Source organism: Labeo rohita, chromosome 25, assembly GCF_022985175.1.
Source record: "Labeo rohita strain BAU-BD-2019 chromosome 25, IGBB_LRoh.1.0, whole genome shotgun sequence".
In the NCBI taxonomy this organism is placed as follows: domain Eukaryota; kingdom Metazoa; phylum Chordata; class Actinopteri; order Cypriniformes; family Cyprinidae; genus Labeo; species Labeo rohita.
The window spans coordinates 27,169,333-27,241,421 of NC_066893.1; the positions used below are offsets into that span (position 1 = coordinate 27,169,333).

A 72,089-nucleotide genomic window follows, 5' to 3' on the forward strand; every position below is an offset into this window, starting at 1 on the left:
TTAGGTGTTATACCATAAAATTGTCACTACCGAAACAAAGACTGTTTTGGTAGTGACAAAAGGGAACACATAATCCGTTATTTAGGGAAATGAACAGTTTTAAACTTTTTTTTGGTATTTTAATGTTTTGGTAGTGTTTTAGTATGCAAGTTAAAATTCTGTGATATGGTCGCTACCAAAGCATTACCGTCACTACTGAAAATGTGAAAATGTGCAGTCACTAATAAAACAGGTTGTTTTGTCAAAAATAAAGAATACTGAATTGTCAACTAGGATTTTATGATAGTGTTTGGTTGAATGTATATTCATAGTAACAAATCCTTAACTTGGAACTCAGTATGATCATCCTTTTACAAAGAAAATTTGGATTAAAAATACAACAAATCTCATAAATCACACCTGAAATATTGTTAAAATTGTAATCGTTATTGATTTACCTCTGAAAACTTAAAATAGACAAAAACATATCTACAAGGAAGATGTAAGCAAAATCTTAATAGATCAATATAACCCTTCTTAAATTATACATTACTGTTTCGGTAGTGACAAATTTGGGGACAACTTTTTGTGGAAAAGGCCACGTTTCCAACGTTTCTGTAGAATGGCCCATAAATAAATTTCCTGTATTGGCTATAATTTATGGATATGCCTGATCTGTTATTCAAATATTTACTTGTATTTGTTCTACAGCTGGATTCCCCGTCTTTAACTCTCAGGTTGGTTTTTGCCCTCAGTTAATTTCTAATGCTAAGCCAGCATTTTTATATTTTTTGACGCAGCCATTTCGCCTCAGAACAACTGGAACACTATATTGGCCAATCAGCATCCAAGACGACAACTATTCGTTTAATGTAGTATTTGTATTGAATTGTGTTTTTACTATAAAAAATAACCTGTTTAAAACACCTAATGTGCCAACTTGACGTACTATTTAAGAAAGCAAACCTCTCGTGAATTCTGTTCTGGTTGTAGGTCTCTACAGTGAGTGGGTGTCAATCAAAATCAACTCATTCAAAATCACGAGCTCAAAGTCAGTACAACGCCATTGGCTGAAGACCGCGAGAGGCGTTGCCTTGTTCGGGGGTGTGTGTGTCGTGGGCGGTGTCCCTCTGACACCCCATTGGCTGCGCTCCCAGCCAATGACGGAGCAGCTGAAGGGAGTGTAGCCCGCTCACGAGTACTACGACCATTCAGCTCGGAGTCTTCGCGCGCTCTGGAACGTTCAGCGCGAATTCTTGGAATTCTTTTTACACGGATGCGAATTAGCGGCATTTTTACGGGCTCCGAAAGCGATTTAGCCGTGTACTGGCTGAGGTAGTAGTTTGTGCTGTTGGTTGGGATGTGACATTGCCCGTTATGGAGATGACTGCGCAAGCTACTCCCTTGCCAGTGCTGGTTACACTCTTCCTAAGCTGGAATTCGCTTTGGAATCCAAATCTTCTGGGGAAATGATGTTTTATGTGATGTTTATATACATATGTGTGATATGGTTGTAGTTGTGCATGTTAAAATTGTTATTAGAGTTGTAGAGCTGTGTAAATGTGTGCTCAATGGTAAGTCTCATTTAAATTCAATAAATGTGTATGTTATGAAACACGTTGCTGTTGAGCGTCTAATTTTTGCTTTGTGCTTTAATTTATCTGTTCTTTCTTACCACTATAACGGATGTTGAATTGTAAATCCATGCTGATTGCCCATATGCCCCAGTTTTCTTCAGTAAAGTACTGTGTTTTTTGTCGAGCGCAGCAGAAAAGCAGATATTACCCTCGGGAACACGACGGGTAGGGTTATTAATTTTAATAGATACTTGATTTTGCCCTTGGGATGGCTAATACATGTAGGTCATACTCTACTGTTGCTATGAAGAGAGCTGTGACGTGGCTTTTTCTGCCCACTACGGTAGAATCATCGATCGTGACGTCACGTGGTAAGAAACGACATTACCTGAGCTGGTTTGGACTCAACTGGAGCACGTGCGTGGAAAATTAATATTTTGTGTACTTAGGTTAATGATTACATTTTATCGTTGTAGACCGTAGGTGTAGTTAATGTACATGTGGGATATGGAATGACGTAGTCTGATGTCATAAAAGGGTTTAGCCTCATTTAACCCTGAAGACCTTAGAAATATGAGTATGTGGGCGTAATGAACATGTATTTTCTTGATCTCAGTCGTTACATTCAGTTTCATCCCAGAAGGAATGTGCCAACAGCTTAGCCTGTGTATAGTAGAGAGGTTATAAAATAATTTTGATTAGAAGATAAACAGACCTGAATGTCTGTATGTTTAACATCTTATTTTTGTTACCTGCATACTGTGTGATTTGTTATAAATGCATCCATCTATCTGACTCTTGATCTGGTATAGGTTGTAGGTGGTCACAGTTAACTGGATTTTATAGCGGAAGTACATGATTAGTGCAGATAATGTGCTTACGTCATTCATGCAGTGAATGCAGTACGTAGGCTGGATGCCTTTCATGTAAGTCTGAGGGAATCGTTCGGTATTTCTCTTCTAACCAGGTTCATGACCCAGAGATGAAACGCCGTTCAGAAACTCGAGTGTGTTTTATAGATGTTCATGTTTGAACCCAGCAGGGTTCACATCAACGGCTTACGATTCAATCGTTACAGGGTCTATCAAACTCTGTGGTCTCTGCTGGGAATATTATCACAGCTGTTGGCTGGTCCTGCTGGTTAATCCATCCATTTGTCAAATATTTGAACTTAAACTCACTCCAAGATCATAAAGACTGTACACTTACTAGAGGATGTAAATGGCCACAAATTAAATGTATTATCAGCAGATTCTTTCCCTCTTACACAGAATTTTAAAGAGCATCTTTCTCTCTTGGACAGAATATTAAAGAGTACGTTGAGTCCAAAAATTAAACATTAACTTACCCAGTGTCGTTCCAAAACTGTCATTTTCTTCCTTCAGCAACAACAAAAAAAAGACAAAAGTGACTAAACTTTAGTCAAGATGGACGCCAAGTGAATAAAACTTAAGCTAGTCTGTTCACTGTTGTCTTAAAGTCTTAAGCTTACATTTAATATTCACTACGAATAGTTTTAAAAATTTAAGCCGTTTCAGTGTACTATGTGGTTCAACGATCAACAAAAAGGACTGCGTCTATCCCTCACGGCCGTTTTTTCATTCGCGCCAAATCTGATTTGAATTTTCCGAAGCGCGAATGAGATTTGAAAGGCGCGACGGGAAGATTTTCAACGAATAACTTACTTAAGTCGAATAAATGATGAGAAACTGTTCAATCTGGTGTGAATCAAGTCTTTATTCTTTTAACAACTGTCTGGAATTTTTGTTTTCACATAGAGAGTACATAATTTGGGAAAACATATGAAATTAATAATTATTTTAGAAAGATTCTAGTGAAATATCTTCAATGAGTTTTTATTAAAAGATGTGGGCCAGCATTAATGGAGCCACATAAGCAGTTTATGAATCATTTTTGCAGTGCATGTGTGTGCACTTCCCAGAAAGCTCCTTTAGTAAGCATGTGATGCCCTTGCAGTGCCGTCCACCCACACAAACGACTGCGCTAAAGTGTGTTAGAGAGCAGTCCGCATACACACGCACACACACACACAGCTGAATCTCAGGCCAAATTAGTCTTGTTTTGGTCACACTCGGGTTGTGCTGACCAGATGGCCACTCTCTTGGGGAGTGTGTATATGTGTGTTTGCACATTGTGTATGTGTGTGTGTGTATACGAAAGCCTTTCCAAATGCTCACAGCGGGTTTGTGCTGTAGAAGAGGAAGGTGCCACTGTGAACATGATGTATTGTAAGTCAGACCTCACCTAACCTCCACACAGGAGCCCTGGAGAACAGATTGCAGGTAGGTGTTAATTCACAACGGTGCATATAGAATTCAAAGGGAACGGTAGCTGTTTGAAACACTTCTTTTTTGCCAGACACATGATTTATTGTCTCTTAAAAACGTATCAGCCTAAAAATCTCACCGTGATGAATGGAAGATCAGATCGACATTATTTAGCTTAGTACCTATTGCAAATTTACAAAGCACAGGACAAACCAAAACGATACTCATTTTTTCATTTACAGTAACTTGGAGTCAAAACAGGATGTACAAATAACAGCCAGAATTGCTTTGATTTTTTCAGGAAATGCAAAAAAGAAAACCGCAAACTAAACATTCAGAGGATAAATTAATATCCTGAAAGGAAAAACAAAACACGGTTGGTTCCGCCTAGCTGCCAGATGAGTGCGGATAAACAAACTGCGGAGGGTGCGCATCTGTCCGCGGAGAACTTCAAAGAACCGGACCCTCCTTTAGTCACTGTGCAAAGTTATAACTTATATACTGATCCCACCGACCCACGCGGAGGTAGGGAACGTTGACGTGGGTCTTCAAAGTCGGCAGTTGTCGACTTCGAAGTCTTAAAAGCAAGTGTTCGTATTGTAAATGAGTTCAAACGCACAGCGGGTTCCTCAAACTGAAGCAGGACGCTGTCTGAGCATGTTGGGTTAGAGACGGATTCGGTCTGATTCGGATGGCGCCCTGCCTTCTGATTGGTCAGCTCGGCTGAGGCTGTTTATTGCCGTGCATTAGAGGAATTATGAAGACCGTAATGTCGTCTCCGGAGCCGAGCCGGTCTCCAGCGATTCTCCAGCCTCGGTCCCTCAGGATTCCCCTGGCCTTCATCACCAGGTCTTGAGCTGCCATTGTGTACCTGAAAAACAATGGAGATGCTATTTAGCAATTTAGTTTACTAACAACAGGTTCATCCTTCCAAGAGCAACTTCCAAGCTCACCCAAATTTCAAGATCTAATTTACTCACCTTCATGTCATTCCAAACCCCTATGACTTAATGTTTTACAAAACATCAGAAGGTTGGCTTGAACCTACAACCTTTCATATACCAGACTAGATCTTCAAAAACAAAGGTTCTTTAATGGAACTGATGGTTCCATGAAGAACCTTTAACACTCACGGAAACTTTCTATTGCACAGAACGTTCTTTACAGTGGACAAATTTCTTCAGATTATTAATATGTTCTTCACACTAAGAAACAAATGGTTTCTTTAAGAACTGACCAATGAAAGGTTCTTCGAGGAACCAATGGGCATCGCTTAGAAAACCACCTTTTGGAACCTTCGTTTCCAACTTCATCTCATATTAAAAGAAAAACACATTTCTCCAAATAACCCATCATTGTGGTGTACTGTGTTGTCTTTAGGGTTGCATGAGTAGATGGTTGATGCTCAACCAACACTAAGGAACCTGCCTGTGCTGGTCATCAGGGTCACAGTTTCCAAGGAAACCAGATACCGCCTCTGCCACTTCCTGATTGGACAGCACGTCCCAAAGTCCATCTGTAGCCAGGATCATGACATCATCGGCACCGTGCTCAAACTGAGAGAGGTTATAGATCTTCACCTGTAGAAATGACATGTTTGAGTTATATTATAGTTATTATAGTGCACATTCGTAGGTTTGGTTTTATTCGCTAATAATGAATTCAGCAAATGACTTTAAATTGTTGTGTAGCTTGTCAACTTTAAATACCACACAAATTTTAGAACTTGATGGAAAAATTGTTTAGTATGATTAGTATCATTAATTTAATTATTTTATGTATGCACTGATATTTAAATTCTGTTAAAAAGTGATTAATGGACACTTTTATGAATGGAATATATATATATATATATATATATATATATATTAAAATATGTAATAAATTAAGAAAAATGAATCACAATATTATGAAAAATAGATAGAAATGTTAGGATTTATATTTATATATATATATATATATATATATATATATATATATATATATAAAATGTCAGAACAATTGAAAAAATGTCAGAAAAATTGGTTTTAATTTAGGATTATATATATATATATATATATATATATATATATATATATTAGTTTTTAAGAAATTATAGATTCATAGAAAAAAAATGTTCTTTTTACATTTATTTATTTATGCCATGTCAGCATTTATATTTATTTTCTTTGCAAGAATGAGATAAAAAAAATAATAATAATAAAAACAATTTTAGCAATGTACTGATATTAAAATTCTGTAAAACTGCGTGGTTAATGGACACTTTTATAAATGGAAATGTATTTTTTTTTTTACTTTTTTTTTTTTAATTTACTAAAATATATAAGAAATTAAGAAAAATGAATCAATATATAAATGGATATTAATTTTAGGATTTTATATATATTTACATTTATGTATTTGTATTTAAGTAATTATAGATAGTGTCACGCAGTGTCCACTTCCAGAACAACAATTTACAAATTTACTCACCCCCTTGTCATCCAAGATGTTTATGTCTTTCTGTCTTCAGTCATAAAGAAATTATGGTTTTTGAGGAAAACATTTCAGGATTTTTCTCCATATAATGGACTTGATTGGTGCCCCGATTTTGAACTTCCAAAATGTAGTTTAAATGCAGCTTCATAGGCAAAAAACGATCCCAGCCGAGGAAGAAGGGTCTTATCTAGCGAAACGATTGGTCATGTTTTTTGAAAAATAAATTTTTTTATTCTTTTTAAGCACAAAAGCTTGTGTAGCACAGGCTCTGAATGCGCATTCACGATGCCACGAATTAGCGATGGGTCGTTCTTGAAGGATTCGTTCATTTTGAACGACTCTTTAATGTGACTCAGAAGAACGACTCTCGGGGAGTGATTCGTTCAGTCGTGCATGCGCAACATCCTATTAGGTTCTGTACTGGAATTAGTTCACCTGTTTCGAGTCTTCGGGTTTTTCGAGTGGTTCGAAAATCTACTGCTTGTGTAAGCAGTAGATGTGTTAGGGAAGTAACACGTAACATTTTAATTATATTTTGCTAAAATCAACGAAATGACTCAAAAAAAGATTTGTTCATTTTGCTGAATGAGACTCAAAGGTCCGAGTCGGTAAAATGATCCAAACAAAAAATCATGTCTAAGTTCATCATCTGTGTACTCCGGCTCAAAAAGGTAGAGTATGGTGAAAAACTCCATCTTATTTTCTCCTACAACTTCAGAATCATCCAACACGTACCTTTTTGTTTGTAAACGGCGTTTGACTTGCACTTTCTTAGTCTTTGCGCGTTCGCTTTGTAAACACTGGGTCTGTAATTCTGCGTGACCTTTTGACGTGATTCAATAGTACGTGGACGCGCATCCCGGAACCTGTGCTACACAAGCTTTTGTGCTTAAAAAGTATACAAAGTTTTATTTTCAGAAAAAAGTGACTGATCGTTTCGCTAGTTAAGACCCTTCTTCCTCGGCTGGGATCGTTTAGAGCCCTCTGAAGCTGCATTTAAACCACATTTTGGAAGTTCAAAATCGGGGCACCAATAAAGTCCATTATATGGAGAAAAATCAAACGAGGGTGAGTAAATTATTTGTGAAGTGTTGTTCTGGAAGTGGACTTCTCCTTTAAATCACTGTAATGCACGGCCTCTGGTAGCTTATTGCTTTAGTAATACACTCATCTGTCCTGACAGACGCAAACCTTCAGTGTCGATGGTGGGTGTTTTTCTTTAAAGCTAAATTTCACCCTTAAAACAGACCGGCCAAACACGCTCCCAATCCCATAAGCCTGTTAATTCTTGTCTGTGGTACATTATCTCGGGCAGACAGAGTCTTGCTCACACATCATGTCTCAGTGAGCGTGACTGTGGAAAGAACGCGGTCCGATTTCATCAGAGTCGCCCTCTCGCCGGATCCACATAAACTCAGACGCGTGGATTAATTATAATATTAATCACGACGCATCCTACATAACTGATTTCATATACATAATAATATTTAGATATTTAGAAAAGAAATGATATTTGACGCAAGTGTCTAGTGACCCATCCTCGACCTCTGACCTACTACTTGCGCAACAGACAGGAAATCAGGAGTGACTCGACCCAGCCAGAGTCCACGGCGCACGCATAGCCGACATACTTATACTCGTTGCACAAGCACATAACGGGGGAAAAGTGCATGGAGGAGGAGGACGAATAAGAAAAACAGATCAAAGAGAAGCTGAAAGAGAAAAAACTCAGCTGAGGTGCAGACGGCGGGATGAACCGTGGATGAACTTTACACAGCGTGTGAATTAAAGATCAAGAGAGCTTCAGAAGATTTGAGAGCGCGGTGAGGAGGGGAGAGACTCATGTCACTGGAGGAATCTGTGCTGCTTTAAGACCACAGCTTTATTCTGACGGGATGAAACCGTCTTAGAAGCAGCGAGAGGGTAAAAATCACGGTAAACACAAGCGCTGGAGCAAAAGCTGTGGCTTTTAGACTTGATTCTATTTGATTTAATGCCGTTGTACCGATATGCAGGATATTATATAAATATATCTGCGGTTATATAACATGTATAAGCAGAACAGACCTGATTTCTGACCCAGAAACCTTTACAAAAGTACCGCGGTAGTACTTCAGTAATGGCATTTGATGCGAATACCGTAGTCGTTTATTATACAGTAGACGCTGATAGAGAATTTATATACCATGGTATTTTCTAAGTCTGACCCTACCGTATGAAACACAGTAATACCATTGTAATTTGTCCAAATATAACAATACCATGGTAAATGTCCACACCTGAAAACACAGTAATACCACATTGTGTGGACGTTTACCATGGTATTGTTATATTTGGAAAAAGTACCATGGTATTACTGTGTTTTAAATGGTATTGTCATGTTTTTTTGGATATTTACCATGGTTTTAATATGCTTTTTAAGAAGGTACCATGTTTGTTGAACGTACTATGGTAATACTATAATTTTGTTAATATCATGTTTTTTTTTAAATAAGAAAACACGGTATTACTGCATCTATTTTTGATATGGTACCATGGTATTACCATGACACATGGACATTTACCATGGTATTTCTATAATGTTTGGAAAAAAAATACTATTGTACTATTATGTTTTTTTTTCATGGTATTACCATGCTTTTTTGTATATTTACCATGGTATTACTATGCGTTTGGAAAGGGTACAATGGTAATATAATCTTTTGCTGAGCATGTACCATAGTAATACCATGTTTTTGTTAATATCATGTTTTGTTTTGTTTTTAATCATAATGGTGTTTTTAGATGTGGTGCTACTACATTGTGTTTACAAATTACCATGGTATTACTGTGTTTTCAATTGTATTGTCATCTTTTTTTGGGATATTTACCATGGTATTACTATGTTTTTTTAAGTACCATGGTAAAATGTTTTTGTTACTAGCATCATGGTATTACCATGTTTTTTGTATATTTACCATGGTACTGCTATGCTTTTGGAAAGGGTTTTTTAAAACCATAGTTTTACTGTGTTTTTAGATGTGGTGCTACCACATTGTGTGGACATTTACCATGGTAATGTAATGTTTGGAAAAAAAACTACCATGGTATTACTGTGTTTTTTAAGAGGGTACCATGTTTGTTGAACATGTACTATGGTAATACTATCATTTAGTTAATACCATGTTTTTTAAACAAGAACACAAGGTATCGTACCATGGTATTTCTATAATGTTTAGAGAAAAATACTATTATATTACTATGATTTTTAATAGTATCAGGGTATTACCATTTTTTGTATATTTTTGTATATTTACCACGGTATTACTGTGTTTTTTAAGAAGGTACGTCTATACTATCATTTTTGTTAATATCATGTTTTTTTAAACACAGTATTACTACAATTAGTTTTGATATGGTACCATGGTGTTACCATGATGCATGGACATTTACCATGGTATTTCTATATTCGTTCTATATGTTTAAATAAAAATACTATTGTATTACTGTTTTTTAATATTATCATGGTGTTACCATGCTTTTTTTTGTATATGGTATTACTATGTTTTTGGAAAGGGTACCATGGTAATATAATCTTTTGCTGAGCATCTACCATGGTAATACCATGTTTTTGTTAATATCATGTTTTGTTTTTTTTTAAACATAGTACCATAGTACTATAGTACCATGGTAAATATCCAAAAAAACAAACAAACATGACAATATCATTAAAAACATAGTAATACCATGGTAGTTTTTTCCAAATATAACAATACCATGGTAAATGTCCACACAACACCATGTCTAAAAACACAGTAATACTATGGTACTATGTTTAAAAAAAACATGATATTACCATGGTACATGCTCAAGAAAAGATTATATTACCATGGTACTCTTTCCCAATCATAGTAATAACATGGTAAATATACAAAAAACATGGTATTACCATGATACTATTAAAAATAAATATATATAGTAATACCATAGTAATACAATAGTATATTTCTCCAAACAATATAGAAATACCAAGGTAAATGTCCACATAATGTGGTAGCACCACATCTAAAAACACAGTAATACTACAGTTTAAAAAAAATGATATAAATAAAACATGGTATTACTATGGTGCATGCTCAACTAAACCTGATATTACCATAGTACCCTTTCCGAAAGCATAGTAATACCATGGTAAGTATACAAAAACATGGAAATACTAGTAACAAAAAAAAAAAAAACATAGTAATACAATAGTATTTTTCTTTAAAAAATATAGAAATACTATGGTAAATGATCACGCATCATGATAATAAAACGGTACCATATCAAAAATAAATGCAGTAATACCTTGTTTCCTTGTTTAAAAAACATAGTATTAACAAAATTATAGTATTACCATAGTACATGTTAAACAAACGTGGTACCCTCTTAAAAAACATAGTCCATACATAAACATAAACACCACATATAAAAACACTACTATGATTAAAAAAAAAAACATGCTCAGCAAAAGATTATATTACCACAGTACCCTTTCCAAAAACATGGTAATACCATGATACTATTAAAAAACATAATAATATAATAGTATTTTTCTCCAAACATTATAGAAATACCATGGTACCATACCTTGTGTTCTTGTTTAAAAAAAACATGGTATTAACTAAATTATAGTATTACCATAGTACATGTTACAACAAACATGGTACCCTTTTAAAAAACATAGTAACACCATGGTATTTTTTTTTCCAAATATAACATTACCATGGTAAATGTCCACACAATGTGGTAGCACCACATCTAACTATGGTTTAAAAAAAAAAACCTTTCCACAAGCATAGCAGTACCATGGTAAATATACAAAAACACGGTAATACCATGATACTAGTAACAAAAACATATTACCATGGTACTTAAAAAAAAAACAAAACATAGTAATACCATGGCAAATATCCCAAAAAAGATGACAATACCATTAAAAACAGTAATACCATGGTAGTTTTTCTCACCAATACTAAATAATTTTATTTCATATTTTCTTTTAATTTTATTTTTAGGAAAATTGTGTTTTGTTTTGTTGTTTTATTTCCCTATTTTTATTAGTTTTTGGGTTTTTTAATGTCCAGACTGTTCTTATTGGGGTTTAGTTTTCATTCAATAACTTTAATAACTAATTTAAATGATTAGTTTTAATAATTTAGTTTTATTTTAATACTTGGACTAAATGAAAAGATTAGTTTTTATATTATTTCAGTTTATGCTTATTTTTATTTTATATTATTTAATTAAATTAAATTAAATTTTATTTTATTAGTTAGCAATATTACCCCAGCCACACACACTATGGTACCATATCAATAAAATCTACAGCAATACCATTTAAAAAAACATAACATTTCCTTGATGCATGCTCCAAAAACTGTGGTAATACTATAGTGCCATGTCCAAAAAGCATGGTAAAACCATGAACAGCGACAAAACAACATGGCAATATCAAGGTTCACACACCATGGTATCTTGTTAAAAAAACAACAAACATAAAATTACTATGACACGTTCAAAATTAAACATGGTATTAATGTCCAAAAACATGGTAATACCATGGTACTTTTTAGTAAGCAAAATAATAAATAATCAAGTCATCGGTTTATATGTGTAAATGAGTTACAGACCTCTGGAGAGCAGGAGAGGAACGGCTTGATAGCGATGTCCGAGTCGTGAACCTTCAGGTCGTGATCGCCGAGTCCACGAGTGATGCCGATGGTGGCCAAAACACGGGCCTGAGCGACAAAACACACCACAGTCAGTTCACTTACTCAATATTGGCCAACATGAGACAGCTTTCCAACCCATTCCACTTCTGTAATATGACATCTTGCCTAGTGAATCTCAACATTCAGCAAACTCTAAAACATTAAAAATAAAGGTTCCAAAAGCCATTTTTGGCTCCAAAAAGAATCTTTGAATGAGCATTCTAAAAAGAACCATTTTTTTCGGAATGTGAAGAACATTTTAAAAATCGAAAGAATCTTTTTTCACTATAAAGAATGTTGTATGGTTCCATGAATGTTAAGAGTGTACATGAAGAATGTTGATAAATTTGAGGAATTCATGACGTTTATTGTGACTTAAAAGTCCTGGGAGTGAAGTAAAACAAACCTCCCAACAAATTTCATTGAGGGAATTCATCAAGCAGTTTTTTTTCCTAGAATGCCACTGGCTCTAGTTGAAAATGGCCCCTTGCTGGTTAATAATACACATGCCCTCAACCAGCTGCTTTCTCAGACTCCCTCGTGCCGCCGCAGAGTCGTTTTTGATATCTGCTCCCGCCGAAGCCTCCAGCCTCCCACAGACGGCGGAGAAAACTGAACTGTACGTTATCAAGCCAGAGACGAGACGAGGCGAGGAGGGATCCGGATTCAGAACAGATGCCTTGTGAAGCCGAGACCTCCTTGAAGATGACTAGAGGCCGGTCTCCTCCTGGTTTCACCCATCACAACAGACTGATCTCAGTTCAGCACCACAGACTGAACACATTAGCACCCCGACTGGAGCACAGACGCTGCAGGATGCTGCACAAATGCTCAAATTTAATACTAGTGCTAGAGGCTGAAATGAATAGTTCCATATATGAAGGTTTCTGAAAATGTGCTCACCCTCAGGCCATTCAAGATGTAGATGAGGTTGTTTCTTAATCAGATTTGTATAAATGTAGCATTGCATCACTTGCTCAGCAATGGATGTGAATGGGTGCCGTCAGAATGAGAGTCCAAACAGCCGATAAAAACATCACAATAATCCACAAGTAATCCACACCACTCCAGTCCATCAGTTAACATCAACTGTTTGTTTATAAGAAACAAATCCATCAAGACATTTTTAACTTTATATGTTTTAACTTAATGGACAAAATACGAGTCCATAATCCATAATAAGGCTTCCTATCAAGGCTTCATATCAAAATCCACTCATATATTTGTTTAGAGCTGTTTTAAACAGTTTGGGCTTGTAAACAGTCCTTGATCTGTGCATATTTCTCTCTTGATTCAGACAAGTTGACTTTTTTACTGGAAAAAACAATATTATCAACTATCAACTAATATTATTACTTCTCAAGATGTTAACTGATGGACTGGAGTGGTGTGGATTACTTGTGGATTATTGTGATGTTTTTATCAGCTGTTTGGACTCTCATTCTGACGGCACCCATTCACATCCATTGGTGAGCAAGTGATGTAAATTTCAGTTTTTCCAAAACCTGTTACGATGAAGAAACAAACTCATCTACAATACTACTCAAATGTTTTTGAACAGTAAGAGTTTTAATGTTTTTTAAAGAAGTCTCTTCTGGTCACCAAGTCTGCATTTATTTGATTCAGCAAATACAGCAAAATATTGTGAAATAGTTTTGCTATGTAAGTAACTGCTTTCTATTTGAATATATTTCAAAATGTAATTTATTCCTGTGATCAAAGCTGAATTTTCATGTCACATGATCCTTCAGAAATCATTCTAATATGCTGATTTGCTGCTCAAGAAACATTTATTTTTATTATTATTATCAATATTTAAAACAGTTGAGAAACTTTTTTTTTTTTTTTTCAGGATTCTTTGCTGAATTAAAAGTTCCAAAAATCAGCATTTATCTGAAATAAAAAGCTTTTGTAACATTATACACTATACCATTCAAAAGCTTGGATGCAGTATAATTTTTTTTTTTTTTTTTTTTTGGAAAGAAATTACAGAAATTAATACTTTTAGTCAGCAAGAATGCTTTAAATTGATCAAATATGATGATAAAGACATTTATAATGTTACAAAAGATTTCTTTTTCAGATAAATGCTGTTTTCTGAACTTTCTCGTCAAAAAAACTTAAAGAATATATATATATATATATATATATATATATAAAAAATACAATATATACATATAATATATAATATAATTTTGTTATAATACAAAAATAAATGTTTTTTTGCGCAGCAAACCAGAATATTAGAATATTTCTGAAGCATCATGTGACTGGAGTAATGGTGCTAAAATTCAGCATTGAAAGCAGAAGAGACTTCTTTAAAAAACATTAAAAAGCTTACTGTTCAAAAACTTTTGACTTGTAGCGTACATCTTGGATGGATTGAGGGAGATTAAATTTTCAGCAAATTTTAGCAAATTTAAGATTTGGGTTAACTATTCCTTTAAATACTAGTATTTAGTGACGATTGATGTACGGTAGCAAGCACCACTATTTAATTAATTACCCATTTCCACGATAAGAAATGATAACATCTCAGTGCAATTGCTTCTGAACGTCTGAAGATGTTTTTTAACTTTTTTTTTTTTTTTTTTTTGCGCTGGCGTTGAAGTTCATCTCTAAAGTTGATATGATGGTTTATTCTCCAAATTTGGCAAAGAAGAACCCAGATTCACAAACACAAGCTAATTGACATTCTTCCCCAGCCGTCTGGCCTTGATAATACCAGCCAGAAAGTGAAGTCTTTTCAAACACAGAGTAAGTTGTTACATTTTGGTGGAAGACTATGAAAACTATTAATTTACTTTACATCAAAGTGAGGTTATGAAGTTTTAGATCATTTATTAATACAGTTAACAGAGACAGGCTGACCTAGATGAGATACAGGACACTAAACTTGTTTAAAGACGTATAATTAACTGTAAGATGACCCTCCTGTGAACTTCTGTGAGAGGCACAATCGAGTGAGCTGTGATTTCTGTCGGCTGTGAGGCAGGAATACTGCCGTCTTACCTTTTTCCCTCTCCGTATATGAGTGGAAACTTCAGATCTTCCTCCTGGACTGTTTTGTAGGCCCTGCGCAAAACAACACAACAAACATCAAACAACAGCTGAACCTGAAGCGAAGAGACGCTCCGACGCAGGAAGAGCACGTCTGAGACTTTACAGAAAAAGCAGAGAGTTTCAGCTGCAGAAAGTAAAGTGAACATTGTTTTAAAAACATAAAATAGTTATACAATTATCTACAACAGTGTTGAACAGTCACATGTACATGTTGTTTTTTGTAGGAAAATCAATATTTGTTTTCAGCAAAGACGCATTAAACTGATCAAGAGTGACAGTGAAGACATTTATAATAAAAAAAAAAATCTATTTCAAATAAATGCTGTTCTTTTGAACTTGATATTCTAAGAATTATGAAAAATAAAATGAATCATGATTTCCACAAACAATATGAAGCAGAATAATTGTTTTCAACACTGACAGTAATAATCATGTTTCTTGAGCAGCAAATCAGCATATTAGAATGATTTCTGAAGGATCATGTGACACTTAAGACTGGAGTAACAGCTGATGAAAATTCAGCTTTGATCACAGGAATAAATTACATTTTACAATATATTCACATATTTCAAATTTTTTCTGATTTTACTACATTTTTCATCAAATGAATGCAACTTTGGTGAGCCAAAGAGACTTTACATAAAAAAAAAAGCATTAAATCTTACCAGAATCTTACCAACCACAAAACTGTAGCAAAAAATTTATATTTATTTCTAATTACTTTCTTTAGTGAAACACAAAATAAGAGATTTAAAAAAAACGTCTTTTTAGAAGTGTTCATAAGAGACGAAGCAATGACTAATCTGTGAATGAATCATTCTTTTGAGTCAGATCTTTTAAACAAATCGATCCGGGTCATAAAACCTGGAAACTTAAAATCTGTTTCTCATTCACATCCATTGTACAAATACAGAAGGCTTGAAATACAGTGCAAACGGCACATAGATAACTGTTAACCTGCTTTTGCAGTCTTTTTGAAGCTTAAAAGATTGGGCCTCCATTGACTGAATGTTTTAATTTATGTGCTTCATACTTTTTTTTCCATGCAGTTACAGTGTAATTTGGGTTTGGAATGACATTGAGATGATTTTAGGTGAAGTATTCCTTTAATCAATTCAGATGTTTGAGCAACTAAACTGATAAAATACTGTATATGTTTCCTTGATGCAGCTGCACTCCCACACGATTTAGCATCAATGTCTGATAGTGCAGCGCTGCATCTCTGATGAGGTCGTGAGCTCAATTACATCCCTGAGGACACACACACTCATGCACACACACTTCTGAGCAGGATCACACACACATTCACTCACTAATGGAAGTTCAATCGTGTCTCCTGAGGAACGGCTATAAACACTTGATTCTGACGGGATCTGTCTCACTTCTTTCGAACCAATCAGATCCTAGTGTTAAACTCAAGGCGAACCACCCACAATTGTTCACTGACCATTTGATGCAAATTATAAACAAAATGAAACACCAAATCCATACTCATGGATTGACAGAAAATCTAATTAAGTCTAAACACACATTTCCAAAAATGTATTCTGGAAAGGCCTGGCTGATTATCTCTGCCGATATTAGGCATTTTTCTAGTTATCGGTATCGGTCATTTTCAAAACCGATTTGCTGCTAAAATAATTTAAAAGCATTTAAAGAAAGCTTTTTTTGTCAAAGGTGTTGTTATTCTAACATTTGACATTAATTTAAATTTTTACACCAGACATATCGCTTCCAAATATCGGTTATCGGTCTACTTGAGCTATAATAATCGGTATTGGCATCGGCCTTGAAAAACACATATCAGTTGAGCCCTAGGTTATACATATTGAAATGTACAAAATTTTGTTTTTTCCAAAAATATATTCTGGAAAGGTCTGGCTGATTATCGGCACCGATGTTAAGCATTTTTATGGTTATCGGTATCAATCATTTTCAAAACCGATTTGCCGATAAAATAATTTAAAGAAAGTTTTTGTCAGAGCCTTTGTTATTCTTTCGTTTGATGTTTATTAACATTTTTACACCAGACATACATATTGTTTCAAAATATTGGTTATCGGTCTACTTAAGCTATAATAAACGGTATCGGCATCGGCCTGGAAAAACACATATCGGTCGAGCCCTGGGTTATACATATTTAAATGTACAAAACTTTTGTTTTTCCAAAAATGTATTCTGGAAAGGCCTGGCCAATAATCGGCAGTGATATTAAGTATTTTTATGGTTATCGGTATTGGTCATTCTCAAAAACGATTTGCCGCTAAAATAATTTAAAAGCATTTAAAGAAAGTTTTTGTCAAAGCTGTTGTTATTCTTAAGTTTGACATTAATTTAAATTATAACACTAGACATATATATTAGAGGTTGACCGATGTATCGGTTTTGCCGACTGGCGGAACTATCGGTTATCGGCAAAAATCCATGCTGATAGTTTTTTCCGGGTTGGGTTCGTTGCTGGAGCAGCTGAGAAGGTCGTCATTATACAGCAACATCCCTATAGTCTTTGTTATACAGCATGAGAACGGCCTCTAGTGGTGGAAATCAGTGACAGCAGGTGCCGTTTGTTTAGACACGTGACATTGCGCGCTGAAAAAAATGGGACGCTTCAAAGGCCGATTTAAAACATCAACAACTAAACGGTGTGTACAGTATACTATAGTGTCATTACTAAGAGAAGAATTTGTTGACTAGATGGCCTGGGTTATACATATTTAAATGTACATATTGTTTCAAAATATCAGTTATCTGTCTACTTGACCTATAATAATCGGTATCGGCATCAGCCTTGAAAAACACATATCAGTCGAGCCCTAGATTATACATATTGAAATGTACAAAATTTTTGTTTTTACAAAAATGTATTCTGGAAAGGCCTGGCTGATAATTGGCACCGATATTAAGTATTTTTATGGTTACTGTTATTGGTCATTTTCAAAACTGATTTGCCTCTAAAATTATTTTAAATCATTTAAAAAAAGTTTTTGTTATTCTATTTTTCTATTCTTGTTATTCTATATAAGTTTGACAAAAATTTTAATTTTCACATCAGACATTTTGCTTTTGTGTCTTTTTCACAATACCTCAATAAATTTTTGTCAGTTTCTGTACAAATATCAGGTCATATTTATTTGATTTTATTAATTAATACTAGTAAACAATATTTACTTGAATAATAATAATTATATTTATGTAAAAGTAACAAATATTAATTGTTTGTGACTGACCAGAGTTCGTTTTTATGTATTTTTTTTTACAATACCACAATAGGTTTACCAAAATAATTATATTTTATTAATTATTATTTTCAGCAATAATTGTTATTTTGATCCAATACATAATATATGTAAACACAATAATTATAGATCATTATTACATTAATTGTATCAGTAATTATATTCACATATTTATTATATTGAAATAAAATTATATAAATTAATTGATTTAATTTATTTGATTATTATTTGTTGTTTTATTGATTAATAATATTAAGTACAATTGCATGTAATTAATAAATGCTAGAATAAAATAGCAATTATAGGTAGTATTGTTTGATTTTTCTTATTATTTGTTATAATTATTTGATTATTATAATATTAATAGAATGATTATAATGATTATTGTATTAATAAAAGTGATTGTAGATATTGAATTTCATTTGATTAATAATTTTTTGATTGCTTTCTGGTCCATTATTGAGGCATAATAATAAAAGCACATTAAAAAAAAAATTAACTCTGATTGGTCACTTTAAATGTCAGTCAAGCGGTTTCTTCCTAGGTGGGCGGTTCTTAAACAGAATAACATTATTTGATGCTGAACGTCAAATGTCTGACTGCTAATCAGATCCAGCAGAGCAGCACTCATCACATCATGTCATGACAGGAACTCACCATCCGTTCATGGTGAAGTCTCTGTACAGCATTCTCTTCCCCACTTCTTTCTTCGTGACCCTTCTGGGAAACTCCAAGTGCGTGAAATCGTTTCCCAGCAGTGAAGGCTGTAGGTGAGCCTGAGACAGAAAAAACAGTGTAAATCCACAAACGTGCTCCATAATCAGGGATTTTGACCTTTAAAGAATGCAAACAAACAAGGCCAGCTGCTGAACATGACAGAACTGAATCAAGATTTCTCCCTCACCAGGAACTGAAGTCTCTGCCGCTCCGATTCAGGAGTGAAGGCGCTTGACATGGGAATGATCTCTCCTCCACGGATGATCAGAGCCCTGAAACACATAACAAAGTGCACGTCATACAGTGCTTGCTGGAGAAGAGCAGAATCATCAAGAATTCAACAGAACAGAATAAAATAGAATGTGAATATGTCATTACTGTACAGGGTTTCTGCAGATTTTATGTAGATAACTAACAAAATCAAAGATTCACAGATAATGTACTCACCCCCTTGTCATCCAAGATGTTCATGTCTTTCTTTCTTCAGTCGTAAAGAAATTATGTTTTTTTTAGGAAAACATTTCAGCATTTTTCTCCATATAATGGACTGATATGGTGCCCCGATTTTGAACTTCCAAAATGCAGTTTAAATGTGGCTTCAAACGATCACAAATGTGGTTGTAAACAATCCCAGCCGAGGAAGAAGGGTTTTAACTAGCGAAACGATTGGTTATTTTCATTTTAAAAAATACAATTTATATACTTTTTTAATGTCAAACGCTCGTCTTGCCTTTCTCTTCCTAAGCTCTGTGTGTTCTGACTCAAGACAGTTAGAGTATGTTGAAAAACTCCAATCGTATTTTCTCCCTCAACTTCAAAAATCATTTCAAAATCATCCTACATCGCTGCAGAAGATCCGACACAGTCTTTGCAAAGTGAACATGGAAAGAAGATCAAACACTCTTAACAAAAAAGGTAAAACAGCGATATAGGACGATTTTGAAGTTGAGGGAGAACATGAGATGGGAGTTTTTCGACATACCCTAACTGTCATGAACCGGAACAAAAACAGAGTTCAGGGAGAGTAAGACAAGACAAGCATTTGACATTGAAAAGTATATGAACTGTATTAATTTTATTAAAATAACCGATCATTTCGCTAGATAAGACCCTACTTCCTCGGCTGGGATCATTCACAACTGCATTTAAACTGCATTTTGGAAGTTCAAAATCGGGGCACCATATCAGTCCATTATATGGAGAAAAATCCTGAAATGTTTTCCTCAAAAAACATAATTTCTTTACGACTGAAGAAAGAAAGACATGAACATCTTGGATGACAAGGGGGTGAGTACAATATATGTGAATCTGTTTTGGAAGTGGACTTCTCATTTAAGGCTTGAACAAACACTAGAAAATGGAAATAACTTTTATTGTACCTTCTAAAAATAATATATATATATATATATATTTTTTTTTTTTTTTTTTTTTTTTTTTTTTACCTGCGCAAATGTCTAAAGATTCTTAAATCAAGATCCATTAACTTGAGAAGCATATTTTTTTAAGATACAAGTCTTCTTTTTTTTTTTTTTTTTAAAAAGTTCTGATTGAAATGAACAAATATATTCCAGTGAAATCAGATCAGAAAAATCAACTTAATTAAAAGGGAAATCAAGTTTTCATACCCAACTGACAGTATTAGTTCTTGTTTTAAGCATAAACTCACTTAATGCTCAGTTTGCATCTCAAGTAAATCTATTTTGATTTAAGGATGTTTAGATATTTGTACAGGAAAACAAAACTACTGAGGAAGATACAGCTGAGGTCAAAAGTTTACAGACACCTTGCAGAATCTGCAAAATGTTAATTGTTTTACCAAAATAAGAAGGATCAAACAAAATGCAAGTTATTTTTTATTTACTACTGACCTGAATAAGATATTTCACATAATAGTAGAAAATAATAGTTGAATTTATAAAAATGACCTTGTTCAAAAGTTTACATACACTTGATTCTTAATACTATGTTGTTACCTGAATGAACCACAGCTGTGTTTTGTGTTTTTTGTTTAGTGATAGTTGTTCACGAGTCCCTTGTTTGTCCGGAGCAGTTAAACTGCCCGCTGTTCTTCAGAAAAGTCTTTCAAGTCCCACAAATTCTTTGGTTTTTCAGCATTTTTGTGTATTTAAACCCTTTCCAATAATGACTATGATTTTGAGATCCATCTTTTCACACTGAGGACCACAGGGACTTGTATGCAACTATTACACAAGGTTCAAACACTCACTGATGCTCCAGAAGGAAAAACAATGCATTAAGAGCCGGGGGTGAAAACTTTTGAACAGAAAGATGATGTGTACATTTTTCTTATTTTGGCCAAACATCATATTTTTTAATTAAGTACTGCCCTTCAGAAGCTACAGAAGATACTTACATGTTTCCCAGAAGACAAAATAACTTAAATTTGCCCTGATCTTCAAATTCCAAAAGCTCTTAATGCATTGTTTTTCCTTCTGAAGCATCAGTGAGTGTTTGAACCTTCTGTAATAGTTGCATATGAGTCCCTCAGTTGTCCTCAGTGTGAAAAGATGACCTCAAAATCATACAGTCATTGTTTGAAAGGGTTCAAATACACACAAATTACTAAGAAACCAAATAAATTTTGGGACCTGAAAGATTTTTCTGCTCAGGGCAAACAAGGGCCTCATGAACAACTATCACTAAACAACAAAACACAGCTGTGGATCATTCAGGTAACAACACAGTATTAAGAATCAAGTGTGTGTAAACTTTTGAACAAGGTAATTTTTATAAATTCAACTATTATTTTGTCTAGTGGATTATATGTAAACATCTTTTATGTGAAATATCTTCAGGTCAGTACTAAATAAAAAATTACATGCATTTTGTTTTTTCCCTCTTATTTTGGTAAAATAATTAACATTTTGCAGATTCTGCAAGGTGTATGTAAATTTAAGTATGTTTAACAAAATGACAATGTAGTCTCACCTGCTGTCGCCGGCGTTGGCCACGTACAGTTTTCCCAGCAAATACGTCACCACAAGAGCGGTACATCCTCCAGATATAGAGTAAATCATCCTCTCTCGAGCGATATGAGCGTCCTGAGATCACACAAACACATGAAGAACTCTATCAAAGTCATGAGACTGGATTCAATCGACATTTAAGTAAAAAAGCACATATAAGACTGCTAATTTCAGTACATCTGTAAACATTAAATGTTCACCAAAGCTACATATATTTGATCAAAAATACAGTAAAATCAGTAAAATTGTAAAATATATTATTACAATTTAAAATAACTGTGTTCTATCTAAATATATTTTAAAGTGTAATTTATTCCTGTGACGCAAAGCTGAATTTTAAACTTAACGCAATCAATTACAATAATAAGCACTGCCTGCCATCTAGTGGTTGTGTAAGTTTACTACAGTAACTGATCAAAACACTCACCATCTCCTTGAAGGCGTTCTCTATGGCTCCCACTACCAGACTCTCCTGTTTGATCTTCTTCTCCATGAAGAACCGTGGGGCCATTGTATTGGGGGACCCCGGGGCCCCGGCGGCCCCTCTGAGCGAAGCCGCCCGGGACAGGCCTCGCTGGGAGCAGCCGGCGGAGGGGTGGAGGTGGTGGACGGGGTTCTCCTCACCCAGACAGGTGGGCGGCTGGAGGGACGGGTTCTGCAGGATCTCCAGCACCTCCTGGAGCTGCTCCTCGATGTGGAGGTGGAGGAACTTGGCTGCGAAAACCGCGGCTCCGGAACCGCCGTGACCGTCAAACAGAGCCCAGTAGTGGAAGTGCAGTTCCTTCACCTCCTACACAAACAGATTGATGGAAGTGTTACAGTAGCATGCACAGAAAAATGTGTTTTTAAAAACAAAAATTAAACTCCCTTGTGAAAAACAAGTGCACTGTTTTTAATATGCATTTTAGTGTACTTATAAAAGTGTATTTTAAACAAAAAATGTTATTAATTTATTATAAAAAATTACAAATAAAGTGTTTCAAGAAAACACTCTAATGTTGAAGTTCAGTATCTGCATTCTATATATAAACTATAATATATTTTCACATTTTAGCATACAGTAAAACATTACATTTAGTTTGCAGTAGTGTTTAAAAGTATATTATTTCCATAACTAGCTGAGTAAAGTTTGACAACAAACTTTAAGTAGGCTTGAGAAAGCCTAGCCTGAAAGTTTGAAGCAGTTGTAAAAGTATGAAAGCAGCTAGCATGATTTAACACATTGCCTATATAACTTTTTTTGGCATGATTAGCTTGTTGTTTGTATTTTATAGGCTGATTACAATGTTGTTAGCATGATTAGCATGTTGCTAGCATAATTTGCAAGTTACTAGAATGTTGTTAGCATGATTAGCAAATTACTAGCATGTTTCTAGCCTGATTAGCATGTTGATAGCATGTTTCGTGCATAATTAGCATGTTACTATCATGTTTCTAACATGGCTAACATGTTATTAGCTTGTTGTTAACATGTTTCTAGCATGATTAACATATTACTAACATGTTGTTAACATGATTGGCATGTTGCTAGCATGATCAGCAAGTTACTAGCATTTCGCTACCATGATTAGCATGTTACTAGCACGTTGCTACCATTATTAGCATGTTACCAGCATGTTGCTAGCATGATTAGCATGTTACTAGCATGTTGCTAACATGATTATCATGTTACTAGCATGTTGTTAGCATTATCAGCAAGTTACTAGCATGCTGTTAACATGATTAGCATGTTACTAGCATGTTGTTAGCATTATTAGCAAGTTACTAGCATGTTGTTAAGATGTTACTAGCATGTTGTTAGTATGTTTCCAGTATGATTAGCATGTTACTAGCATGGTGTTAACATGTTTCTAACATGATTAGCATGCTGCTAGCATGATTAGCATGTAACTAGCACGTTGCTAACATGATTACCAAGTTACTAACATGTTGTTAACATGTTTAGGATGTTACTAGCACGTTGCTAGCATTTTTCTGTCATGATTAGTATGTTACTAGCATGTTGTTAACATGATTAGCAAGTTACTAGTATGCTTGTAGCATGATTAGCATGTTACTAGCATGTTGCTACCATGATTAGCATATTACTAGCACGTTGTTAGCATGATTATCATGTTACTAGCATGTTGTTAGCATTATTAGCAAGTTACTATCATGTTGTTAGGATGTTACTAGCATGTTGTTAGTATGTTTCCAGTATGATTAGCATGTTACTAGCATGTTGTTAGTATGTTTCCAGTATGATTAGCATGTTACTAGCATGTTGCTAACACGATTAGCATGTTACTAACATGTTAGCATGTTTCTAACATGATTAGCATGCTGCTATCATGATTAGCATGTAACTAGCACGTTGCTGGCATGATTACCAAGTTACTAACATGTTGTTAGCATGTTTAGCATGTTACTAGCACGTTGCTAGCATTTTTCTATCATGATTAGCATGTTACTAGCATGTTGTTAACATGATTAGCAAGTTACTAGTATGTTTGTAGCATGATTAACATGTTACTGGCATGTTGCTTGCATGATTAACAAGTTATTAGCAAGTTGTTAGCATGATTAGCAAGCTATTAGCATGTTGTTAGCATGATTATGTTACTAGAATTTTGTTAGCATGTTTCTAATTTGATTAGCATGTTACTAGTAGGTTTTAGCACGGTTAGCATGTAACTAGCATGTTGTTAGCATGATTAGCATGTTGCTAGCATGTTGCTAGCATGATTTAGATAGATTAGAAATATTAGAAATATTAGAGTGAAGCTTAAATGAGTGTAAATGGATTAGAAATAGAACATAGAAGGGAAGCTTGATTGAGCCTCAAGGGATTCTGGGAGTTTAGATTTGAATTTTGTCAGTTGGAGTTTGAATAGTGTTGCTCATATGAACATTCCGTCAATGTAAGTCTATGGGATATTTGGTGGTTTTGATAGTCTGGTTTATGAAAACTGTAAACCGGATCAGTCTGAAAAGATACAGCACACCGAGTCAGACCAGTCTGAAGATCTGGGCCGAGTTTGGTGGTTCTAGCTTGAAAGCTCTAGGAGGAGACAGATACTGAAATTTGGCTCAGAATAATAATAATAATAATCTTCAATAGTAGATCAGTATGTTGACTTTCTCAAGCCAACTTAATAAGTCCTCTTTTTAAAAGTATGCCAAGGTGCATTTGTTTTTCACAGTGTTCCTGTTTTTTGTTGTTGTTGTTGTTGTTTGTGCATGATTCATCACATTTATGCATAAAAAAAATTCAAAACCTTTCACTGAGATGAAAAGTTTTTTTGGTGCACTGAAAATGAAAAGATTTCTTGATGCATTTAAATCCTGTTGGATAAAATCAAATCCTGCCTCGTTTATCTCCTGATGAAAATTCTGTAGCACTCAAAAAATGTCATACTACAGATTTGTAAATGTCATTGTCATGTTCTTTACACATTTTCCTGGTACTAGAAACATTTTGACTGACATTTCTAGTCCTTTCGCGCAGACTATAAAGAGTATAGAGAGGAGATAACACATCTGAAAGCCAAATTAGATTTATGCACTGTGAACAAAACCGAAGTGGCTTGGAATTAAAAATGCGAGACTGTAAAATAAAATCACCAGTTCAATCATCTGTTTGTTATTAGTTCATGTATTCCTTGTGAACTGAACCTGTATGAGTGATAAAGACGATACATTTTAAACAGTAATGTATAATGTTCCAAATGATTTCTATTTTGAATAAATACTATTTTTTAATTCTGTAAAAAATCCTACAAATGACGCTGAAAATTAAGCTTTGCATCACAGGAAAAAAATATATTTTAAAATATAATAAAATAGAAAAATGTAACATTAAAATACAATAATATTTCACAATATTCCTGTTTTTTTTTCTGTATTTTTGATCAAATAAATGCAGCTTTAAAGAAGTTTCTTATGCTCAGAAACTTCTTTAAAAGAAAAATTAAAAACTTTAAACAGCAGAGTATATATATATATATATATATATATAATATGCACATTATTATATGTTTATTGAGCTTATATATATATATATATATATATATATATATATATATATAAAGATGGTTTACTGTTTGGAAATAAAAAAAATTAAGACGTGAATAAATATTAATTTAAACATTTATACAATTAAATATTAATTAATTAAAAAGAAATATTATTATTGTAATTTTTTATAATCTAATTATTTTATAGTACAATAGTAATATAGCAATATATAGTTTTTTATTTTACCATTTTATTTGTATTAGTTTTTAGTTTTATTTTTAATATTTTATTTATTAATAATGATAATAATCAATATAATCATATTAATTTTTATTATTTCATAGTCATATTGAAATGAAATCAAAACAGTGGGAATGTGGCCTATGAAAAATTAAGTAAAGTAAAAACACCCATTTTTTTTCATATTTCCCCCCAAATCGTTTAAGTGTTTATGCTTAGAAAGTCTGAGTAATAAGTTACATTTCATTTTTTAATTATTTATTAATTTTTTTAAATAAAATGCACTTGCCCAAAAATCACCCCATTCACTCTATAATGATCGATTCTTTCCATATGTGACCCTGGACCACAAAACCAGTCATAATTTATTCATACATCTATAATTTACACATCTGAAAGCTGAATAAATAAGCTTTCTGCTGATGTATTGGACAATATTTGGCCGAGATACAACAATTTGAAAATGTGAGTGTGAAGTTACAAAAAATTTTGAGAAAACCACCTGTTGTCCAAATGAAGTTCTTAGCAATGCATGTAACTAATTAAAAATTAAGTTTTGATATATTTACGGTAGGAAATGTACAAAATATCTTAATGGAACATGATCTTTACTTAATATCCTAATGATTTTTTGCCTATAACAAAAATGTATCATTTTGACCCATACAATGTATTTTTGCCTATTGCTACAAATATACACATGCTACTTATGACTGGTTTTGTGGTCCAAGGTCACAAATACACAAATTTTGTATTGTTTCATATCACAATAAAAATATTGCAATGTCAGCTTTTTCCAGTATTTGGCATCACATGAGGGTGAGTAAATAATGACAGAATTTTAATATAAGTTGAGCTGTTCATTTAAAATCAACATGACTGAGTCATAACGGACATGACTAAAAACTCATTATAAACAGTCATGAGAGAAGGCCTCACTGTGCTGTCGATGGTCTCCAAGATGTCTGTGCTGGGCAGCGAGGAGCGTCTCCTAGTGGGTGTGTAGCTGGGGCTGGACGGGTCTGCCGGTCTTTTCCTGAGCTCTACCACCTCACAGCAAGCCTGGTCCTCGTTTAGGGCGCTTTTACCTGCATTGATCACCCTGTAGGGACACAGAAGATCATCACAGTCTCTGCAGGAAGTCAACTTTAACCCAAAGAGACTCAAGTGCTGTTCACGCTTATTAAAACTTGGCACAGTGGTGATGGAATAGTTAATCCTGCTTAAACCTACAAACTCTTGGTCTTCATCAAACAAAGCTTTTTGAGCTCTTAAACGCTTCTCGATGATGCACAACTGCCATCATTTCCTCAGATGAGTCACAGCGTGAGTCTAAAGAGCACAAGACAGCATGACGCTCGTTCACGAGCATCTGATAATTGCCCCCATCGCAACAGGGTTTCCACGGAAACCCATTCCTGCATCCTCTTTCTTAATGAGGAGCTAATGGGGTTCATATGGTCCACGGCTTGTCCTGAGAGTAGACACATGTCATTCTGCGGGGACATTTGTGACGTCTCGTTGTGCTGCTGGAAACACTGCTTTTTATGAAGAAAATGGGCCTGGATTCAATGAACAACATTTCTCACAATCACTCGGATTTCAGGGGCAGACATAAAGATAGATAGATAGATAGAACAATAGAACGACAGACAGATAGATAGATAGATAGATAAAACAAGAGAACGGAAAATAGAACAATAGAATAAGAGAACAATAATAGATAGATAGATAGAACGATAGATAGATGATAGATAAAATGAGAGAACGAAATATAGAATGACAGATAGAATGACAGAACAACAGAAAGATAGATAGATGATAAATAGATAGATGATAGATAGATAGATAGATAGATAGATAGATAGAAAACGAGAGAATGAACGATAGAATGAAAGATACAACGATAGAATAAGAGAACGATAGAACAATAGATAGAACAATAGATAGATAGATGATAGATAAAACGAATGACAGAACGTTAGAGCGATAGAACGATAGATAGAACGACAGAATGAAAGATAGAATGATAGAATAAGAGAACAATGATATATATAGATAGATAGAATGATAGATACATAGATAGATAGCTAGATAGATAGATAGGTGATAGAAAAAACAAGAATAAGAGACGATAGACAGATAAATAGATAGATAAAACGATAGAACGATAGATAGATACATAGATAGATGATAGAACGATAGATAGATAGATAAAACGAGAGAATGAAAAATAGAATGATAGAATAAGAGAACAATAATAGATAGATAGAACGATAGATGATAGATAGATAGAAAAAAAATGAGAAAACGAAATATAGAATGACAGATAGATAGATAGATGATAGATAGATAGAAAACGAAAGAACGAACGATAGAACAAAAGATACAACGATAGAATAAGAGAACGATAGATAGAACAATAGATAGATGATAGATCAAACGAATGACAGAACGTTAGAACGATAAATAGACAGAATGACAGAATGAAAGATAGAATGATAGAATAAGAGAACGATGATAGATATAGATAGAACGATAGATACATAGATAGATAGATAGATAGATAGATAGACAGGTGATAGAAAAAACAAGAATAAGAGAACGATAGACAGATAGATAGATAGATAGATAGATAGATAGATAGATAGATAGATAGATGATAGAACGATAGAACGATAGATAGATAGATAGATAGATAGATAAAACGAGAACGAAAAACAGAACGATAGAATAAGAGAACAATAATAGATAGATAGAACGATAGATAGATGATAGAGATAAAATGAGAGAACGAAATATAGAATGATAGATAGAATGACAGAACAACAGAAAGATAGATAGATGATATATAGATGATAGATAGAAAACGAGAGAACGAACGATAGAACAAAAGATACAACGATAGAATAAGAGAATGATAGAACGATAGAACAATAGATAGATGATAGATAGATAAAACAAATGACAGAACGTTAGAGCGATAGATAGAATGATAGAATAAGAGAAGGATGATAGATAGATAGAACGACAGAACAACAGATAGATAGACAGATAAAATGAGAGAACGATAGAATAAGAGAACGATAGATGGATATATAGACAGATAGATAGATAAAACGAGAGCACAAAAAACAGAACGATAGAATAAGAGAACAATGATAGATAGATAGATAGATAGATAAAATGAGAGAACCAAATATAGAACGATAGAATAAGAGAACGATAGATAGATAGATAAAATGAGAGAACAAAATATAGAATGATAAAATATGAGAACGATAGATGGATAGATAGATAGACAGACAGATAGAATGAAAGATACAACGATAGAATAAGAGAACGATAGATAGAACGATAGAACGATAGATAGAACAATAGATAGATGATAGTGTAACGAGGAGTGAAAGACGAGAGGCGAGCGGATCCATATGCGAGCCTTTATTTAAGGGACGAGACAGATACACGGTCGAACAGGCAGGGTCAAACAGGAGCAAACAGGTAAATCACAGGCAAGACGTAGAGAATAATCCTTATAACAAGCGATAGTCCAAAAGGGCAGGCAGTGAGACAGACGACAACGAGATAACCAGGCGAGGGAACAAAACACTGGGAACTAGGAACTCGGGAACAAGGAAACTAGGAAACGCTAACAATAGAAAATAACAACAACAACTCAATACTCCGTGGCTTGCATGGGGAAAGTCCGGGGCTTTTATAGAGCTGCTGATTGGTCACGGGTGTTGACGCAATCAGCGGGATGGGTGATGGGAAAAGTAGTCCGGGGTGTAGAACAACAGTCAACGGGTAATGATAGGGTGAGAGTGACATCTGGTGGTGAGCGGGCCGCGGAACATTGACCAGATTCGTGACGGATAAAACGAATGACAGAACGTTAGAACGATAGATAGATACATAGATAGATGATAGAACGATAGATAGATAGATAAAACGAGAGAATGAAAAATAGAATGATAGAATAAGAGAACAATAATAGATAGATAGATAGAACGATAGATGATAGATAGATAAAATGAGAGAACGAAATATAGAATGACAGATAGATAGAACGACAGAACAACAGAAAGACAGATAGATGATAAATAGATAGATGGATAGATAGATAGATAGATAGATAGATAGATAGATAGATAGAAAACGAGAGAACGAACGATAGAACGAAAGATACAACGATAGAATAAGAGAACGATAGAACGATAGATAGAACAATAGATAGATGATAGATAGATAAAACGAATGACAGAACGTTAGAACGACAGAACGATAAATAGATAGACAGAACGACAGAATGAAAGATAGAATGATAGAATAAGAGAACGATGATAGATATAGATAGAACGATAGATACATAGATAGATAGATAGATAGATAGATAGGTGATAGAAAAAACAAGAATAAGAGAACCATAGACAGACAGATAGATAGATAGATAGATAGATAGATAGATAAAACGAGAGAACGAAAAAAAGAACGATATAATAAGAGAACAATAATAGATAGATAGATAGATAGAACGATAGATGATAGATAAAATGAGAGAACGAAATATAGAATGATAGATAGAATGACAGAACAACAGAAAGATAGATAGATGATAGATAGATGATAGAAAACGAGAGAACGAACGATAGAACAAAAGATACAACGATAGAATAAGAGAACGATAGATAGAACGATAGAACAATAGATAGATGATAGATAGATAGATAAAACGAATGACAACGTTAGAAAGATAGAACGATAGATAGATAAAATGAGAGCACGAAAAATAGAATGATAGAATAAGAGAACAATGATAGATAGATAGATGATAGAACGACAGAACAACAGATAGATAGACAGATAAAACGAGAGAACGATAGAATAAGAGAACGATAGATGGACAGATAGATAGCAACTCTGTTTGATAACCGCTGACAGAAGAACAGCGAATGCCAGGAGTTGCACACTTGAAAACAAAGCCCACTAGACAGTGACCATGTGCTGATTCTGAACGCGTCTCTCACTGACAAAGGAGTATAACGTTACTTTAAAAGCTTCCACACTCAACTGTCTGCGAAATGGAGCTTTGTGCTCTTGCATCCTACCTTTCTCATTCGGCACAAATCCAAATATTCCATAATGTTTCCATATTTGTGATGCATCCAAATGCTAAACTATTATTTATTATGTAAATTATAGACTTTGTACTTCAGTCACGTTCTAACGGTGACACAGTGAGGCGTGCGCGCTGATGTTTGGTTCACTGTGTTTTATTTTGATAAAGTACCAACTGCACTGTCAAGTTAACAATGCTAGAAGCCTGGAACTGATATGTTTTGTGTTTGTGTGTGCTGACGCGATTACTTCAACTTTCCTCATACCAGCAAAATCAACTTAAACAAAAAACAAATAGGATGTCGCTTTCTGCCATTTGAGTTCTGTCACAAAACTGAACTGAAACTGCAAATATAGGCTACATTACGCGTCGCACTGTTTTTTCCCTTGTCTATCAGTTAATTAAATTAAATATAGTTCAAGTATTTATTCCTTGTATGTATATATGTACAGATTTTATAGCCTATAGACCATTTCGCTAGATGTAAACAACACTGGTCCAGAAGCACTTCCTGTTTTTTTGTTTTTTATTTTATTTCACATATACAAATACATCTCAAAGGTGCTAATGGTATGGGATTATTTTTGTGCCAATAAGAATGAACGTAACTTTATAAAACTGAACGTAACTTTCCAAGAAAGGATCAAAAATATGCCACTGCAAAAGAAGAAAAACACAATGAAAATGAAAAAATGAACTCAGTCGCACGAATTTAACATGCTCTTCAAATATGCTTCATTCTTTGTTAATGATTTTCAAAGAATCGTTTTCGCGAATCATGGATTCTGAATGCGTTGCCACAACTTTCGCTTACGCTTCGCAAATTTTCGTTTGCTGTTTTGGCACAAACCTCTCGTGGGGGCGGGCTTAACAGCGATCTACTCTGATTGGCTAATGAGCTTTTGATGGACAGTTGCTCTCTGAACTGGAAGCACGGACGGTGACGTCAGTGGCGCAATACGTCGTGCTTTGTTTATAGAAACTATCAGAACTGTTGCACACTGTACATGAATAAAACTTTTATCGATGTTATTGATTAACGTTACTTTAGCAACACGAACCTACTTCAAGCTGCCCTGAGGGACAAGCTGAGGTGGAAGATGATGCTGCTCCGTGTCTTTCCTGGGAGCTCATCTTTAGAAACTAAGAGACGACCATAGGTGAAATACTAATAACATTAATACTTAATATAAACAAAGCACGACGTATTGCACACCGCAACAACTTTTCAATATGTGCGCCACTGACGTCACCGTCCGTGCTTCCAGGTCAGAGAGCAACTGTCCATCAAAAGCTCATTAGCCAATCAGAGTAGATCGCTGTTAAGCCCGCCCCCACGAGAGGTTTGTGCCAAAACAGCAAACGAAAATTTGCGAAGCGTAAGCGAAAGTTGTGGCAACGCATTCAGAATCCATGATTCGCGAAAACGATTCTTTGAAAATCATTAACAAAGAATGAAACATATTTGAAGAGCATGTTAAATTCGTGCGACTGAGTTCATTTTTTCATTTTCATTGTGTTTTTCTTCTTTTGCAGTGGCATATTTTTGATCGTTTCTTGGAAAGTTACGTTCAGTTTTATAAAGTTACGTTCATTCTTATTGGCACAAAAATTATCCCATACTAATGTAACATTTTCATCCAGTCAAATGTTATCTTGGTTGTATTTTTTGTGATGTTTGTGTAAAGTTAAAAAAAAAAAGAAACAGGAAGTGTATTGGGACCAGTATGTTTACATCTTACGAAATGGTCTATATATGACATTAATTTTATATAATATTTAGTATTTTCACATGTAAGTGGAAAAAAAATTGTAATTTGTACTACTGTCTGTTTAAAATAAATGAAAAGAAACCTAGCATAGTAGATTTGTTTTCTTTTTCTGTTGTCTCGAAATCGTATCGAACCGTGACCCTCAAACCGAGGTATGTACCGAACCGTGACATCTGAGTACCGTTACACCCCTAATAGATAGACAGATAGATAGATAGTAAATCACAGATGTCAGAAGCAGAATGTCTGTTCGAGGTCATTTGTTCTGGTTAATACTCCACTGCTCCAGTTACACATTAAACATCAGATCAGTGAACAGAAACGCATTCAGAGCGCAGGAGCCGGAGGACACGAAGAACCGTTGAGACACTCAATGAGCCAGTCCTGAGCTATTATGATCATGTGAGCAGACATCTGAGAGCTACTTCCCTGTGAATCTCACTTCTCTAGATCAACATCGGGAAGGGAAGTGAGTGAATTACACTTGAACATCCTCATATTAGAGAATAAAAGGTGAACTGAACCTTCAGATGTTTGAGATTGGACTGTATAGAGACTGTACTGGACAGAATTACATTCAAAGGAGATTTCCCAGTTGCAGTGTTGTTATTGTTAACAAAACCCAAAACAATTAAACCAGCCTATTAAAAATAATTTTTGGTCAATAATATAATAATTTAAAGCTGAAATAAAATATAAACATTAGATGAAACAAAAAATAAATAAATAAAATAAAATAAAATAAAATAAAAATTAGGAATATTGCCTCTAGGTAGAAAACTAAAATTAAATAAAATTTTTAGTAAATTAAAACTAAAATGACTAAAACAATTAAGCTATCCTATTAAATATAATTTTTGGTCATTTAAATAACTAAAAGCTGAAAAAAATATTATTAGATGAAAAGCTTAAATATCTGAAACAGATTAGGTAGAAAACCAAAATTTGATTCAATTAAAATTAATTTTTAATAAATTAAAACTAAACTGACTGAAATGATTAAACTAGCCTAATAAAAACAATTTTGGTAATGTAAATAAAAGATGAAAAAAAATATAAACATTAGATGAAACACTTACAAAATGAAACAGATTAGGTAGAATATTAAATTAAATTGAATTAAAACAATTTTTTAATAAATTAAATCTAAAATAACTTAACTAGTATATTAAAAAATAGTTTATGGTAATTTAAATAATTAAAAGCTGAAATAAAATATAAACGCTAGATTAAAAACTTAAATTAAATTAAATTAATTTTTAATGAATTAAAAAATAATTAAACTAGCCTATTCAAATCTTTTTTTGGTAATTTAAATAATTAAAAGCTAAAATAAAATATAAACATTAGATGAAACACTTAAAAAATGAAATAGATTAGGTAGAAAATGAAATTAAATTGAATTAAAACAATTTTTAATAAATTACATATAAAATAACTAGTATATTAAAAATAGTTTATGGTAATTTAAATAATTAAAAGCTGAAATAAAATATAAAGGTTAGATTAAAAACTTGTAAAAAATTACATTAATTTTTAATAAATTAAAACTTAACTGACTTAAATAATTAAACTAGCCTATTCAAATATTTTTTTTGGTAATTTAAATAATTAAAAGCTAAAATAAAACAAACATTAGATGAAACACTTAAAAAAGGAAATAGATTAGGCAGAAAATTAAATTAAATTAAAATTATTTTTTTAACAAGTTGAAAATAAAATGACTTAAATAATTAAACTAGCCTATTAAAATATTTTTTGGTCATTTAAATAATTGAAAAGCTGAAATAAAACATAATCATTAGATGAAACACTAAAAAGAAAACTAAAAATGAGAAATATTGCCTTGCAACTATATCCGAGTTTAGGTAAAAAACTAAAATTAAATTAAATTAAATTAAATTTTTAAGAAATTAAAACTAAAATGATTTAAATAATCAAATAAATCAGTAAACTGAACTTGAAATTAAAATGTAAATAAAAAAACATGACAGCAAATACAAAATATTAATAAACACTGCAATAGCATATTAATAATGTGGCTCATTATTCTCTATCCTGCTACTATTTAAGTCCAGATATAACATTATGAGTTTGGGAATGATTAAAAACAGTATCTATATATCATGGCTCACACACAAGACATGAATCATGATGCCAAACATATCATAAATGCATAAAACTCAACCTGGGCTGTCTGAAATCTGATTTTATAATGCAAAGCCTGCTGTAGGTCTACAACTGGCCAGCATCACATGAATGAGGTTATGATATAATGCGCAAAACGCGCGCATGCGCCTTCCTAAACCTGCATGGAAATGAAAGTATGGATGTGTGTCATGGATCTTTCATTTTCTGTTCCTCATGCGATTTTCATGAGGAGCGCAAACATTTCGCAGCAGCATCCGCATTGTCAAATCAAAGCGCGCGTTGAGGGGCTCGTCGCTACTCACTCCGCGTATCCGGTGGCCCAGGGGAGCTTCATCTCCTTGAGGATGAGGATGGGTCTGGAGATGTGATCCGCCGAGCACTCCACCTCGTCCGGTGACAGCGCGAGGAAATCCGGCCTGCAGTACGGGAACCGGAGCGGCAGATCGGGATGGTTCTCCTGCGCGCTGGAACCCGAAGCCATGATGCCGCCGATGATGTTGGAGACCGCGGACCGCACGCGTGTCATCATCATGATGATGATGGTGATGATGATGGTGGTGGTGGTGTGCGTGTGGTCACAGGCGCACTGAACGCCGGTGCTCAAACACAACGCAGCCGGAGCGCACCTTCAATTCGGCGGAACTGAGCGTCATCACGTGACAGTCCGCTGCGGGTCATTGGGTCACTTCTGTGACTTTGACCCTCATACTGTTTACGCATATTTTACTTCCTTATTGTGCGTGTAAAAAAAAAAAAAAAAAAAAAACAAAAACACTGCTGTATCATCTGATACCATCACTGTACTATGGTAAATCCCAGTGACAGAAATTTATGTTTTAATCAAGTACAGTATTTATTCTCACTTATAAATAAATGAATAAATAGTTACATTTTATTTTAGTGTCCTTATTACACACATAATAACAGTAAATTAGGCATTTTACATGAAACTAGCCATACCAAACCTTAATTCTAACCCTAATAAACACATTGTCAATTAATATTACGCTGTACTTAATTGTATAATTACACGTAACAAGTTCACCTTAAAAATGAATTTAAATTAAATTAAATTAATAAGTTAAAAAATACGTTTATTTTTAATAAAGTCAGTTCATTCAACATTCAATAAATCATTAGACAGAGTATAATTAATTAAATAAATATTTTAAGTGTTATATAATAAGGACATCCAAAAATAAAGCATGACCAGTACAATAAAATAAATAAAATATTTTTAAATTAAAATATAAATTAATATTAATATTAAATAAAGAATAACCTACACTAAAATATATTTATGCATAAAATCAATTCATGCCAGTACAATCATCAAAAATTAACTTAAAAGAAAATCAAAAATTTTAATAAAAGAAAATCAGTTCATCAATCACCAAAGCAAACCAAATACTAAATAGACTACAATTTAAAGAAATATTGTAAGTGTTATATAATAAGGACACCTTAAAATAAAGCATAATCCACAATAGAATAAAATGTACTTTTCTTTCATAAAATCAATTCATAGCAGTACAACAATCAACAAAGCAAACCGCATCACTAGATTATAATTTAAAGAAATATTTTAGTTATATAATAAGGACACCTAATATAACCCATAACCCACCTAGCATAACCCAAAATTTTTTTTCATAAAATTAATTCATAGCAGTACAACAATCAACAAAACAAACCACATCACTAGTGCATACTTTAAAGATATTTTAGTTATATAATAAGTACAACTTAATATAAAGCATAACCAGTACAATAAAATAAAATAAAATATTTTTTAAGTTAAAAATTAAGTTCAATCACCAAAACAAACCAAATACCAAATAGACTACAATTTAAAGAAATATTTTAAGTGTTATATAATAAGGACACCTTAAAATAAAGCATAACCCAAAATAATTTTTCATAAAATTAATTCATAGCAGTACAACAATCAACAAAACACACCGCATCACTAGAGTATTATTTAAAGAAATATTTTAGTTATATAATAAGGACACCCTAAAATAAAGCGTAAAATAAAATAAAATAAAATTTGTGATTAACAAAACAACAATTTTCTTAATTAAAAAATTAGTTCATCAATCACCAAAACAAACCACACACTAAATAGACTATAAAGAAATTTGTAAAAATATTTTAAGGACACCCTTAAAATAAAGCATAACATTTACATTTACAAACTTGTAAATTGTTCTAACATGCTGCCAGTACTCAGCAAATCCAGATCAGACTTTAAAAAGTGCTTAATCTTTCCAACATTATCCGATTTAATCTTGTGTATTCAATACTGAGCAGTTTAAACAACATCACACTCAACAACTGTTTCAATAATCCCACGAGGATTATGAGATTTGTGCACAATCTCTAAAAATACAGTATATGCCATCTGTTAAAGCTGTTATCTGCCTAACATGAATCACAAATCAGCATGTAATGCGTTTTAACAACTAAAGCAATAGAGAAAATTAAAGAACTAGTTCACATATGAAAATGATCACTGTTTACTCACCCACGTTGTTTAAAGATGACAAATCTGTGGTGAAAAACAGATTAATATTAACTCATAAAACAATCAAATAACTGTTGTGATTTTTTCAAAACAAATTTTGAACAGACGTCGTCGATAAATATAAACAATATCCACGTTTTGCTTCCCGTAAGAGCGGGCGCGGCCATTTGTAATTTTATGAGTACAGCTTCCGGTCTCATCTGCGTCCAGCTATTTTTAGCTGTACAAAACAGATCGTTTCGCTGTTTGATATTGCAGATTGGTGTGTCTTGTATTATTTTAATTTATTATCCTAATTATGAGCACATTGGTTTGTAGCGCAAACAGTTCATGTCGCATAATGGCCAGTAGATGTCGGTGTTTCCTAACAAGAGGTGGCCGACTGGATCTCGTACACTACAGAGAACATGAAGGGGATTGTCACGGGTCAGCCTGCTTTCATTAACCCACAGCCCTGAACAGTCCAGGATCATTGTAGGTTAATCCAGCTTCTGTTTCTGCTTTCAGCATACACCCTCAGGTACTGTAGCATCAGCGGGGCTGCTGGGTAGATTTATGAGCTCAGAGGTGTCAAACGCATGTGCTGCCTCTCAATACTGATCTTATGGATGGTCTAACAGCAAGATTTAGGATTCGGTTTGGGTCATTTGTTAGTTTTATTGCTTTCTGGCACGCTCTGTCATGTCCGATGTGGAAAGTGTGTTGTCCCGCTGAGGCGCTGATGAGGCGGTGTGTATTTACTGCTGCCTGACTGTTCATGAGGGGATCTGTGTTATTCACTCTGCTTGTTTTGGATGAATTACTGATGGTAAAAAGAAACAAATCGCGATAATCTGATTAAAACCCTGCTGCTGAACTGATTGGGACTCTACATAGACTCTATACAGTTTGTACCTCACTTAAGACTCGATTTGTTGTACAATTAATTACATTCTTATGTTAGCATTCTGCGGTAGGCCTATGTGTGATGCCAAAGATTTGAGATTTATTTAAACGGTGAGCTCATATGAATAAAAGTGCAACGTGTATATTCCCGCCTTTCAGATCGCTGCCGTTAGAAGCCGCGGTTGCCGTGGATACAGTCAGTGTTCTGAGATGCGCGTTTATGATTGCACATGCGCGTTGGCTCCAGCCAAACATAAAAAAAAATAAAAGCTTTTTAGGCTTTTTTAGAATAACGCGACGTGAAGCTGCGACAGGCGATAAAATATATAATTTACATGTTAACAGGAGTTCTTTTGTAGAAACGGTTTTTATTTCGCGACGTCGTGGTTGGAACAACAACATACGTGTCACGTATCCTTATTGTCATCGTGTGTTTATGTTGTGATTTCACCATGTGCTCCCTGGACTCAGCCCTCTCGTCACCCTAGTCACGCCCTCCTTGTTTCTTCCTGAGTGTTTCATTGTCTTCACCTGTGTATGTTCTGATTAGTTTGTGTATTTAAGTTCCACCTTGTGTTTAGTTCCCTGTCGGTCTTTATTGTTGCACATTGTTGATTAGTGTGTTTCTACGTGTGTGGATATCGCTCTTTGTTCCTGTCTGTTCCTCGGGAAAGTAATTAAAATTAGATTTGTTCCGTACGTTGTATCCTGTCTTCCATCCAGCACCAGCATCCGTGACAGAAAGACCGACCCTATAAAGAGAAGATGAGTTGGGCTGAGGACGCTTTGTGGAGACTGCGGCAGGACGGTCGTGAGTTGGAACGGTATGTGGAGGAATTCATCGAACTCTCCCACCAGGTAGGCTGGCACGAAACTTCTCTTGGCGCTGTGTTTGTTTTGGGGCTGGATGATGAGACAATACGCTGCGAGCTTCCCACTTGTAGTTTCCCCTTGATCGAGCTAATCAATCTGATTCTCTATTTAAACGGATCTGATTTTGAAGTAGAAGTTCAGAGTCCGATTAGGTCTCATCCTCCAGTCTCCTCCCAGACACAGCGCAACGCGCCCGCCTGCCCTAAGCCGAGAACCTCCACATACCGTGTCAACGGCTCGAACCGTCAGCCCAGTCCCAAATACCCAGTCATCCTCCAGAGCTCCACCGCTGTCCTCAGCCCGATGCGGCCGGCCTCATCCCCGCGCTCTAATCCGCCGGCCACCGCCCAGAGCCCTGTCCCTCAGGCCGCTGCCACGCCAGCGTCTGCTCGCAAGATGGCCGCCACGCCAGCGTCTGCTCGCAAGATGGCCGCCACGCCAGCGTCTGCTCGCAAGATGGCCGCCACGCCAGCGTCTGCACGCAAGAAGGCCGCCACGCCAGAGCCTGCACGCAAGAAGGCCGCCACGCCAGCGTCTGCTAGCAAGATGGCCGCCACGCCAGAGCCTGCTCGCAAGATGGCCGCCACGCCAGAGTTTGCACGTAAGATGGCAGCCGCCACGCCAGAGCCTGCTCGCAAGATGGCCGCCACGCCAGAGCCTGCTCGCAAGATGGCCGCCACGCCAGAGTTTGCACGTAAGATGGCAGCCGCCACGCCAGAGCCTGCTCGCAAGATGGCCGCCACGCCAGAGTCTGCTCGCAAGATGGCCGTCACGCCAGAGTTTGCACGTAAGATGGCAGCCGCCACGCCAGAGCATGCTCGCAAGATGGCCGCCACGCCAGAATCTGCACGTAAGATGGCCTCCGTTCCTGAGCCCCCGGCCAAGATGGCCTCCGTTCCTGAGCCCCAAGCCAAGATGGCCTCCGTTTCTGAGCCCCCGGCCAAGAGGGCCTCCATTCCTGAGCCCCGGCCAAGATGGCCTCCGTTCCTGAGCCCCAAGCCAAGATGGCCCCCAAGCCTAAGTCCCCAGTCATGATTGCTGAAATGAACATTATGGACAGGGCAATCCCACTGGAGTTCACTGCTCCTATTATCTCCCCTAATTCTCCTAAGCCTCCGCTGGTTCCGTCCAGCCTCCCTGAGCCTCCGCTGGTTCCGTCCAGCCTTCCCGAGCCTCCGCTGGTTCCGTCCAGCCTTCCCGAGCCTCCGCTGGTTCCGTCCAGCCTTCCCGAGCCTCCGCTGGTTCCGCCCAGCCTTCCCGAGCCTCCGCTGGTTCCGTCCAGCCTTCCCGAGCCTCCGCTGGTTCCGTCCAGCCTTCCTGAGCCTCCGCTGGTTCCGCCCAGCCTTCCTGAGCCTCCGCTGGTTCCGTCCAGCCTTCCTGAGCCTCCGCTGGTTCCGCCCAGCCTTCCTGAGCCTCCGCTGGTTCCGCCCAGCCTTCCTAACCCTCCGCTGGTTCCACCCAGCCTTCCTGAGTCAAGTCAAGTTGTAGCTGTGTTCCCCGGGTCAAGTCAAGTTGCAGCTGCGTTTCCCGAGGCAAGTCAAGTTCCTGAGTCACGTCAAGTTGCAGCTGCAGCTACTGAGCCAAGTCAAGCCACGGCTGTGGTTCCTGAGTCAAGTCACGTCACGGCTGAGTCAAGTCACGTCACGGCTACATCTCCTGAGTCAAATCAAGTTCCTGGTGCTTCTCATAAGCCGGAGCTCTGCCCAGCTCGCCCTCCAGAGCCGGAGCTCTGCCCAGCTCGCCCTCCAGAGCCGGAGCTCTGTTCAGCGCGCCCTCCTGAGCCGGCTCCTCCTTCAGCGCACCCTCCTGAGCCGGCTCCTCCTTCAGCGCGCCCTCCTGAGCCGGCTCCTCCTTCAGCGCGCCCTCCTGAGCCGGCTCCTCCTTCAGCGCGCCCTCCTGAGCCGGCTCCTCCTTCAGCGCGCCCTCCTGAGCCGGCTCTTCCTTCAGCGCGCCCTCCTGAGCCGGCACCTCATCCAGCGCTCCCTACGGCTGGCAGTACAGTAAATTCCCCCAAGAAAATTTTGGGGGGGGGCTACCCGCCATGGCCACCTGAACTGTCTGTCCGGCCATGGCCTCCTGAACTCCCTGATCCGCCATGGCCACCTGAACTGTTTACCCGGCCATGGCCTCCTGAACTCCCTGATCCACCATGGCCAACTGAACTGTTTACCCGGCCATGGCCTCCTGAGCCCCCAGATTCACCATGGCCTCCTGAACTCCCTAAACCACCATGGCCTCCTGAACTCCCTGATCCACCATGGCCTCCTGAACTCCCTGATCCGCCCTGGAGGTACGCCCCTAAGTACCCGGTGTCTGTCCAGCACGGACCTCCAGGGCGCCCACCCCCCCACCCCAGTGTATGTGTTACGGCGCGAGTCGCGCCTTGTGAGAGGGGGGGGTAATGTCACGTATCCTTATTGTCATCGTGTGTTTATGTTGTGATTTCACCATGTGCTCCCTGGACTCAGCCCTCTCGTCACCCTAGTCACGCCCTCCTTGTTTCTTCCTGAGTGTTTCATTGTCTTCACCTGTGTATGTTCTGATTAGTTTGTGTATTTAAGTTCCACCTTGTGTTTAGTTCCCTGTCGGTCTTTATTGTTGCACATTGTTGATTAGTGTGTTTCTACGTGTGTGGATATCGCTCTTTGTTCCTGTCTGTTCCTCGGGAAAGTAATTAAAATTAGATTTGTTCCGTACGTTGTATCCTGTCTTCCATCCAGCACCAGCATCCGTGACAATACGAACTATGTGATAGTGATCATCTCAGGTAATGATTGTGCTTTATTCAAAGTTAAATGTGTCTAATGTGAGTTTGAATATAATTTTGCGTGACCTAATAGGCATACTAAAAGCAACAACAGATTTTACCTTAGATCTTGAAATACTGACGCAAAGCATTTTGCTAACCAACAAGCATATTCCATAACAAAGATGTTATCAGTCACTCAGTATGTTCATTTAATAATCTAAAAAATATTTAACATTTATGAATTAGATTTTAAACGTATAGACCAATTTTAGGTTTGTAAACATTCGGGATGCGCGCGCAAAATGGTTGCAGAAAACCCTGGAAAGATAGCCTTTACGGCTAGAGAATTACACGGAAATGGTACAGAGTTATAGATTATATTGATTAGATGCCATTTTCAAAATGTTCTCCGCATAATACAAGAGCTTGTCAGCCATCGATAAGCACTATTATTCAACGAAACTTAAGTTAGATTGTAGAATAGTCCTACAGATTCGAAACAGGGATTATGTTTTTTGTGGGCGAAGCCTATCTGGTGACAGAAAATAGGCTTGTTTGAGATGAGCAAATTCTGCGCAGAATCGATCACCGGTGATCACCGCAAGATGCATGCCGGTTAGAAATCTGTCCGAGTTACGTCCGCCTTGCTCTGATGTCATGCTGACGTGTGCCAAAAAACTCTCGCGACGCGAGGCAGCTGTGTCAGACTGAGCAGTCGAGTGCAGTAGCTCTCCACCGACTGCGCTGACCAAAAGCACGATGGGAAACGCCTGGATGACGACACAGCTTAAAGCTCATTGGTTCAGACAACCGGGATGTTGCCGTTCTTTTCTAAAATGTTTTATTTTTTAATCTAATATCATGTGGTTATGTATTTAAATTATGCATGAATATTCACAAACACTATGCCAGTGCGATCTCTGCGTGAGATATGTGATTGTTGTCATATTTCTATAAAAATCTAAAGTACACGTTTGTATTAAAGTAAAAAATGGATGATAAATACGCCTTTCGTATGGAATTAAATAGCAAGCACTTTGAGTGTCTTCATATAAAAACAACAGAGCTGAAATTATATCATGTTTATCAGCAACACAGCACGGGAGTGTGATAACGCGATATCCGCCTTTGAACTCGCAGGTATCTGTTCTACTTAAAGAGGTCAGAACTGTCCGTCTTGACTGCACTTATTTCACTCCTCCCCTCACTGCAGCCGCCTACTCTCGCCTACATTTCAGGCGAGGCCAGGTGCATCTCAAACGAGCCTAATGACTGTTTTCAAGTGGCAATCTATGGAGCCACGGAATAATAGCATAAAAAAAAGGTAAATTTGATTTTATATTTCAAAATTCTGACTTTATTCTTGCAGTTCCAAGATTATATCACACAATTCTAATAAGGAAAAACAACTTGTCATTCTTTCTTTTCCCCTCGGTTCAGAATGGGAGTTTATATCCCACACTTCAGGCTTTTGTTTTCTCAGAATTGACAAACTCACTATTTTAGTTTTATTTATTATTTTTTTTTTTTCCAGTTTACCTCCACTTGTTACCAGTGTTTTTCTGCAACCACTATGCGTGCGCAGCTGCAAGTGACATAACGGCCCATTCACACAGGGCGTCGGCGTCAACGCTTCACGGAGGGCGTGTCTGAAGCTTCGCGATGACGTAATCGTCATAGTGACGACAGCCAACCACATCCAACCGCGAAACAAAAAGGTGGCAGAACGAAGCCACTGTTCTGGTTTTGTATGAACACGATTGGCCAGCATCTGCACCGAAAGGGACTGGCTAGTGTCTGCACTAGTATCTGATTGGCTGAGGCCTGTCATATTTTTTTTTGCTAAAATTGCCAGTGACGCAATGCAACGGAACCATAATTCAGGTTGCCAGTGCTTGACGTCACTCCATTAAAAGTAAATGAGAAGTGTTAACGCTGACGCCCATGTGAATGGGGCGTAACTGTGACGTCTACTCCAAATTGGTCTATACATTTCGTTGTAAGTGCAGTGCGCTTCCAGAAAGAGCCTGCCCACACACGCTTTTGATTGGCTGTGATATTTGATTGATTCTATCGCGTTGCAGTGTCGCGTTGTGACTGGTAAGGACACCCAAATTGTTTGTCGCTGTAATTAGGACACTGTGTAAGAAACAACATTAATGTCAGATGTTATTTAAATGTGAGTGTGAAAAGCATTCTTTCCCCCAAATAGATGGGACTTGAAGCATCTTTACACAGCTGCGTAAAACACAGCTTTACGTAAAGATGTAATGCCGCATCAAACCAACCTAAAATATGCCTGCTCTGATCCACTTTAGCTCCTCAAAGCATACAGTTGTAATTGCTGTGGAAATGCATTTGTGCCACCTCTGAGCAGTATTAAACAATCTATGTGAAGATAGCTAAATGGCACATCAGAAGCGCTTCTGTTCCACCTTTGTGGTGTAAATTTGTCATAAGACTACAGAATTTCCACACTCAAAGATGTGGAACTTGAGGTGTCATTAAACACCTTAGTTAAGGCTGCTCTGTGCCTGCTCAAAATTAAGTGTAAAGATGGAATGCTGCATAAAAGCCAGACTAAATTATGCATGCTCTAACCAACTTCTAGCCCTAGTTAGTGTCATACAGTTGGAAATGCATTTGCTCCACGTCTGGGCAATATTAAACAATCTGTGTAAAGATACCTAAATGCCGCTTCAGAAGCACTTTTGTGCCACCTTTGCAGTGTGAAAATGCCCGCTGAATGAACAAACTGTCCTTGAGAAAGACTTTGTTTAAAAGCATAAAATTAAACGTTCAGCTTGAAAATGTCTTGGAAACAAATATTAAAAATGTAAATTATCTGCATGTAGGATGGAAGTAGTTTGGAAGCTGTTGTGAATTACATCTATGAGCTCTGATGTGCCCAACTCAATATTTGTTTCTGTCTAGTGTATTTTGTTTTAGCCTTTGTTGTTTATCCCGAATCCATCCTTTTGAACAGGAATTCACTTTGTGTTTTTATATTAAACTGATAATTCTAAATTAATTATTAAACAATGGCAGGGACAGTGAAAGTGAGTCACTAACAATAATATGCAATGCAATGCAATGCAATGTTTGGCAGTACTATGATTTTGAACACTTACAATGGTAATACCCTGGTATTCTTCAAAACATCTTACCATTTAAAAATGGTACATGAATATGCTAATCATTCAGTACTATGTTGTTTAATGTACTCCCTTTTTATACAGTAACATATTTCAATATAAATCTAAAAATATCTACAAAAGTTTTATCCTATATATCAAACTACTTTATTATCTGACACCATCACTGTGTAGATTTTGTAAGGAACACAGGAGTGCAGCGGAAAATCAGACCGGCTCATGCAGGAATGGCGTGATTGCAGATTTCGGAATGTTCTGGAGAGACAATAAATATATCCGACAAAATCTCACCATCATTTATATGACGTCACCATCATCTGGCCGTTCACACGGTTAAAAAAAATACTTAATTCTTCCCAGATGGACCTCAACCATCTCAACTAAGAGAACATTGTGCCTGACTGATCCAGGACCAGCATCACTCCTCCAGATCCCCTGAGAACTGATCTGAGATCAGAACAAACTTCCATCAATAACTCACGAGAGCTCGGGTCAGTGAGCAGAAGAACTCAAGACCGTCTCAAAGAGTGACATTTCTCAAGTGTAATTAGATTGGAAATGTCAGACGGCCACGTCTGTGGGAAGCTTTGTGTTGTTTTGTGATGTTTTAATATGTTTGCGGTTTGATGTGTAGCTCACAGACACCTGAATGCCAGTGACGCCACTGCCAGTTTAATAAAGGAGAAGTTCACTTTCAGAATGAAAATTTCCTTATAATTTACTCACCCCCACGTCATCCAAGATGTTCATGTCTTTCTTTCTTCAAGTCAAAAAGAAATTTTTCTCCATATAGTGGACTTCAGCGGTGGCCAAAGGGTTGAACTAATCCCTTAAGGGTTTTTTATTCTGGAAGTGAACTAATCCTTTAAGACACAGATTTAAAAAGATACTCAAGTGCAAATGTTATTAGAACAACAAACAAAAGATGTTTAAATATGATGGTTTGTAGTCACACTAATGAGTTGGACGCAGTGGTGATGTGGTTTATATAAAAGCTGCAAAACCTGTTCATGCACTTTGTAGAAGACGAGCCCACATTTAAATAAACATGAAAATGCGACAATTACTGCTACAAATACCAACAAAAACCATCTACAAACATCCTTTTCAAATAAATGTTAATTTGTAGCATGCTTTCTGTGAACAGCAACAGCATGACATTTATTGCGCGGGACAACAACGTTGACATTTGTGAATCAAGCACGTTCATGAGCCTCATTTACATGTAAAAGACTTTCTGTGATGAAAAAAATAACTTAATTTAGGTTTCAATTGCACATCGCTACATGTCACGCTAAAGCGTCGCAACTGTCAATTTGAGTGACTGAGTGATTGCCTTTCTTTTTTAGCGGTGATTGCCAAGCTGCATTTTACTGCATAGAGCACTGCAGCAATTACATATTTTTTAAAGGTCTATATTGGCAAAATCAAGGTTCTTTATTGGCATTGATGGTTCCATGAAGAACCTTGAGAATCCATAGAAACTTTCAAATGCAGAAAAGGTTCTTTTTAGTTGAAAAAGGTTCTGTCAATTTTTAAAATGTTCTTCAAAATGGTTCTTTTAAGAACTGTTCACTGAAAGGATCTTTGGGGGAACCAAAAATGGTTGTTCTATGGCATCACAGCAAAAACACCCTTTTGAAACCTTTACTTTTAAGAGTGTACCAGGAACATTTTCAGAACTTTGTTTTAAACAAATGTTCTTTCAGTAACATCAATAGAACATTCTGTCTTGTAAAATGTTCTATTTGGACATTTTTAAATGTTTCTACTTGTTATTACTTGCCAAAAGTAACATTCCCATGCTGTTTACAAAATGGGATGTTCACTTAATATTTACTGAACTGGATGTTCTGGATGTTTTGTTATGTAAAAATACACTATAGGATAAAGACAATCGTGTTTATGTTCCACTATAGGATGGGATTGTTTTCTTGCATTGTAGTTGGCGCTGAATTCTGGGAAAAAGTTCATTTATCATCCTTGACCCTTTGAACACAGCGGGACATCCGTTTAACGTATACAAAGAAGAGATATAGGATTGAGATTTCCCTCCTGTCAAATGAAACACAACATCAATCAATCACTCCCAGACTGTAACGACCTTCTCAACTGAACATTCTCAACGAGGCTGCTTAATGAACATTTCCCATGACAACAGAGAACACAGCGGGAGAAGAATAACAAAGGGCCTCTTGTTATGGAATGGAAGTTTGCAATAACCAGCAGAGGGAAGGGAACTTTGGGAAACACTTTTATCAGGATGGAGTTTACCTTCCAGCTTGCTTGTTTGTTCTTAATATTAAAAGGCAGCAGCTATTTGCACTAAGTCTTATTTCCTTCAAATGCCATTCTAATGTGATATGAGATTTGAAAAGGGAGAAAAAAATCGTCAAAAGGCAAATTCAAACCCGGGTCGATCGCATTAAGAACAACTACCGCACGTGTTTTATCATCTGCACCACTGTTACTTTATAGTCATCTTTTGTAGTTTTGACTAGCCCAATCACATGTTGGTGGGCGAAGTAAATGTAAATAGCCTCTGCCAACAAGGCGAACTATTAGATACTCTGATATTTTAAAAAGCTCTCTTTTTGGCAAATGTAAAAGCCCTTTCTTTACAGTAATAGACAGGAGTCAGTCAATAAATGGGAAAACGAAGTAAGTGACGTTACTTATTTGAAAAAGCAACTCAGAAATTGTTAATTGTTTGTTAAATTTACTTTACTAGTTCCTTGAAAAAAAGTAATCGATTACATAACTTGCGTACTTGTAATGCGTTACCCCCAGCACTTTTTTCCACATTGTAGCTTATTCTGGCTTATAATCACACACTTACTGCATGTGTAAGAAAGGTAGCTAGCCAATATGCTACTAATATGCATCCTTATAAGCACGAGTAAAGTGTGCAGACAAACTTTGAAGTTGGCTTGAGAAAGCCTTGTCTTAAAGTTTGACATAGCTTTGTTGAAAAAGCTTAGTTTGAACTTAATTGTTGAAACTGAAGTTTCTAGCATGAATCAGCATGTTGCTACCATGATTTAAGATAGTTTAGCCATGCTGCTAGCATGATTAGCATGTTAGTAACATGTTGTTAGCATGATTGTAACATGATTTGCATGTTTTTAACATGATTAACATGTTTTTACCATGTTGTTACCATGATTAGCATGCTATTAGGATGTTACTTACATGATTAGCATGTTGTTAGCATGATTAGCAAGTTATTAGCATGTTGTTAGCATTGTTCTATCCTATTCCAGTTAAAACCAGCTAAAACCAGATGATTCAGTAAAAAAGAAAAAAAAAAAAACGCTAAAACCAGCTTAGACTGGTTGCCTAGCCTTAGCTGGTTTTGGATGAAAATAGCTGGTTTTAGCTTGGTCGGTCTTTTAGCAGGTCTCCCTGTTTTTAGCTGTTTTTTTTTTCAATAGGGAGTTGTTAAGCTTTGCCATAGCAACAGCTTAGATGCATCATAGGTCTCTTTGAATAAAAGTTATAAGCAATTAGTTAATCGTCTTCCCTAAGGGGTTGTGATGCATTTGCTAAGGTGTTCTGGTTGCTTGTTAAGTAAGTGGTTATTTTAAGAAAAGAAAACATTTTACAGTCCTAATACATTAAATAACAAAATTGGCATGACCCTTCAAGAGCTTCTCTGGGGTCGTTGTGCCGTAAACAAGTGAAAATCAAAGCTGGATGTCCCAAACGCACCAGTGAGCTTAGAACATCTACAGATGAGCTCAAGAGGAACAACAATATTTGCCAAAACAACAGTCGCCATGAATAGCTGGAAATGACAGGCGTTACGAAAGCTTTGATGCATGTGTAAGGTTGGAGGTGTTTCCTGATCGCTTAATATTCGCTTACAGCTGGAGTTCATATCATGAGAGCTCTGGGTTTGGGACAGTTAGTGGAATTGTGATTCCGTTACGCTGGTTGGGCCTTGTTTTGGGATTTTTATGCCCCTTGTCATGTCAAGTGAACAGAATCTACAATCTATGCCTGTGATGTCATCTTCAGGGCAGAAAATAAGATTTTGGTGTTTCGGTAACTATAAATGAACAAACACGGCCCGATTTCAATGAATACCAGGACTTAGATTGAGATCTGTACATACTGGAATTGCCACATCAGACAAATTCAGCTGGAAAGAGCAAATGGAAAGGAGTCTGTTATATTGAAGAGAAGAAACAATTAATCTCCATCAAGACAAGACAGAAACCCTGTATTCAAAATCCAGATGTGCATCTAAAGGATTTCTTACACACTGGTGAGCCAGTGTAATGGAGTTACGATCCTGATTTTTCACATTTCACGATTTAGATTTATGCAACAAGACTTTGCCAATTTTTTTATTTGTCAAGATGACAACCTTTTAAAGACGTTATTTGATTAATCATCAGTCATGAGGTGTGTGTGATTTACAGATGAAGTCAAAATTTACATACACCTTGTGGAATCTGCAAAATGTTAATTATTTGACCAAAATAAGAAGGATCATACAAAATGCATGTTATTTAGTACTGACCAGAATAAAAGACATTTACATATAGTCTACAAGAGAAAATAATAGTTGAATTTATAAAAATGACTCGTTCAAACGTTTACATACACTTGATTCTCAATACTGTGTTATGTACAGCTGTGTTTTTTTGTTTAGTGTTAGTTGTTCATCAGTCCTGTGTTTGTTCCGAACAGAAAAATCCCACAAATTCTTTGGCTTTCCAGCATTTCTGAGTATTTGAACCCTTTCCAACAATGACTGTATGATTTTGAGGTCCATCTTTTCACATTAAGGACAACTGAGGGACTCATATGCAACGATTACAGAACATTCAAACTCTCATTGATGCTCCAGAAGGAAAAACAATGCATTAAGAGCCGGGGGTGAAACCTTTTTGAATTTGAAGATCAGGGTAAATTTAACTTGTTTTGTCTTCTGGGAAACATGCAAGTATCTTCTGTAGCTTTTGAAGGGCAGTACTAAATAAAAAATTAGATAAAAAAAAAAGTTTGTCAAGACAAACTTTAGATTAGCTTGAGAAAGCCTAGCCTGAAATCTTAAAGCAGCTGTACAGTTTGATTTAGACAGATTACATTAATATTGTTGCTAGCATGTTTCTAGCATGATTAACAAATTACTAGCATGTTGCTAACATGATTAGTAAGTTACTAGCATGTTGTTAGCATGATTAGCATGTTACTAGCATGTTGGTACCATGATTAAGAAGTTCTAGCATGTTTCTAACATGATTAACATGTTACTATCATATTTCTAGCATGTTTAGCAAGTTACTAACATGATTCTAGTACGATTAGCATGTTACTAGCATTTGGTACCATGATTAAGAAGTTTTCTAGCATGTTTCTAACATGATTAGCATGTTACTAGCATATTGCTACCATACTAGAATACATACATACATAGTATTGCTACCATACTAGAATCATGCTAGTATGCTAGTTACTAACATGACTCTAACATATTGCTAACATGTTTCTAGTATGATTAGCATGTTACTAACATGATTAGCAAGTTACTAGCATGTTGTTAGCATTGTTGACAAGTTATTAGCATGTTGTTATCATGATTAACATGTTGCTAACATTTTGTTAGCATGATTAAGAAATTACTAGCATGTTTCTAACCTGATTAGCATGTTGCTAGCATATTTCTAACATGATTAGCAAGTTACTAGCATGATTCTAACATGATTAGCATGTTACTAGCATATTTTTAGCATGATTAGCAAGTTACTAGGATTATTCTAACAAATTGCTAGCATGTTTCTAACATGATTGGCATGTTACTAACATGATTTGCAAGTTATTAGCATGTTGTTAACATGGTTGACAAGTTACTAGCACATTGTTATCATGATTAGCATGTTGCTAGCATTTTGTTAGCATGATTAAGAAATTACCAGCATGTTACTAGTATATTTCTAACATGATTTGCAAGTTACTAGCATGATTAGCATGTTACTGGCATATTTCTGGCATGATTAGCAAGTTACTAGCATGATTTCAGCATGATTAGCATGTTACTAGCATATTTTTAGCAAGTTACTAGGATTATTCTAACAAATTGCTAGCATGTTTCTAGCATGATTAGCATGTTACTAACATGATTTGCAAGTTACTAGCATGTTGTTAACATGGTTGACAAGTTACTACCATGCTGTTATCATGATTAGCATGTTACTGGCATATTTCTGACATGATTAACTAGTTACTAGCATATTTTTAACAAGATTAGCAAGTTACTAGCACGATTCTAGCATATTGCTAGCATGTTTCTAAGTTACTAACATGTTGTTAGCATGGTTGACAAGTTACTAGCGTGTTGTTATGATCAGCATGTTGCTAACATTTTGTTAGCATGATTAAGAAATTACTAGCATGTTTCTAGCACAATTAGCATGTTACCAGCATATTTATAACATGATTAGCAAGTGACTAGCATGATTCTAGCATATTGCTAGCATGTTTCTAAGTTACTAACATGTTGTTAGCATGGTTGACAAGTTACTAGCATGTTGTTATCATGATTAGCATGTTGCTAGCATTTTGTTAGCATGATTAAAAAATTACTAGCATGTTTCTAGCCTGATTAGCATGTTACTGACATTTCTGGCATGATTAACAAGTTACTAGCATGATTTCAGCATGATTAGCATGTTTCTAACATATTTTTGGCATGATTAACAAGTTACTAGCTTGATTCTAGCATATTGCTAGCATGTTTCTAAGTTACTAACATGTTGTTAGCATGGTTGACAAGTTACTAGCATGTTGTTATCATGATTAGCATGTTGCTAGCATTTTGTTAGCATGATTAAAATACTACTAGCACGTTTCTAGCCTGATTAGCATGTTACTGACATTTCTGGCATGATTAACAAGTTACTAGCATGATTTCAGCATGATTAGCATGTTTCTAACATATTGTTAGCATGATTAGCAAGTTACTAGCATGATTCTACCATATTGCTAGCATGTTTCTAGCATGATTAGCAAGTTACTAGCATGTTGTTAGCATGGTTGACAAGTTACTAGCAAGTTTCTAGCATGATTAGCATGTTGTCAGCATGATTATAGCATGATTAGCAAACTACTAGCATGATAATTTACTAGCGTGATTCTAGTTACTAGGCTTGGCTAGATTATAAATGTTAGAATGAGTTTAAATTGATTAGAAATAGTACATAGAAGCTACGCTTGATTGAGTCTCAAAGGATTCTGGTTTTCACCTCCCGCCTCTTAATGCATTGTTTTTCCTTCTGGAACATCAGTGAGTGTTTGAACCTTCTGTAATACTTGTATATGAGTCCCTCAGTTGTCCTCAGTGTGAAGATATGAATCTCAAAATCATACAGTCATTGTTGGAAAAGTTAAAATACAAAAAATGCTGACAAACCAAAAAATTTGTAGGACCTGAAGGATTTTTCTGTTCAGGACAAACACAGGACTCATGAACAACTAACACTAAATTAAAAGCACACACTGTAAAAAATTAAAAAACACAATTTGTTGGTCAGCTTAAAATAATTTGTTACCCTGCTGCTTTAAAATTTTAAGTTCAGACAAATAAGTTTAGTCAACTTGAAATGTTAAGTTGTACTAAGTAACAACTTAGATATTTGTGTTTGCTAAACTTAACAGATGGGTAAGTTGATTCAACTCAAATATCTAAGCTGTCACTTAGTATAATTTAACATTTCAAGTTGAATCAAGTTTTTTTGTGTTGACTGAACTTAAAATTTTAAGGCAGCCAGATTACAAATTATTTTAAGTTGACGCAACAAATTGTTTTTTACAGTGCAGCTGTGGATCATTCAAGTAACAACAGAATATTAAAAATCAAGTGTATGTAAACTTCTGAACTATTATTTTCTCTTGTGGACTATATGTATATGTAAAATATGTCTTTTATGTGAAATATCTTATTCAGGTCAGTACTAAATAAAAAATAACTTGCATTTCGTATGATCCCTCTTATTTTGGTAAAATAATTAACATTCTGGTCTGTGGTCTGTGTAAACTTTTGACTTCAATTGTATGTGTAAGTTGAAATGTCTGTGCAATCAGAGCAGATTTCCAAATGTTACAGCACAAGAGTTTCATTTCATGAGAAATGACCCAAACACTGTCAAACTGAATTCAGACCAACTCTTGAAATAAAACATCTTTATCAGAGCGACTTGAAGTTTTACTGCAGAAATGTTATCTATGCAAGTATGCAGACGTGGATGGTCCCGTTGTACGCAATTGCCTGCATAAAGCCAAACTGGGTGCATTTTGGGCATTAAACAAACAACATGCCTATAAAATCAAGACATGTAAACATTGAGTCAAGGCTCTAAAATATGCTCCAAACCCTTTTTAGGAGTGAAACCAGACTTAAGGCAGAACGTGTGCGTGAGATAAGAGTCGGTGTTCACTTCCTATGACAGATCAGGGTCTTTTCCTATTAAAACTTCCTCTCATCTTTCCGTTTCATGCTAATTTCTCTGCTACGGCTATGGCTTTGACTCTGGGAATAAAAAGCAGTTTGTCATCGGAAAAGCACTGCAGGCTTTTTTCAGCTGGAATGAGAAAATCAGACCTACATGCAGTTTCATTACATCAGATACACGAGAAATTATAGCTGTAGGAAACTCAGAAAATAATAATCGGACCCTGACTTGCTTTGAAACCTTGTTTGACAACCCCAGTGAACTTGTAAAAAACACTGCTGAAGAAAAGAAACACATTAAACCGGCCGCAGGCAGCTTGCTGGTTTCCACTGGTCGGGACTGATGGTTTCAGATGGGTTACGGGTACTTGTTAGTTTCAGAGTCTTGTGACTAAAGAGTAAAACTGGAAAGTAGTTTTATGATTTGGCAAGCTTTAATCTGACTGGCTTTACTCAACGTTGGACAAATTTTGTTATCAGACCGCCTGGTACGAAGCTGATATAATAAGCACTTTTGAGGAAAAACAAATTAATTAGATTTGTTTTCCAAGTTAGTGGCATTAAATCACACTCTGAGAAATAACAGTTTTTGCTGCACTGCCATGAAAGAACCATTTTTGGTTCCTCAAAAAAATGTTCAACAGTAAGTTACTAAAATAATCATATTTTCTTAGTGTGTTTAGCATTTTTAATAATCTAAACAAAGAAATGTGGAGCTAAAAAATCTAATGAAATGTGGAATAAAAAAACAGAATTCAGAGAAAAAGAGTCTGAATTGTGAGATATAAATGAGTAATTTTAAGAAAAAAGTCAGAATTACGATAAAAAAAAAAAACAGAATTCCAGGATATAAACTCAGAATTGAGGAAAAAAAGTGAGAATTGTGAGATATAGACAAAGAATTTTAATAAAAAAAAAAAGTCAGAATTCCGAGAAAAAAATTCTGGGAATTCCAGGATATAAACTTGGAATTGTGAGGAAAAAGTGAGAATTGTTAGATATAAACACAGAATTTAAAAAAAAGTCAGAATTACGATTAAAAAAAAAAAGTTTAGGAATTTGGAGATATAAATGCGTAATTTAAAAAAAAAAAAAATTCCAAGAAAGAAAAAAAAAACAGAATTCCAGGATATAAACTTAAAATTCAGAGAAAAAGAGTCTGATTTGTGAGATATAAATGAGGAATTTCAAGAAAAAAAAATCTGAATTCCGAGAAAAAAAAAATCAGAATTCCCGGATATAAATTCAGAACTGTGAGAAAAAGTGAGAATTATGAGAATTAAATGTGGAATATTAAGACAAAAAAAGTCAGAATTACGATTAAAAAAAATAATAATAAAAAATGGATTCAGGATATAAACTCAGAATTGCAAGGAAAAAGTGAGAATTGAGAAATTTAAACTCTGAATTCTAAAAAAAAAAAAAAAGATTCACAATTTACAGATAAATGCAGAATTTAAAATAAAAGTCAGAATTCCAAGAAAGGAAAAACAAACAAAAAACAAAAAAACAAAAACAGAATTCCAACTTAAAACTGTGAAAAAAGTGAGAATTTTGATGTGTAAACTCTGTCTGAAGAGTCTGAATTGTGAATATAAATATAAACAGATATTCCAGGATATCAGAATTCCAGGATATAAACTTAGAATTGTGAGATATGAATGCAGAATTCTGAGGAAAAAAAGTTTGAATTGTAAAATATAAATGAGAATTTTAAGAAAAAAATAAAGAATTCTGAGAAAAAAAAATCTAAATTCCAGGATATAAACTCGGAATTGTGAGGACAAAGTGAAAATTGTGAGATATAAACACGGAATTAAAAAAAAAGTCAGAATTCCAGGATATAAACTCGGAATTGTGAGAATTAAAGCTTTTTGTACTATAAAGAACCTTTTATAAAATGGAAAGTTTCCCTGGATTATAAAGGTGCTAAAAAAGAAGCAAACAAATATATTATATATATTTACAGATATATATATATATATATATATATATATATATATACATACATACATACATACATATATTTAGAGAGAAAAATGCCAGTAAACAGCATGTAGAAATAGAGTAACTGGGCAAAATCAATGTTGTTATCATTAACTAAACTAATAAAAAAAAAATTTCTTTACTCAAATAATGCTGAAATAAATGAAAACATAAATATTAGATGAAAAAATGTAAACGTAAAAAACTTACATTTTCAAGAAAATTAGAAATATTGCCTTGGCTAACTAACTGAAATATGTAAAACTGAATAATGTAAAACTGAAATAAAAATAAATGAAAGCTAAAAATAAATATTTTTAATTAACAACACTGTTATAAAAAAAAAAAAAGCACACAAAACGGCCAAAAAATGATAAAACTTAAAAAAAAGAAAACTGAAAACAAAAATAAAAGACATTTCTAAATAAAATAAAACTAAAATATTAACTTAAATGAAAATTATAAATGTTATATTGGAGGCTAACTAAAAATAAGTTTAAATACTAAAATTATTTCAACTAAAACGGAAATAAAAAATAAAGCTAAATAAAATGAAATTACTAATTTTAATTTTAAATTTCAAGATATTAATGAATAGTATAATAGTATATAAATAATACTAAAACAACACTCGACAGAACAACTTGCAATGAGGGCCAGAGTTTATGCTGGCTGTGCACAACAGAAGAAAACCAGTTTAAACCAGCTAAGACCACCAAACCTAGCTGTTTTTCTTCTTCAGCAGGGAGGATTTTATGGAAGCGATTACGAAAACACAATGTGTTCTTGGTTTTCACATCACATCTCTTCAACATCACAACATCCCTTAGAAACGAAACATCTTGATGATTTACATGCTGCACGATCTGGCATAATTTGTTCCGTTGGTTTTCCTGGTTCACGGCTGTGTCTGGAATACATTAAGGTCAAAGGTGGCAAGAGAGAATGTTAATAAACATGCGAGTCTGATGTGAGAAACTTTGGAGACTGTAAGTCTCTCTCTCTCACACACACACACACACGTATACAAACCGCAGCTGTTCCGTTTCTGGACTCACGGACTGGAGAGGAGAAGGTTGGTTAATGCAGGAGAGGACATGTGTCCTCAAACAGGAAACAAACAGGAAACTCTCAAGCTATTATGGGATGTTTGGAAAGGATCCTACTAGGCAATTTGCATTGTGCAACTGTTGATGGATGGAGTATCTACCATTGCATTTTGCACATTTTGTAATAAAGTGCAGAGAAAAAAAACTGACTCATTAGTTCACTTTTTGCTTTTTGTTTGGTGCTGCTAATGGAACACACTTGATCTTTCACTGGACTACCAAATTTAGGAACAAAGTCTGTCAGGTAGAAAGCTGGTTAGTTGCTTCCCCAAAGCAGTTCAGTCAGGCTGCTTGTAGTTATTCTAAACAATATTAAAAAGCTAATAAAAAGTTGAACTTGCAGTCGTATATGTGGTATGAAGTTGCATTTGAATGGCACATGGTGCTAGAAATGGCTTGGTTGCTAAAAACACATTTGTCACCACAGATCCAGAACTAATATTTCTTGAAGGTTTGATTTATTGTATTTGGCACAGAGATACACTGAGACATTTGTGAGAGGTGCAACACATTTAAAATTGGCAGTGAACAATGCTGAGTTTGGAAGCCTGTTTCTGTCACGGGATAAAGAAAAAGATGGTTGTTGCGATTTTTTATCTCATAATTTGGACTTGTGAGATATAAATGCAGAATTTAAACAAAAAAAATCCATTAAAAAAAAACTGAATTCCAGGATATAAACTCTGAATTGCAAGGAAAAAGTGAGAATTGAGAGATTTAAACTCAGAATTCTGAGAAAAAGTTTTGTAATTGTGAGATATAAAGGCGGAATTTTAAAAAAGTCAGAATACTGAGAAAAAAAGTTTCAGAATGGTTTCAGAATGCGGAGGAAAAAGTCAGAATTCCAATAAAAAAAAAAAAAAACTGAATATAAATGCAGATTTTAACTCAGAATTCTGCGAAAGGTTTTTGGAATTGAGAGGTATAAATGCGTAATAAAAACAAAAGCCAGAATTCCAAGAAAAAAAGAATCAGAATTCCAGGATATAAACTCAGAACTGTGAAAAAGTGAGAATTGTGAGATATAAACGCAGAATTAAAAAAAAAAAAAAAAAAGTCAGAATTCCAAATAAAAAAATCTGAATTCCAGAATGTTGACTTGGAATTGTGAACTGTGAGATATAAACACAGAATTTTAAGAAAAAAAGTCAGAATTCCAATAAAAAAACCCTGAATTCCAGAATATGAACTCGGAATTGCGAGAAAAAAGTGTGAATTGTGAGATTTGTGAGGTTTCGGAATTGAGAGATATAAATGCGTAATTAAAAAAAAAAAAAAAAAAAAAAAAAAAAAGTAAGAATTTTGAGAAAAAAGAATTAGAATTCCAGGATATACACTCAGAATTGTGAGATATAAATGTGGAATTTCAAAAAAAAAAAAAAAAAAATCAGAATTCTGAAAAAACAAAACAAAAAAAACATCAGAATTCCAGGATATGAACTCAGAACTGTGAGAAAAAGTGAGAATTGTGAGATTTAAACAGAATTATGAGGAGACAAATCTGAATTGCAAGTTTATATGAAGAAAAGTGTGAATTGTGAGATAAAAAGTCCTGTTTAGTTTTTTTTTTTTTAAATTCCATTGCAGAAACTGGCTTTCATAGCTGAACATTTCAGTATTGTCTTTAAAAAGACCTTAACACACACAAACAAATATAGACCATCTGATATTATAAAGATATCCTGTTACAGTTGTGCGTTTATTTACAACTTTAATATATACATAACCTTAACTGTTAGAATCTCTCATTATATTTCTCAGTAAACATCCTAAGGTAAAATTTCTCAGTATATGTACATTTAAACACCTGAAAAGAGTCCAAACCTGACAAATGACCAGTAAAAACATGCTTGGCCATATGAGAACATTCACTTACAAGAAAAATCTCATGCCCAGAAGGTTTCATGCCACCAAAGTGAGGCTAATATTTCAGAAAGCAGAGTGTTTCCTATGTTTTGTTTAGTGCAACGTTCATTTACTGTCTGGAAACTGATATATTTTGCTTACAGCGATAAGCTCGCTCTCTGCTTTGTCCCTGGCAGCAGGTGTCTGGTTTACTTTGGCGCAAGGGTCGCGTCGTCTGGGCCAAAATAAATCCAGCGCCGGGCTCAAGTAGACGCTTATCACAGGAAATGCCTCGCTGGACTCATTGTGCCACAGTCCCTCAAGAGATTTACGGCGTTTTCCATGTTCCCACTGTTTCCTAATGGACAATTGATCTATATGAGCAATACGGGATGAGAGATTTTGAAGCATGACGTGCTGCGGTGTGAATATATTCGCAATATAACAACAAAAGTGCTTTTTGTAAAATGTTTCTACATAAAACAATTTCCACGTTTTTTTTTTCTCAGTTTTTGAGGCTGCATTTATTTGTTTAAAAATACAGTAAAAACAGTAACATTTTAAAATATTATTACAATTTAAAATAACTGTTTTCTATGTGGATATATTGTCAAATGTAATTTATTCCTGTGATCAAACCTGAATTTTCAGTATCATTACTCCAGTTTTCAGTGTCAGTGTCTAATATGCAGATATGCTGCTCAAGAAACATTTGCTGATGTTGAGCTACTTCATATTTTTGTGGAAATCATGACAGATTTTATTTTTCGGAATTCTTTACTGAACAAAAAGTTCAAAAGAATAGCATTTATTTAAAATGTATTTTATTTCTGTTACTTTTGATCCATTTAATGCATCTTTGCTAAACAATAGTACCGATTTTGGTTAGAAATGTCTGTATATCACAGTTTCCACAAAAATATGAAGCAGCACTGTTTTGAACATTGAAAATAATCAAAAAGCAAATCAGCATATTAGAATGATTTCTGAAGGATCACGTGACAATGAAGACTGGAGTAATGATGCTACAAATTCAGCATTACATCACAGGAATAAATTCAAGTTTAACATATAGTCACATTGAACACAGTTATTTTGAATTACAATATAATTTCACAATATTACTGATTTTACAGTATTTTTTAGCAACAAAAATGCAGCTTTGGTGAGCATAGATGTTTAAAAATATATATTACAAATTATTCTAAATATTTGATCAGTACTGTATATGTTCTTTTATCTTTTATTAACATAATTTTAAGAAAAATCATTCTTCAGCAAGACTAAATCTCTGATGACAGCAATAAGACCATCAAATAGAGATTTCAGCTGAAGTAGCAAAGTCTCTCAAACTGTGTTCAGAGGTCTCCATATGAACTCAATCAAATGATCTGAGCCGCTTTGCACATTCATTTCACAGCTCAAGACTCTTACTGCATGATAACAAGCAACTCATTTGAGTCCGATTTTAGTTTTTTAAGTTGTGTACATGAATCAGAATTAACTCCTTTGTGTCTCCTGAGCAATAATAGTGTGTTTTATCTCATTTGGAGCTCAATCCGCATCCAAAGCTTTGAGTTTTATAACCCCGCTGTGAGAGTCTCACCAAAGTGCAGATCAATAAAGTCACATTCCCAGAGGCCGGCTACGTCACGTCACGTCACGTCACGTCACGTCACGTCACGTCACGTCACGTCACGTCACGTCACGTCACGTCACGTCACGTCACGTCAACCTGCTGGATTTGGGCGAATGATCAAACTCTTTCCAGGTGCCTGTGCTGCACGTGGGGCTGCGGTTGGCAGTTTTGGTGTGCAGCGTGGTTCTCCGTAAGCTGCTGTCCGAATCCTCTTTCCGGAAGCTCTGCTGGATCTTGTGGCAGCAGGGGAAGCAGTGGGCGAAATCCTGCAGGAGGTGTCCGCTGAAAACCATGTAGATCCACGGGTTACAGCAGCTGTTCAGACTGGCCAGCAGCGCAGACAGAGTGACGGCCGTGTTCTCTGAATCTAGACACACACATGGACAATAAGTGTAAATGCTTGAAATGCACACACCAGTATTAATTCTTTTCCTTAGTAACACAGCTCTAATGTCTCACTGTTTGATGTTTATGGTTGCTAAGCAACATAGCAACTGTGATTAATACACAATGTAACATTTTATCAACAGCTTAGAACATCCGTCATCCAATTTCCTATTATAACTATATCACACTTTTTGATTATTAATGTGCATTGCTAAGATCTGCATTTGGACAACTCTGAAGGCGATTTTCTCAATATTTCTATTTTTTTCACCCTCAAATAGTTGTATCTCAGCCAAATATTGTCCTATCCTAACAAACCATACATCAATTGAAAGCATATTTATTCGACTTTCAGATTATGTATAAATCTCTATTTCAGAAAATTGACCCTTATGACCCTTATGATGTTTTTTGGTCCAGGGTCACATATAGTTTATAGACACAGAAACAGTTTAACTATTCAAAAAAATATGTGTGTAAAAAGAATGGTATTATAAAGTACTGTTTTTCAAGATCTCCAGACATATTTATACAAGTAAAACTTTCAATATCAATTGGGTTTTTGTCATCTTTAACCAGGAGTCATGCCTACTGTTGACAGATTTTAGTAGAATATGCTATTATATATTTATAATAAACTAAAAAGCAACACAGTAATTACTGTACAGTAGAATGTAACATTTTATCAACAGCTTATGCGTCATCCAATCAGAATCTAGAGTCACTATATCGGTCAATCAGCATCCAGAACCGGAAATATGTGTTTATAGTTTAGAAACTATAAGAATATATAGTTTATAGACACAGAAACAGCTTAACTATACAGAAAATATATGTGTAAAAAGAATGGTATTATAAAGTATCATTCTTCTGCAAAAACAAGATCTCCAAACATATTTACACAGGTAAAATTTTCAATATTAAATTCTTTGGGGTTTTCATAATTTTTAACCAGGTGTTATGCCTACTGTTGCCAGAAATTAGTAAACATATGCTACATTATTTGTCATTTTTATATATTAAACTAATAAGCAACATGATAATTAATGTACAGTAGAATGTAACATCTTATCAACAGTTTAGAACATCCGTCATCCAATCAGAATCTAGAGTCACTCCATTGGCCAATCAGCATCCAGGACTGGAACTATATGTTTATAGTTTAGAAACTATAAGAATATATAGTTTATAGACACAGACACAGTTTAACTACACAAACAATATGTTTGTAAAAATAATGGTATTATAAAGTATTATTTTTCAGCAAAAACAAGATATTATTCACAAAGGGATAACATATAAGACATATTTACAAAGGTAAATTTTTAATAATATTAAATTTTTTGGGTTTTCGTAATCTTTAACCAGGTGTTATGTCTACTGTTGGCAGATTTTAGTAAAAATATGATATATTACTTATTTATTTATCATTATTTATCATTTATCAACTATTTTTTTAACAAAATGTAGTTATGTAACATCTGTCAACAGCTTAGAACATGCATCAACCAATCAGAATCTAGAGTCACTGTATTAGCCAATCAGCATCCAGAACTGGAACTGTATGTTTTTTTTGTTGTTGTTGTTTTTTTTAAGTAATTATGTTACCTTATGTCATTTTTTTTATCATCAAAAAGAGTCAAAGAGCTCTCCAGATTTATTTATACAAGTAAAATTATTGATATAAAATATAGATTTAAAAGGTTGTAAAATATGCATAACATTTTCTTTTCATTTAGTTGGGTTTTTGGTCAGGTTTTTAGCCAGGTATTACATATGCTGTGTTGCCAGATATTAGCATAAATAAATATGATTGAACTAATATTTCATTTTCTAGTTTGCCAAGCAACATAGTGATAAGCAATAATAACATTTTATCAACATTTTGTACCAGCTTACAATACGAGTCATCAGAATCCACAGCAGTGTATCGGCCAATCAGCATCCAGGAATAGAAAAATGTTATATAAAAACAATTACATGGTGTCTTTTTGTCCAGCAAAAAGAGGCAAAACTCCATATTTATTTATACATTTTAATTAGCAGACAATAAGGAATTTTAATGGCAGACAGACACATCATAAATCTGCAACTGTTCTGTTGCAGACACACTATTCTGGTCTCATGACTTCATTTCTCAAACGATCATTATAAGCATATCAGAGAGACTATATTTAACATGTTAGCACTTCTTTCCATTAGCAGCCATTTGTTCCATTTTAAATGTAAACTTCACTAAGCTGCTGCGCTTTTGAAGACGTCATATAAACATCCTGGTGTCTTATAAATCCATTTTATTATATGATACAATACAGTCTTTGCACTTTAATTAAAGTTTTAGTATAAAAAAAAAAATCATATGAATGTATAGGGGAAGATTTACATTTTGGATGTTGTTACCACATTCATATTCCATGATTTACAATATGTTTTATATTTTAATATAAATCATTGGAATAAAAAAGTGCAAATAAAATTTGACCGGATTAACCTAATTATACAAATTAATCTTTCGGGACAGATCATGTGGAAATACGATAAGGACATATTTTAATTTTGTACAGTGTGCAAGCCAATATTAATATGCAAATATGAATGAAATGCATTAAATCTTTGAGGATACTACCTAATGTATGTGACCCTGGACCACAAAACCAGTTGCACAGGAAATATTTCCAGCAATAGTCAAAAATTTTTAAAGACAATGTTCCATGAAGATATTTTGTAAATTTCTTATCATAAATATACCAAAACTTAAATTTTGATTAGTAACATGCATTGCTAAGAACTTCATTTGGGCAACTTTAAAAGCAATTCAATATTTAGTTGTTTTTGCACCCTCAGATTCCAGATTTTCAATAGCTGTATCTCGGCCAAATATTGTCATATCCTAACAAACTATTTATTCAGCTTTCAGATGATGTATAAATCTCAATTTCAATGAACTGACCCTTCACATGTATCAAGTGTTATGCATATTTAATGCTTAAAATATATACATATGCATGAAATATATTAATAAAATGTACATTTTTAACTTTCTGAATGCACATTAATTAGCATTATACAAAATAATTTTCGTTCATTATAAATTTAAACGTTTAAATATGAACCTTATTATATATGTATGTTACATAAGAAAAATGTACGTTATAGTTTTAACTAATCAATCTGTGAATCACTATATGAACATTATAATTTGTTATATATAATTTAATATGAAAGTTGAGTTTAAAGCGTTAAGTGTTCAAGTAATGTCCATTTTTTCATGTTAATACGTATTTATATTTTAAGTATTACAATATACCCTGCATAACATTATTATGCAAGGTGCATATTTAATACTTTAAATAAATATTCCATTTTTATTTAAAACGACGTTTGCACTAAAGTTTGCACATTTAATATCTGAATCATAATTTTCATGTACGTGAATCACTTATTTTCACTCACCATCCCAGCTGAAGTTCTTGTCCCACACCGACCACATCTGCACGGTGAAAAACGGCGCCCAGCATATGATATAGGCGAGAACAATGACGAAAGTCATCTTGACGGTGCGTAACTTCGCCCTGGAGATCGTGGTGACGCTGCTCACCGAGTTCTTCCCGATCAGCCCGTTCTTGTGCGCGCCGTCCGTCGGCGTCTTCTTGGTCTTATATCTGATGTTCATCCTGATGCTGTGGCATATGAATCCGTAACAGGTCATTAATATGATCACCGGGATGAGGAAAATCCCAGCTGTGATCCAGGTGATGTAGGCGCGGACTCCCCAGGGCTGGATGAAGTGACCCCAGCAGTCGTAAACCTCGGAGCCGTTCTGGATCTCACTGAGGGAGAAGATGAAGTACTGAGGGGTGCTGAGAAGCAAACTGATGATCCAGGTGCCCGCGATCATGATGTGGGACCTCCGGGTAGACTGCTGGAGGGTCTTGAGAGGGTGGCAGATGGCGATGTAGCGATCTAGAGTCATCATCACCATCATGTACGTGGAGGCGAACATGCCCATCACCTGCAGGTGCTTCACGATCCTGCAGAGAAAGTCCGGACCGTAGAAACGAAAGGTGATTTCCCAGCACAGCTGCGGAAGGACTTGGAAAAACGCGACCACTAGGTCGGCCAGGCTCAGGTGTTTGATGAACAGATGCATGCGGGAGGTTTTCTTCTTGGTGTTGTGAATGGCCACCAGCACGCTGCAGTTCCCGATAACAGCGACCACGAAGGTGACACTGAGGACTGCGATCTCTATTTTCGCCACTTCTTCGTCGCGTCCGAACCGGTCGGTGGAGTTCACCGGGTGCGATGTGTTGCTCAGGAGTCCCATTGTAACAACAGCAGTCTAACGCGTTAAAATGCGCACGAACGACGTGCGTAAATGGAAACGCCGGTGTCCCGTTGCGCGCTGTGCGCTGCTCCGCTACGAGCTAGAGATGCTGAAACCTAGTGGTTAAATATCTGTGCTGGTAAGCAAAAGGTTGGAGATTGAAATCCCACAAGGGCTGAATCATAAACTATCTCCATTTTGTCCTTGACTCCTTGGAGTTACTTTGCGTCTCCAAACAAGTAACTGTCGATTTCTAATTCTTAATATCTAATGCCTGTGCAACCTAGACCTCCAAATGTCTCCCCTCGACTGTCTGTGCCTCTGCTCGAAGCCTTTTAAACCCGCCTCAGATTTCAGTCACGTCGCGTAACGAGCGCGGAGCCAAACCCACCGGTGTTCAGCAGCTCAATCAGCCCTATAGTTTAGAGTACATACAGACTAACCCTCCAAACGCCCACCCACCCGGACCCTAGAGTAAACACCCCTCCTAATGTCTGCTTTTTGTGAAGATCAGCCCTGACACATTCCCATATAGTGCAGAACAGGACATAAATATTCTCACGCTGTACTCCTGTCACGAACATGTCCGGGTCATCTTTTTTTTAATGAACTGAAAATAAATAAAACGCATATATATATAGAAACAAATCGTTTTAACAGAAAAAATATAAACATACACTAGCAGTAAAAAGTTTTTGAACAGTAAGATTTTTAATGGTTTTTTAAAGTAGATTCTTCTGCTCACCAGGCCTGCATTTATTCTATCCAAAGTACAGCAAAAACAGCAACATTTTTAAATAATTTTACTATTTAAAATAGCTGCTTTCTATTTTAATAGATTTAAAATGTAATTTATTCCTGTGATTTCGAACTTTTAGCATCATTACTCCAGTCACATGCTCCTTCAGAAATCATTCTAATATTCTGATTCGCTGCTCAAAAAAACATTTATTATTTTTGTTGAAAACAGCTGGATGAATAGAACCTTCAGAAGAACAGCATTTATCTAAAATATATATATATTTTTTATAACATTTTAAATGTCTTCATCATCACTTTTGATCAGTTTAAAGCACCCTTGACAAATAAAAGTAAAAATTAAGTTACAAAACTGTATACTGACTCCAAGTTTTTTAATGGTACAGTGTATAATGTGACAAAAGCTTTTAATTTAAATTTTAGAAAATGCTGATCTTTGGACCGTTCTATTAATCAAAGAATCCTGAAATTAATTACTTAACTGTTTTAAATATTGATAATAATAATAACAATAATAATAATTATAAAATGAACAGCAAATTAGCATATTAGAATTAATTTTAAAGGATCATGTGACACTCAAGACTGGAGTAATGATGTTGAAAATGTAGCTCTGATTACAGGAATAAATTACATTTTAAAATATATTAAAAAAATAATTTAAATAGTAAAAATATTTCAGAATTGTACTGTTTTTGCTGTACTTCGGATTAAATAAATGCAGGTTTGTGAATAGAAGAGACTTCTTTAAAAAAAACATCTTACTAAAAAACAATCATACTGTTCAAAATCTTTTGGTAGTGTATGACAAGCACATTTAATTTCCATTTCTCATTGTGAAAAACAACAAAAATAGGATATATTATTTGAATTCATACATACAATACATTGCAAAAATAATAATAATAATAATAATAATAATAATATATATATATATATATATATATATATATGTATATTTTAAATTGTGTCAACACATGATCACTTTTCACTCTAAAAAAATCTATAAATAAAATAAATTATTGGCACAATTATTAACAATTATTGACATAATTTTCATGACTATTAAGCACATTTTCTTTTCAATTCTGACCACTGTAAAAAGCAACAAAAACTGCAGACACTAAAATTAGTTTTGCAATGACTAAGTGCTTTAAAAACAATCCGTTTCCTTTTAAATTAAATATGATTCATCAGGCCAATTTGTGAACCATTTGAACAATTCATTTAAAATAACCAGTTCAAAAGAACAATTCATAATGACTTTTGAGGAAGTTTTACTGAACAAAAGAGCAAAATCCAGCCAATTAAATAGTTTAGAGCGGCGCATAACAAAATAAAAATAGTGGGAACCCTGTATTAAATATTGTTGGAAAGAGCCGTCGCTGTCTCAGATGAAGACAAAACAAAATGTTCTAGAAAAGTGAAAACAGGATTTATGATCAGTAAATCAATCATACACACACTTCGCCACATGAAGCACATTTTGGCCTTCGACAAAAGAATCTAATAAGAAAAATCGTCTAAGCAGTTATAAACCGAGGCACATTTGTTATTGGTGTCCTAAAACTCCACATTCTTTCCAGTTTGTTACGGCGACCTGAGTGTCGAGTTTATTTATACGCAATTGTTCAATTTTATCAAGACGATATGAAATAAGACTTCAGAAGCTTTAAGCAGTGAAATGTTCATTCATCTGAATGAAGACAAAATGAAAAGGCATTCAAAATACAATGTGACTGTTTGTGGAAAGGTTCGATAGAGCTGCATGAATAGATTTGACATTTGTTTATTGTCTAAAGAGCCGTGAGTGGTAATTGCTTGTGCTAAATGCGTCACTGAATAATGCACAATAGTCATTCGTATGCTTGTCCAGATCTGGTAGGCAACTGATTCCTCAGTTGCATTTACTTTATGGATCATTTGGGGACTCTCACTGTCTCACTTTATTCAGCTAATGGCACTGGATGGGCAGCAGTTCTCCAGATTTGTGCTTGGCAGCTGGTTTTGCTTCAGAACAGATTTCACTTTGGACAAGTGACCCGACACAGTCCTTAAAAATGAACATGATTTACTGCAAAGGAGTGGTTCATAAATTTGCTGAAAATGTGCTTACCTTCAGGTCATCTAAGACGTAGATGAGTTTGTTTCTTAATCAGATTTGGAGAAATTTAGCTTTGCATCACTTGCTAACCAATGGATGTGAATGGGTGCCGTCAGAATGAGAGTCCAAACAGCTTATAAAAACACTGCAATAATTCACAAGTAATCCACACCACTCCAGTCCATCAGTTAATGTCTTAGAAAGCAAAAAGCTGGGTGTTTTAAGAAACTAATTTTAATTTGTAAGTGAACTATTCCTTTAACAACAAAAACATATGGGAAGCATTTTAACTTCCATTAAGTTCTACAACATGTATTATTCACTATATAATTAAATTGTATTATTTGCATTTAATGTTTTTGTTAAAAATCCTTTTCTGGCAGTCCTTGTTAACATACGAATAAACACTGGTCTTTAAAATGTATAATGCTACACTGGTGTCTATTAATACTGCAGTAATGGAACTGAATCTCTAATATCTTTGTTTTTTCTTTTTTCCATGAGTCTAAGGGTACGATTTGTCACCCATTAATCCCTTTCTACCACTACACTCATCTTTTTTTAGAGGTAAAGAGGGATACGCATATAAAAGCCTATTAATACCCATCCCATCCTGTGTGCCAGTCCTCTTCAAATATTTGCCTCACTTTGTCTGTTTTTTCTTCTTTTTTTTTCAGTTTGGGAGCATTATACTCACCGTCTCTCTGCTTGCCAAAAGCTCCCTCGCTCTGTCCATTTAACCCTTTGATGCAGTAATATTTAAATCACTGGAAAAACATATAAGGAAAAAGTTAAAAGAAAATAGTTAATCCCAAAATTTACCTTCATATCACTTTAAACTTGAATGAAACGTGGATCTTCACACAATAATTTTCACTTCAGAGGCATCACATCTAATCTGAAAAAATTCAAACAGCCTATTGTAATGTGAACAAAACAATGATTTATTACTTAAATAATACATGCAATGTATTACAAAAAGAGTACAATGATATATAGTTTATAAATACCACGTTACAAAAATAGTTGTATTACTTAAATTACTTAAATTACTTATTACTTAAATCCTAAACGTCCTATGAAACCACCTAGCAATGCCCTTGCAGCCATCTAAAACACCCCAGCAACAGCATAGCAACGCCCTAAGAAATCATCTACCAATGGCTTGCTAACCATTTAAAACACTCCAGCAATGGCATAGCAACAGCCTAGGAAACCACCTAGCACTGCCCTGGCAAATGTCTAAAACACCCCAGCAACGGCATAGCAACACCATAAGAAAGCATCTGGCAAAGCTTTAGCAACCATCTAAAACACCCCACAACAGCATAGAAACACCCCAGGAAACCATGTAGTAATGCCCTAAGAATCACCTAGCAATGGCCTAGCAACCATTTAAAACACCCCAGCAACAGCATAGCAACGCTTTTAGAAACCAACTAACAATGTCCTGGAAACCATCTAAGACACCCCAGCAGCAACAGCATAGCAACGCCCTAGGAAACCACCTAGCAATGCCCCGGCAACCATCTAAAACACTCCAACAACGGCATACCAACGCCCTAGGAAACAACCTAGCAATGCCCTGGCAACCATCTAAAACAACCCAGCAATGGCATAGCAACGCCTTAGGAAACCACCTAGCAATGCTCTGGCAACCATCCAAAGCACCCCAGCAACAGCATAGCAACGCCCTAGGAAACCACCTAGCAATGCCCTGGCAACCATCCATAGCACCCCAGCAACGGCGTAGCAACACCCTAGGAAACCACCTAGCAATACCCTAGCAACCATCTAAAACACCCCAGTAACAGCATAGCAACGCCCTAGAAAACCACCTAGTAATGCCCTGGCAACCATCTAAGACACCCCAGCAACAGCATAGCAACGCCCTAAAAAATCATCTAGCAATGGCTTGGCAACCATTTAAAACACCCCAGCAACGGCATAGAAACGTCCCATGAAACCACCTAGCAATGCCCTGGCAACCATCTAAAACACCCCAACAACGGCATAGCAACGCCCTAGGAAACCACCTAGCAATGCCCTGGCAACCATCTAAAACAACCCAGCAATGGCATAGCAACGCCTTAGGAAACCACCTAGCAATGCTCTGGCAACCATCCAAAGCACCCCAGCAACAGCATAGCAACGCCCTAGGAAACCACCTAGCAATGCCCTGGCAACCATCCATAGCACCCCAGCAACGGCGTAGCAACACCCTAGGAAACCACCTAGCAATACCCTAGCAACCATCTAAAACACCCCAGCAACAGCATAGCAACGCCCTAGGAAACCACCTAGCAATGCCCTGGCAACCATCCAAAGCACCCCAGTAACAGCATAACAACGCCCTAGGAAATCATCTAGCAATGGCTTGGCAACCATTTAAAACACCCCAGCAACAGCATAGAAACGTCCTATGAAACCACCTAGCAATGCCCTGGCAACCATCTAAAACACCCCAACAACAGCATAGCAACGCCCTAGGAAACTACCTAGCAATGCCCTGGCAACCATCTAAAACAACCCAGCAATGGCATAGCAACGCCTTAGGAAACCACCTAGCAATGTCCTAGCAACCATATAAAACACCCCAGCAACAGCATAGCAATACCCAAGGAAACCACTTAGCAATGCCCTTGCAACCATCTAAAACAACCCAGCAACGGCGTAGCAACGCCCTAGGAAACCACCTAGCGATGGCAAGGTCAATAGAATATATTGTTATTCATAGATATGCGTCATGGTAACGCATTGCTGGGACATCTCTGACGACCAGGAAGTGCGACTGTCCTGCTGACAACAAACCACATGTATTATCTCCTTGCTTCCAGCGGTGATGCTGAGAACTCATGCTGATCTCTGTGACCAGGACTATAAATCACGATCCACACATCATCACAGTCTATGAAAAGAGTGCAAAACTTCCCATCAGAACAGATACACGAAACATAGACGCTCTATTCCCAGAAAGACAGCATCCTGCGGTTCCAGTCTGGACAATGGGAAGAGTGTGTGCGAGTTTATTCTCAAGACAGAGCCAAAGATATCAATTCCTGATGTTTGACTGCAGAACAACTCCATATGCTGCGTATGACTTTTCATGGGATTATTTAAAATTATATTAATGATGTTTGCTAAGTCAAGAATGACTATTACTATTACTCATACTGAAGTTTATGTCATCCTGAAACTTTTGTGCTCCACATATAAATGCCCCAGTAATGTCCTAGCAATGCCCTAGCAACTACCAGCACACCCTAGCAACAACATAGCAATACCCCAGCAACCTCCTAGCAATGCCCTAGCAACTACCAACACACCTTTGAAACAACAACAAATCCCCAGCATCCTCCTAATAATTTCCTAGCAACTACCAGCACACACTAGCAACAATATAGCAATGCCCCAGCAACCTCCTAGCAATGCCCTAGCAACTACCAACACACCCTAGCAACAACATAACAAATCTAGGGCCCTATGATTTCCTGATGCGGAAAACGCGGACGGAATCGCAGAATCGAGTCATATAAATGGAATTTACTGAATAACGCAGAATGTCATGGAATTTGTCAAAGTTTGAATGAATTAATCAAAAGTAGTTTATTACACTTAAATCAAACCGCAATATGGACTAGTATCTGTAAATATTATGCCGCAAAAATACCATTTAAATGCGAATCCTGCATGTTCTGCGTGTCTCCGTTTTAATGAATGGAGCAGACGAGTGGTTTTGTTTACTACACAAAGCGCGCGTGACGCTCACGGTGATTTCAGCGTCTGTCCTCTCACTAAATGAGGACATAAATACATGAACAATATCTGATGAGAGTCACTTCATGAGCATTTGACCATTCCATTTTAGGAAAACTAGCATTATATCACATACACACAGAAATGTAAAGGTAGTCACGGCAACCCGTCAAAATAAAAAGTCCGGTTTAACTATTA

The 72,089-nt window shown here is 35.6% G+C and overlaps 2 protein-coding genes and 2 long non-coding RNA genes across 4 annotated transcripts; 2 read left to right on the forward strand and 2 right to left on the reverse strand.

The window, feature by feature from the left end:
* Positions 1–3,273: 3,273 nt before the first annotated feature.
* Positions 3,274–35,978, reverse strand: ppm1h (protein phosphatase, Mg2+/Mn2+ dependent, 1H). Its single transcript, XM_051099647.1, has 10 exons — positions 35,638–35,978; positions 27,233–27,395; positions 22,485–22,847; positions 22,020–22,132; positions 19,258–19,342; positions 19,011–19,129; positions 15,068–15,129; positions 11,974–12,083; positions 5,273–5,424; positions 3,274–4,715 (listed from the first exon to the last, which is right to left on the reverse strand). Exons 1-10 carry the CDS (start codon positions 35,865–35,867, stop codon positions 4,559–4,561), a joined length of 1,554 nt encoding a protein of 517 aa, XP_050955604.1. The 5' UTR covers positions 35,868–35,978; the 3' UTR covers positions 3,274–4,558.
* On the forward strand, positions 5,317–22,592 carry LOC127156681 (uncharacterized). The gene is made up of 3 exons (XR_007825769.1): positions 5,317–5,409; positions 15,127–15,250; positions 22,498–22,592. It is a non-coding gene; the product is annotated as an uncharacterized LOC127156681 (long non-coding RNA).
* Positions 7,343–12,586, forward strand: LOC127156682 (uncharacterized). Its single transcript, XR_007825770.1, has 3 exons — positions 7,343–8,257; positions 11,972–12,103; positions 12,511–12,586. It is a non-coding gene; the product is annotated as an uncharacterized LOC127156682 (long non-coding RNA).
* Positions 35,979–58,512: 22,534 nt separating the features above from the next.
* On the reverse strand, positions 58,513–65,906 carry avpr1aa (arginine vasopressin receptor 1Aa). The gene is made up of 2 exons (XM_051099658.1): positions 64,402–65,906; positions 58,513–60,928 (listed from the first exon to the last, which is right to left on the reverse strand). Exons 1-2 carry the CDS (start codon positions 65,270–65,272, stop codon positions 60,648–60,650), a joined length of 1,152 nt encoding a protein of 383 aa, XP_050955615.1. The 5' UTR covers positions 65,273–65,906; the 3' UTR covers positions 58,513–60,647.
* Positions 65,907–72,089: the final 6,183 nt, after the last annotated feature.

Excerpts from the sequence above, each read along its gene's own strand:
- ppm1h (XM_051099647.1), bottom strand. The coding sequence starts at position 35,867 with ATGATGATGACACGCGTGCGGTCCGCGGTCTCCAACATCATCGGCGGC. Across the intron at positions 27,396-35,637 it reads TGGGCCACCGGATACGCGGA|GGTGATCAATGCAGGTAAAA; the intron begins GTGAGTAGCGAC and ends GTGTCCCTACAG. Across the intron at positions 15,130-19,010 it reads GACTTCACCATGAACGGATG|GGCCTACAAAACAGTCCAGG; the intron begins GTGAGTTCCTGT and ends TGTTTTGCGCAG.
- avpr1aa (XM_051099658.1), bottom strand. The coding sequence starts at position 65,272 with ATGGGACTCCTGAGCAACACATCGCACCCGGTGAACTCCACCGACCGG. Across the intron at positions 60,929-64,401 it reads CAAGAACTTCAGCTGGGATG|ATTCAGAGAACACGGCCGTC; the intron begins GTGAGTGAAAAT and ends GTGTGTGTCTAG.